We start from the raw sequence: 72089 nt of genomic DNA, 5'->3' as shown, positions 1-72089 counted from the left end.
TGTTGTAGTGAATCCCGTTGGGGGTGGGTTGATCTCCACTTGGGGGTAGGGTAGAAGGATGATAAATGTAATGGGCATATTTGAGAATTTGATCTGCGATAGGGGGCATTACTGATGTAATCCACAGCGGAGGTGTCCCTAAAATGTATTATTACAACGTCTCCTGACACTGTTTTAGGTCCCCTCCCTATCCAGTCTATTCTTCTAACTGCCATTATTTCCCCAGAGACATTTGGAGGTAAGGGTCTGTTTGTGCTTAACCATTGATTGCACTTATTTCTAAGGTCAATCTCCTTTTCTCTTTTCCCATCACTTGGAACTGGAACTCCTGTAAGGGCTACCACATATGGTTGTGCTTCCGGGGGTAGGTTGATTATTGGTAACTGGCAGGAAGAGGCTTTGGATGGAAGATTCCTGGTCGTTAGAATACTAGTTTTACTTTCATTTTTACCCCCCTTTGGCTTTGAATCAGTTTTATCCAAATTGGCAGTGGATTTTCCCGCTGACACTTGGGTTTGGCCATGTGCATTACTATTAGGTGGGAGGGATGGTGAAATATGTGTAGACTCAGTGTGGGATATTGATATTACTGGGTTTTTATTCTGTTTTAAGGTGTTTTTTTGTAGAGCAACCCTGTCACTAGGCCTACTATTAAGTCTGTCATCACAATCAGAATCTCATAAGGATGCAGAGTTTCCCAGGGGATTGACTGAGTTTGTTATCCCTACGCCCTTATTATTTAAGATAGAGGATAATCTGTCAAGCTTTGACACCAAGGGTTTAATGTGGGTAACAATTGTCCGTTCCAGGCATGCTTGCAAATCAGCCACCAAGTTAGTGACCCAGTACGGAATTCCTAGATTCGGGTGGGACGTATTGGGAATTGGGGTCACCAGGTTATGATTGGTCGAGTTCTTTTTGCCCGATTTTTTTTTGGGGCGCTCTCTTTCTTTCTCCTGGGGCGTGGTTTGCCTACTGAGGGAATTTTCTTGGGGGGGGGAGGGGGTCAAAACAATAGGTGAATCCTCTACAACTACAGGGGTCTCTATGGATAGCTGTGCACAGGGCAGTTGTACATAAGATGATGTTAAATAGGAGTTTTGATCCGGGATGTCAGTTGCAATAACTGAACATTCACCCTCCTGGCTTTGCAGTGATAGAGTGGGTGTGATTGATAACCTTCTCTCAGTGTTTTCGATTGCTGTAACCACAACCCCAATAGTTTTTTGTAACATCTTATTGATTGCTGTTCAGGTAGGAAAGGGCTGTGGTACTGCCGCTTGCAGTCTAGTGTTTTGTCGTGTAGCTGCCTGAGTTTGTGTTTTTTTCCCCACTTTACTCATTATAAAGGGATCAGTAGTACTAGGTGGAGTAGAATAAAGCAGCAAGAGCCCAATCAGATAGGCTAGCTCCCCTAAGGTTGCAGAGTAAGTGCTGGTGTAGTGCGTTTTAGTCCAGAGGAATTAGATCCAAGCAACAGTACCTTTTATGAATTTTCCTCACCTAGAAGTTGTCCTTGGCAGAAGAAAGGGGGGTGGCCCGTCCCGTCCTCTTCCGTTCACTGACGGCCGTTCACTGACGGCCACAGACGGCCCGCCCTTTGCCCGGGCTTCGCCCGCGCGCATCCGCGACGCGGAGGGATTTTCCGCTGTTTAAGCGCCTCCGGGCACGTTGCAGGGCGGAAGTGGGCGGTGCGGTGGAAATGTCTGGGAGCTGTTCTATGATGAAGGGGACGGCGGCAGGGGAGACCAACAGCGTGTGCAGCCCAGGAACAAATGCACCAGGTAGGATGTGTGCTCCGCGCTGTCAGAGCGTCTCTGTGCCCCTTTGCAGAAGAGTTCAAGCCCCCGCTCCACCGAGGGAGCGTCCGCTGTTTAAGCGCCTCCGGGCGCGTTGCAGGGCGGAAGTGGGTGGTACGGTGGAGATGTCTGGGAGCTGTAGTCTCCACCTGCAGCGGCCGTTCTACGATGAAGGGGACGGCGGCAGGGGAGACCAACAGCGTGTGCAGCCCAGGAACAAATGCGTCAGGTAGGATGTGTGATCCGCGCTGTCAGAGCGTCTCTGTGCCCCTTTGCAATCCTGATATATACACCACTTCAGTCGCATGTGTTCCACCCCATGCCTTCACAATGTGTGACCCTCACCAGCACTTCATGGTCATGGTGTGAAGTGGTACTGTGAGTAGCTGCTCGGTCTACTGGTCCTATGTGCCACTCAGGACACTTTAACATGCATATGGGTGGCATTGTAAGGCACCTGCTTGCAGGCATGGTTGCACATGTGCAGTGCATGTGTTTCAACAGCACGTTCCTCTAGTCAAGTTGTTTGCATCTGTGTTTTGCTTTGTTGTTCCGCTGTGGTTGTGGTCACTGCTGTATGTGTGTTTGAAGAGCTGCAGATACAGTGGTTGTGTGTGTTGTGATGTGTGTAGTGTGATGACTTGTATTGTATATCCACATGCTGGGGCAATCGGAGATATGTGATTGTGCTTTATTTTTTGTTGCCAGACTGCTTACTGGGTATGCAGTGCTGTCAGTGTATTGTTGCTAGGTTAGCTGCCACATCAGGCACATCGATTGGTATTCATGTATTTGTGATGGTCACATGTCAGTATGTGCTTTTGCACACTGCTGTGTCTCGTCCACACAATGTTGACTTAATTAGCACATGGATTGGGTGGTGTATTGCCAACTACTGTTGACTCTGCCTGTCATGTGGATGAACCACGATTACCTATGTGGCACCTGTATGCTGGTGGGCTTTGGTCCCTGACACTCACCTTGCCACTAGGATGGAGGGGGGCTGACACCAGGGGCACCTGAATGCTGGTGGGCTTTCGTTCCTGACACTCGCCTTGCCTCTTACAGGGAGGGGGGCTGACACCAGGGGCACCTGTGTGGCACCTGTATGCTGGTGGGCTGTGGTCCCTGACACTCACCTTGCCACTAGTAGGGAGGAGGGATGACACCAGGGCCACCTGTATGCTGGTGGGCTTTGGTCCCTGACACTCACCGTGCAACTTACAGGGAGGGGTGCTGACACAAGGGGCACCTGTGTGGCACCTGTATGTTGGTCGGCTTTGGTCCCTGGCACTCACCTTGCCACTAACAGGGAGGGGGGATGACACCAGGGGCAACTGTATGCTGGTGGGCTTTGGTCCCTGACACTCACCTTGCCACTTACAGGCAGGGGAGCTGACACCATGGGCACCTGTGTGGCACCAGTATGCTGGTGGGATTTGGTACCTGACACTCACCTCGCCACTTACAGGCAGGGGAGCTGACACCATGGGCACCTGTATGGCACCTGTATGTTAGTGGGCTTTGGTCCCTGACACTCACCTTGCCACTAGCAGGGAGGGGGTGACACCAGGGGCACCTGTATACTGGTGGGCTTTGGTCCCTGACACTCCCCTTGCAACTTACAGGGAGGGGGCTGACACCTGGGGCACCTGTGTGGCACCAGTATGCTGGTGGGATTCGGTCCCTGACACTCACCTCGTCACTTACAGGGAGGGGGGCTGACACCAGGGGCACCTGTGTGGCACCAGTATGCTAGTGGGCTTTGGTCCCTGACACTCACTTTGCCACTAGCAGGGAGGGGGATGACACCAGGGGCACCTGTATGCTGGTGGGCTTTGGTCCCTGACACTCACCTTGCCACTTACAGGGAGGGGGGCTGACACCAGGGGCACCTGTGTGGCACCAGTATAATGGTCGGCTTTGGTCCCTAACACTCACCTTTCCACTAGCAGGGAGGGGGGATGACACCAGGGGCACCTGTGTGGCACCAGTAAGCTGGTGGGCTTTGGTCCCTGACACTCACCTTGCCACTAGCAGGGAGGGGGGATGACACCAGGGGCACCTGAATGCTGGTGGGCTTTGGTCCCTGACACTCACCTTGCCACTAGCAGGGAGGGGGATGACACCAGGGGAACCTGTATGCTGGTGCGCTTTGGTCCCTGACACTCAACATGCCACTAGCACGGAGGGGGAATGACACCAGGGGCACCAGTGTGGCAAGTCAATACAGGTGTTGGCTTGCAACATTACACCTATGACCTGGTTGCCAGACATCACTTTCCCTGATTGTCAGATGGGCACACATTTGTATGTGGTGCAGGTTGTGATGGTAGTTGCTGTGATTGTATCAGGTAATGACAGCTGCTACTAATGGGGGCACGCTATTTACTTTGGACCCAGGTCCCACTCAATGCTTACCCCCTCACTGACACTGCACACGTGTGGCACTGGCCATGCCTACTCGGTTGTGTGGATGTTTTTCCCACATCCTCACTGCTGTGGTGACGTGACGGGGAGATGACGGTGCTTACTTTGTTGATGGATGGTACCGGTGCATAGCAGTGTGTTTACAACTAGCGACGCATTGCAATGACACTGGTGGATACGGTCCTGTGTCCACCAGGAGGTCTGGAGTGGACAGGAAGTCATTTGCAGGTCAGGTGTTGTGTGTTGATGTTGTGTGCAATTGCTGTACCTGTGGCGTTGTGCACGGCGGAGGCGTCTTTGTTGATGGCGGATCAGGAACAGCAGCGGTAGGGCCTGTAGAGCAGGATCCATTGCGGTAGCGACTGCGTGGAGCACTCTGGAATTCCTGTTTTGCTCCGCTGTGTTGCTTCTGCCATGTTTCGATGGATGGTTTCTCTGTTGTGGTCCGGTGACCTATTTGAGGCATTGTAATTGGTACGGCGGTCTCACGTCATTCCGCCTGGCGGTCTCTCGCTATTGGCAACGTCCGCCCTCGTTGCGGAACAAAACTACTGGCAGAACTGGATTTACCCCAGCGGACGGAAATTGGGCTACGTCTGCCCATCGTAATGTGCCCGTCGGAGATGCGTGGACGTGGTTGGCAAAACTACACCCGCCAAGCCGGCGGAGGGCCACACCGGCCCGGCGGTGGCGGACCGCCCGCCATCATAATCAGCCCCATAGTTTTTAAATCACATTTGTGTTTGGAAATTGACTATAACAAGGGGAGCTTGAGGGTCCCAAAATTGTAAACTGTCAAGCAGCCAGCCAGGATATGTGAGGAAAAGAAGCTCTGCAGGATTTCAGTCTGTGACCAGGACTGGGGAACAAGCACTGCTAGTCTCCCATCTGGGTGACGGGACATCAAACATATAATCCAATACCAACTGAGCCTTGTGAGAGACAGGAGAGTTGGAGGAGGGAGCAATGTCCAGCGGGAGATTCTGCAGATGGAAGCCTCCCATGGTAAGGGGAGCACAACTTTTTTTTATTTTCAAAAAGAAAATGGTGTTTTATGATTTTGTTTTTTAAAAGAAAAATGAATACTTTTTGCTACAGTGCTACTCGAAGCAAACAGTAAAATGCACTGACAGAATCTGTCATGACGGTGGTTCCTGCAAATGCCTTTATAATTGACCACCAGCTAGGCCACGTTTAAGGGAGACTGCTCCATGCACCAAGAAATAAACCGGGCCCTAAATGACCAACCAACCACCCAATCAATCGATCTCGGTTTGTAAAGCACGGCTACTCACCCATGAGTGTTTCAAGGCACTGAGGGGGAGGGGGAAGGTAGGGGGCTACCGGTCTGACTGGGCTCTCGAGTTCAGTCGAATAGCCAGGTCTTTAGATCCTTCCTGAATAAGTCAGCAACAGGAGTTGCCTAAGGTGGAGCTGCAGGGTGTATCAGGTCTTGGTGGCAAGGTAGGTGAAGGATTTTCCTCCGGTACTGGTCTTGCAGATCTGTGGGATGATAACCAAGGTTAGATAGGTGGAGCGAGGTATCTGGTACATGGAATGAGTGGCGGTGGTTCAGATATGCTGGTCCTGCGTCGTGGAGGGCTTTGTAGTGTGTGTGAGGAGTTTAAAAGTAATTCTTGTGTTGACTCGGAGGCAGTGGAGTTCTCCAAGGTGTTCAGTGATGTGGCTATGGTGGGGGATGTTGAGGACCAGTCTGGCTGTGGCGTTTTGAATGTTCTCTAGTTTCCTAAGAAGCTTCAGAGTGACGCCGGTATAGAGTGCATTGCCGTAGTCGAGTCTGCTGGTAATGAGTGGCTGGGTGACAGTCTTTCTGGACTCAGTGGGGATCCATCCATATGTCTTTCGAAGCAGGTGAAACTTGTGGAATCATGAAGAGGATTCAGCGTTCATCTGTTATCCAAACCACAGGTCAAAAATCATCATCCTAGGAGTAAATGCAATAATCAAATATAACCATGATTGGCTGCTCTTATTTCTGGTAATAAAGCAGAGGTATTTTGATCATGAGTGTCTGTCAAAATCATTATTTCTATAAAGCCTTTCACCACCTTAGGAGCGAAGGCAATAATCAAATATAACCCTAAATGAATGCACTTACTGGCAATAACGTTATGTACTTTGATCTCAAGTGGCTGTCATCGACATTATTTCAATAAAACATTTACAAAAATGAAATATGCTTTATTCATTGTTTTGAGTGGTTTTTAAATACTTGCAACAGGGAAAATGCAATTATAAAAATAGCCCATAGAGGGAATCACCTTTTGATCACAAAACATGCAACCATGTCCTCTTTTGCAAGCCCATTGTGCCGCCAATGAGTCACCTTTTTCGATGCACCGGCAGAGCAATGGGCTTGCCCATATTCACAAGGCCAAATAGTCACACTGCGTGACTTTTCATGGCCTTCTAAATATGGACCCCTTTGATGCATTCCTCTGCATGAAACGGGGTGGTCTATGGATGTTGCTGTGGTTGTTTCCACGCAACACCCATAGAACCTGACACATTCCCAGACTTACAATGTTTTATAAAACTGGGAATGCGTTAGAATCCTACATCTCCCCATGGGAGGCATACCTTTATTTCTTCTTGCTTTTTTCTGTTTCTATACATGCTGCATTCTGCAGCATGCTTAGCAAGAGGGAAATGCCATCAAAGATAGTCGCTGCAACGCAGGCACCCTTGCAAGATGACGTAAGAGTGTCTGCATTGGCACATGGCTGCTGTTTGTGCACTGGCGCAGGGGAAAAGGAAAGGAATGTGCTGTATCTTGTAGATATGGCTAATTTCTGCCCTTTTATTTTGATGCACAGCAGTGCAGCAGGAACACTTGCTTCACTGGCGTACATCAAAGTATAGTAAATGAAGCCCCATAGACTTCGTCTTTTTAAACGCCGTTTGGCAACAATAATTGCAGCCATAGGCTTTGCCCCCAGAAGGCGCTGTACAGCAAGTACTCTTTTTAAATGCCTTTAGGACATAATAATTGCATCCCCAGACTTTGTCTCTAGAGGGCGTACCACTCCCAGCCGTAGAACAGAAACTCCAGACTAAGACATTTTTTAAAACAAGCAAAATCCTAGCCTGGTCTTTCTTTTGATGACCCTGCAAATATAGGTTCAGTACTTTTTAAACATGCTTTAGGCCGGAGATGCTGTGCTCCTGCAGCACCCCCCCCTTTCTAGGTCACGTTGGTGGTGCCCCTTCCACCCTGGGGCCACCACAAGGGTGAAAACATGCACACATGAAAAATCCACACAGTGCATTATGGGGAGCTATGACCAGGACATTAAATATCATAGCAGCAGGTCTCCCGTTGTACCAGGAACCCAAATGCCTCTCTTTTTCTATTCTCTTTCTGCCTGCTTCTGTGGGAAGACTGCTCTTCTCCTTGATGGCCGCTTGCTCCCCCGGACATGGGGATGGGGAGTGGCGCAGGCCCACCACCACTGTGGGGGCACAGCCATGCTCCCCTTGTCTCTCGATGCTGGGGGATGGGGTCCCATCTCCAGTTCTGAGAAATAGGGTCGGGGTGGAGTCCCAGGCCAATGGAGATTCTGGGGAGCGCTTCCCACGCATGCATCCTCCTTTGAAAAGTTTAATAAAAAAGTTGTGAGCTGACGACAGTGCCCTGGCCTACCTTGGAAGTAAATTATGTAATGGCAGTGGAGCCCCCCGTCCTTCGCAGAACAAAATGTCAAATGTCATCAAACTTTAAAATGCCATATCTTTGCTCCCATTTGCCAGGTTGTGACAATCCTGGGCTTTGTGTGCTCTTTGTTGTGAGCCCTAGCCACCTCAAACACTTTCCTCTGGGCTCCTGGCCTTTAAGGTGATGAAATGGGTTGGGGAATGGTTCCCAGGGTCTCTGCACCAACAGTGGTCATTTGTTTCCTCTGGAGCTTTTGTACCCCATTGCACAGAAGCCCAGGATTTCCCCCAGTTAGTCAACAGGTGGTGTGAGGGGACCAGCTTCCCTGGTCCGGGGGGAAGCTTCACTGTTGCTATGGTCAATTGAAGTTAGAGTCCTTAGTCCAGATGCCAACAGGGTGTTTTTCCTTCCAGTTGTCCATGGCTGCTGCGTCCAATCCTAGTGTCCATCAGAAAATCTCATCGAGAGAGCTCTCTTCCTTGCACAACACCTTTTAAGTAGGGGCAGGAGGTTCTAGTAGTGAGGCACCTCTGGCCTCTTCTGGGGTGCCACATCACCTCTCCGCCCCTTCCCAGAGCCTTTCTCACCAAACTTTCAAAGGGAACCTCCTCCTATTTTGGGTGCTCCTTTGTTCAGTGGGCTTGGAAAGGCCCATGCTTGGTACAGTGTGAGAGTTGATTGATGTAGATCCTTCAGGCCCACCCCATTCCTCCTCAGGAGCTGAGTGAAGCACTGTTACTTGCTCCCTTTGTGGGGGAGGCCTTTGTTCCTGCTGCTGGAGAGAAATGTAATATACCTGGCGCAGTAGGGTGCCAAAAGACCTGGGCTCTGATCCTGAGCTGAGCATGAGAAATATGACAATTCTGGATGACCCATAAGTTGTACAGCTATATTTTTGGAACTTGCAGTTTTGAAATTTCCACACAGGTTGCATCATGTTTCGATACGTCACTGGTCTATGTAGGCCACTGAGGCATGGACAAGCCACACAGCCTCTTACTATGATAACATTAAAAATATCCAAGATACTTTTACTGTGCAGCCCCTTGTTCAGAGTGAATGTCTGAAGCTTTTGTCCCCACCCACTCAGGCAATGGGTCCATTTCTTGCGCAGTACCCCCCCATCCCCACAGATAAATCTCTGGAAGTCATGAGAGCCCTTAATTCAGGCTCACACTCCAACCCTTGCCCAGCCGTAGTTCTGGCGTCAATTGCGAAGATAATCAATCTGGCGGTGAATCTGATTAATATTGCCTCACTGCAGAATGGGCTGGTCCCGGATAGGTGGCAGAAGGCAAAAATCCTCCCCCAATTAAAAAGCCTTTATCTATTCCAGAGATAGCTTCAAATTACAGGCCAATATCCTAGCTCTCTTTTTTTCAAAGCTCCTGAAAAATATGTAAATATTGTCACCACGACATATGTTGAAATCATGCAAGTACTTCACAAGAGCCAATCCGGCTTCAGAGCAAACTTTAGCACTGAAACAGTGCTCTTGGAAGTATCTGAGGTTATCAAGGATACTTTAGACAAGGGTGGCAAGGCCGTGTTGATACTATTGGACCTATCCATGACTTTTGATACTGTGCCCCATGACCGGCTTCTGCTGAGACTCCAGAAGTGCAGTTTTGGGGGCACGGTACTCAAGTGGTTTTCCCCCTTTTTGAAGGACCATCAGCAAACAGTTTGGTCCCTGCCCTTTGCTGCCCCCATTCCCCCCTTGAAGGTGGAGGTTCTGCAGGGCTCAAGTCTGAGCCAGACACTTTTTAGTCTGTACATGACCCCCTTGGCGTATCTGGCCGATATCTGGCAGATATGCAGCTGCTCTTTACCTGCGATAAGGTCGCTGATTTTAGAGAAGATGTGAAACACCTGCCTATCAGAGGTGTAATCCTGGCTTTGACTGAACCAACTCAAATGAAATTTTGTGAAATCAGAGATAATCTTCTTTGGCCTCCACCCAAGCAATGTGTGCGAAACTGGTGGCCTTTGGACATGTCCCCTTCTACAACCTCGGTAAAGAGAGTCAAAAATTAGGAGTTAAGCTGGTGGATAACCTATCCATGAATGCTCAGTCTCAAGCATTAGTGGGATCCTGCTTCGGCATGCTTAAAATGTTAAAGCAGTTCTTCCCCTTCTTCCGGTTGCACACAGGAAAACGGTGGTCCAGGCTTTAATTGTATCTAGGACGCATTACATACACGCCCTGTACCTGGGGTCACCAGAGTATCTATTGACATGTCTGCAGGTGGTCCAGAATGGGTTGGCTAGGAGTTAAGCAGGAGGATAACCTATCCATGAATGCCCAGATTCAAGCAGTAGTGGGATCCTGTTTCAGCATGCATAAAATGTTAAAGCAGTTCTTGCCCCTTCTTCCGGTTGCACACAGGAAAATGGTGGTCCAGGCTTTAGTTGTATCTAGGCTCGATTACGTAAACGTCCTGTACCTGGGGTCACCAGAGTATCGATTGACATGGCTGTAGGTGGTCCAAAATGTGTTGGCTAGGGCAATACTCATGCTTGGCCCTAGAACACAGATGTCCTCCTATCGGAAATCCCTACACTGACTCACGATCAGCAAGAGGATCCACTTCAAAGCGCTGGTTCTGGCCTTCAAAGCCCTTCATGGCACTGGTGCCTCGTACATCAGGAAAAGAGTCCAGTTCTACGGCCCGCACTGAACCCTGAGGTCCTCAGCGTTGCTGCAAGCGTGTACTCCCAAATTATTCCACGCTCAAATAGGCGGACGCTCCTTTAAGGTGCAAGCCACTCAACATTGGAACAGTCTGCCTCTGGCACTAAGACAGATGCAGGATCTTCTCACTTTCAGAAAATCTTTGAAAACTTGGTTATTTCAGCAATAGTACATGATTCTAGCTTTTGATAGCACACTGTCAGCCCCGTCACAACATTTTTAGTGCTGGGACACTCTATTGAGTAGCTGTGCGCTTTATAAATACCTAACTAACATAACAAAGGAAAGCGAAGCAGCACTCTAAGGCAGTGTTCTCCCTAAGTGTATAATAAAGTGTCACAACAGACAAACAGTAAATTACACTGCCTTTCCCTGTTAGTGTTCATTAACATTATAAGGGTTATCCCAGGTCAGTATCCAATCCTGCAGAGTCACCTCTGTGCCAGGCTGCCGGTGCACAGTTACCGGGATTCGCACGAATGTAGTCTCACATGCACAGCTCGAACATGTGTCCACATGTGTCCATGTGTAACCAGCTAAGTGCCCCTTGCCTTTGCTGCGTCTCAGCAACCCTATCTTAAAATGTAGACAATGGCGGTAAACATGCGCAGTTCAATTGGAACGTGTTTACCGTGAGACTCACCCACAATAAAAAGCCTAAAAGCAGATCATGCAAAAGGCAAACAATCTGGGTGTACTGAATGGGCAGAATACAATTGAAAAATACACATTTAAACCCCAGATCCATATATACACAAAGTCAGTATCTGCAGAATTTATTGAGCTTGAATATTACTTGAGCTATGGAAAATTCTCCAGTTGTGCTGCTTTTTAGGTCGAGTATTTGAGACCTCTTGTATATATTTTAGTATATACTTATATGTGTATGTACTTTGTGGTCTCTGGAGATTAGCCCTAGGACTTTTCTGCTTCCGCTTAGGGACTTTTGTTTTCTGTTTTACTGCCTCTATTTGACTGTCCGATAGAAGATGACCAAAAGAGATCAGTAACATACAGAATTGCTTTCCGCTTAGGGACTTTCTTGATAGAAAACGACAATCAGAGGTCAGTAAAATACCAGATAACCTTCAGCATTCTCTAGATTCCAGTCCATAGAAATTGTCTTCCATGAGCACCCGTAGACAATAATATTTTTTCAAATCTTGTATTTTCAGTGACATGAACATTGACGTCCCGGATTTCATATTAAAATCAGAGCTTTGGACTATACCATTTCCTTCTGAAAGGCAATATTTCTCTCCATATGCTCCCATACGTGTAACGCAGTTTGGGGCTTATTTTCCCTCCATGTTAAAGAACAGTAGATGTTTCAGCACCCAAGCGAATGTGCTGCATAGCTAAATACATATAAGGTCCCAAAGGTGAGACTGTTTGCATTGCAAATGCAAATGCTTGTTCTGGAATGGTAGAGAAATGTTGGGTAATTATCAGCAGAGTTTGCAACAAAAATTTCCGGTGTTCTAATCTGCAAAACTCCAAATATCATTGGGGCATATTAGCAAGAAGCTCGTTAAAATATCGCCGTTTTGGCTGCAGGAAACTGCTGCTAAAGCGGCAATAATGGGCTTGATAATATGCGCTATAAAATTCCAACAGAAGTCCAGGTTAGATGTCCTGCACATCTAACCTGGGCTTCTATTGGAATTCTATAGCGCACAATATAGAGCCCATTATCGCCGCTTTAGCGGCAGTGTCCTGCTGCTAAAACGGCGATAATTTTAACGAGGTTCTTGCTTATATGGCCCATAGTTTTTATCTTCACAAGTGTTGCCAGACTTAACCTGATGAAAGTTGTTCGTGAAATATCAAAGCAATATTAGCAGTATGTGTGCGCCCGACTAGAATGACAGTCAAAATTGTAACTTTGGCTATATGTCTGTTCGAACCTCTTTGCTATGCCACTATTTTGAGAGTCATAAGTTGCAATGGGTTCTGAAAACAGCACACACACTGATAATGTCTGGCTGGTATCGCACTCACAGAGGTGAAGGAATGATGGAGGATGTGTAGTATGGTTTATCGGCCTCTTTCTGCGTGCATGTTAAGTTAGCATGGCTTATTCGAAGTTTAAATGCCATTTTTCCTTTTTGCTGCTTCTGCACACGACACTGCTTGGCTGTTTTTGCTGAGGTAGCTTTCACGAAGGTCTATACATGAGAAGAGGTTTGTTTTTCGACATCGCTAGACATACATCGTGTCCCCAGTCTGTACAGTGAGTGCTAAGCCGCCAAGGTTATCATAATGTGCAAGCCTGTTTATCGTCGTGTCCGTGTAACAAATTCTAGACACAGCAATTTGGCAGCTGCAAGCCGAGTAGGATTCTGGCGCCTTTATCGTAGCACACTTGCCAGAATTGAACACACTTGGAAGATTCTAGGCATCTAGAGAGACTAACCGTTCCTGATGTAACTTACACTTACTGAGCGGACAGGTAAATGGGAATCCCCTAAGAAAGCTCAAGAGACCTTCTATAGTTTTATAATACATAGTTCCTAGATAGGGAGGGTGCTTTAAATAGGCGCTTTTCATCACATGGTTGCACTATCATTGTAACATGATTCCTTCTTTTGTATTTTATGGAATTGTAACCATGCTCTCCATATTTTTATTATCCATATGTATGCTGATGTTGATTAAAATACTGCGCTTGAGATCACGTTGTTAAAATAAATATTTTAACCTTACCATGTCTCTATTTTACTCCTGTTGTGGACTGGTATGAGCGTATAACAAAAGAGTGTTCTTACATCCCACCATTCCTGAGATGGTCCAAAGTCGCATGTTCTAGGTTGTCTAATCATTGGTTTCTTTGCTATAGGACGAATAGCTAATGTGACACTGATTGCTAGTCTGGTAGGGGATTTTGGGTACTGAGGTGAGTTTTGGCACACCCTAATTCACTGATGGCCTTAGTCTCTGTGCACAGTTCCGTGTTTGCACAGAATCCCTGTTACAGATGCAGAGGAATCTAAATCGTGGGAGAGAAAGAACTAAAGATAAAGGAAAAAATGCATAAATGCAAAGAAGAAAATTAAGAATACCAGGTGAGGAAACGGACGAACCAGCACAAAGGAAAGAATTGTTGGCTCATAACAGATCACTAATGGTGACAGATAGATAAGAGAGGAGTATTGCAAAAAACTAATCACTACTAACACAATTTTATAGAGTCATACAGAGGATTTGGCCAAATTCTTCCTGTTTGGACCTTAGTATGACCCTGATTGTAAGGGATTACTAATTCACCTAACTGAACCTCGGGTAAGTGAGACCTTTTAAAAAGTCAATGTTCTGTCTAATAACGTGACAAATTCTGAGCCATTTAAAGAACCTGATTCATTGTGTTTCCCACATGTTGTTAATTAGGAAAAATACAGCATAGCAGAGTTATTCCTCTTTCCTAACAGTAGCGGTCAGCAGTAGGTGTTTCTGCATCATCTGCAAATGTGATGCAGTGCGCACAACAAAATTCGTTTTATTTATTTAAATGTTTACTTACCTGTAAAACTCCGTAATCCATACATTACTACCCCCACCCTGCCCCTCCCCACGTCACCGCCCTACAGAAACACCTACTGCCGACCGCTACTGTTTCCTAATAGAATTGTGAGAGTGGACCCATGAGTGCTGTAATCAGATGTTGGAGGTCTATAGAGCAAATGTTTATATCCAGTTTAAATCTTTTTTTCGTTGTAAAACATTAAAAGATACACACATATGCTTCCTTGACAGTAGAACTCAAGATACAGTTAACACAAGATAAAAGTATTCGATACACCAAGTTCTAGAAGTCCAGTATCTCATATTATAGATTATAGACACAAGACAAATCACTAAAAAACATCATTTACAATGTGGTATCTCTATTAAAAATAGATAGAAATAGATAAAATGAGAGTAAAGTGCAAGTGCATTAGTAGCTAACAATCTCCACAGTTATTACTCTGAAACATTCATTATAGGCCCTTACATACAAAGAAAACATGGCCTACAGTTTCATTTGGGTTTGAGGAGGATGGGCAGCCCTTAGGCTAGCTGTTACTGTTTAGCCAAGAATTGGTAAAAGCATTAATGGATAAACAGCCATACCTGAACTGCATATACAGTTTCCTGTCCTTAGGCTCCTTAATGATATCAAAATGTTTCTTGAGATGTTTAGAGAATTGTGTGTCTAAAAAAGCATCGGTTAGGCTACCATGGCGAATCTTTGAGTAGGTGATCTGCTCTACCTATAACCAATATTGATGTTTTATTAGGTCCTTCGAGTGCAGTGGTGGAGAACTAACAGACTCATTTGGGAGACCAATTGCTGCTCAGATAGTATTAACATGTTTTATCCACCAAATTCTTTTGTTTCTGTCTAAGGCAGAGACTTCGTTGAAAGCAGCAGCATAAGGGGCCAGGTCAGGAATGGTAACCAGCCCATCCCAGAAAAGCAAGGGGCGCAAACTCGCTTGATCGTGTATTGACCTAACTCCCAGGCCCAATTTCAATGGAAGGAGGGGGGTACTTTGAGGTAGGGATACAAGAATCCTAAGAAACTTATTTTCCACTATTGTTAATTTTCTTGCATCCACTAAACCCTACACTTCTGCCCCATAGAGAACACTGCTCACAATCTTTGAGTTATAAAGTTTAGGGGCTGGGGCTATGGGCTTGGTATATGATAAGCAAGTCTCAGGCCGCAAGGCTCCTGATAGCTGTGAGAATTTTAGGGAAGCCTTGTTCAGAGGATTATTCCAAGTCCTACTGTCAGATAGTGTTATACTAAAGTACTCAAAGGAACTAACCCTCTCTAGTGGGACATTATCTAAAACCAGGTTTTGTTTAAAAGTTTTATGAGGATTCAATATCGTCAACTTGGTTTTAGTAGTGTTAATGACCAGACCCCTCGCATCACAGAAGGCCTTAAATTGATCCAAAACTTTTGGAGGCCCAGAGGAGTTTTAGATACCAAAAGAGTATCATCAGCAAACAGCAAAGTAGCTATTTTCTGGTTCACCAATGAGGGGGCATCAGCCGGAGTTGAACATAAAAGATCGACAATCTGATTAACATAAAGGGAAAAAAGAGTAGGGGCTAGGACACACCCTTGGTGTACCCCATGCCGGATCTAGATTTGGTCAGTAAGTTGCCCCTGATTACCCCACCTCACACTTACGAAATTATCGTCATGCAACCTAACCAAAGGTTCTAAGATTTCGAGGGCTATTCCCATATTCATGAGGGTTAGCCAAAGTAGATCCTTGGGGACTAGGTCGAAAGCAGTTTTAAGATCTATAAAGGCATGATATAAACTGCCTTTGCCCAACATAACCACCTTCCAATATAGCGAGACAAGGCGAAACGCCTGGTCAATGGTATTGGTCTTGCGTTGAAAGCCTGCCTGCAGTGGAGAGAGGATGTTCTTCTCATCCATACAGGTTTGGATTTTAGATAAGAGCGAGCAGCAGAAAACCTTTTGGGTGCAATCTATCAAAGTAATTGGACGGGAGTTGGCGGGCTTAGACCTGTCTCCTTTTTTAAAAATTGGGATCACTTCAGCCCCCTTCCATGAGTCCAGAATGCTTCCTCCTCCGGCAATATGATTGGCCAAGTTCATAAAATACATTGACCAGTTTGCACTGTCAGCGCGGAAGAGGTCGCCTGGGATGTCATCTGGGCCTGAAGCTTTTGCAGGTATAATGGCATCTAAGGAACTCATGATCACTTTTCTAGTAAATACAATGGTACATGGTTGAGCATCCAAGTTGGAGGGCATCTGAACACTATCGGTAATATTACCTGTGGAATATAGCTCACTGAAATGATTGTACCATTCTATTGCCAGAATGTTTTTAGCCAGGGAAGGTGATCGCTCAAAGTTTGTTTTAGCCACTAACAACCAGAATTGTCGAGGAGCAGGGTGTCCAATGGCCTCCTCTACTCTTCCCATCTCCCTTCATCCCATTGTTTTTTTACTTTACCCTGTACCTGTTTGCAAACCCTTCTGGAATCACGAATGCTTGTTTGGTCCCTATTTTTAATTGCTACGGTCAATCTCGCTGACCTACATTCTTTATTATACCATGGGTTTTCTCCCAGGTGCCTTCCCCAAGAAGGTCTAATCTTTTTAGTGGGGATGTAGATAAAAGAGGCCAGTTGCTCGAAAAAATCTCTATGAAGGTCACTACAGGTATTTTGTATAAGTGGATCGCTGCTTGCTGTTACTAATGTCACTAAGTGCTAGACTAGAGCTTCATTAATCTTTTGCATTTTGGATTCATCTGCCAAAACCGTGGGCCATTTAAGCCGACGCTTATCATTTGTGGCACTTAACTCCCTTGTGCATAATGGGGCTTTGGAATCCTGTCAATTGCTCCCCCATAGGTGACTAATAGATAAATGTAGGGAGTTATGGTCACTGTCACAGGCTTGGTGTATGAACATGTCAACTACTCGGGCCACTAGGTCAAATCCACTAATATATACTCAATCCGACTTGACCCATTTGTTCCTGAAAAGGTCATTCCACCACTTCTGTCGGAGTTAGTTCGACCTTTGGTGGCCCTTAGCCTATTTTTTAGGGATATTGTGATTAATTGAAGGGCAGCATGTGACCATTTCTTAATTGGAGGTAATTCCAACGAAGGTACACTCCAAGCTTTATCCTTCTCAGACACATCAATGGACTCAACCCAGTCAAGAGGTTCGAATGTAACATTGAAATTGCCACCGATTATTAGCGGGTAGCTGACATTTCTGTCTCCCAGTAAATTATCCAAAACAAGAAGAGTCGGCGAACTACCACCTCTAGTGCTCCTAGCATATACATTATACCTATCGATAGTTTGTCCTTTCCCTTTGGCCAGCCTAATCCCCAAAATATCGGGATTGTTAGTAACCATGTTTACATTTGTTTATGTGATGAATTTTAAAATGGTACACATATATGTATTTTAGCAAGACTGTTAGCACTTCACTTCAGTTGTGAAGCAATTAAATTAGCATTTTTCACAAGCTAGATGCTTTAAGATCAATTAAATAAATTAATCTGTTGGTTAACCTTCAATTGAGAGGCCATTGATTTCTGAACATTTGTCTGAGATGAAAAATTCTCTTTTTAAGAAATCTTTTTAGATAAAGTGTATACTAACAGTGTTAGCTTTAAAGGCCTGGTGCAAAAAATGAACTATTTTTTATTGTGAATTTGGATAATTACAAAGACTTGCAATTCCTATCACACGTGGCTGGTGACCTTTAAAAGTGTTGAGTTGTAAATAGGTACTACAATTTGAGTGAGTGAAAGACCAAGAAGTATGAGACTGTTCCCCGCATGTGTTCAGGGAAACTTTGAGAAACCTTTGAAAATTGGAGAAAATGCTATGGGCTTTTCTCATAAGTTGGTGTAGCAAGAATACCTCACCATGGTAGTCCAACTGATGGCTGGCTGAACTCTGACCCAACATACACCCAGGAACCTTGCCAGATGGCTCCCAAGCAACACTAGAAAAACTGACACTCACACACTAGTCACCAGCAAATTGGACTATGAGTACACCCTCTACTCAGGGATCACCAAACAGCTCATTAGAAGACTAAAAGCCACCCAGAACTCGGCAGTCAGACTCATCGTCAACCTCCCACATAGAACTTACATCACACCACACCCCAAGAGAGCTCACCTGGCTCCTGATACACAAACACACTCATTTCAAACTTCTCACACCCACATTCAAGGCTTTACATATCTTGGGCCCCACCTATCTGAACAATCACATCTCCTTCCATCAACCACCCAGACAACTCCACTCCACAGGACATATACTCGCACACATGCATAGAACCAGGCATCGCTGCTAAAGTGTGGAGCAGTCTTTTACTCCACATCAGAGGCTCCATCTCTCTTCTTGAAATCCTTAACAAGCTGAAGACCTGGCTTTTCAATTAACAACCCTACCATTCCAAGGGATAGACACATACAACTGCTCAGTGCCAAGATACCATTGTGGGTGCTAGTATGCTTTACAAATACACATAAAACAGCATAACATAACATATCAGCAATGGAATACTAAACAAAATACTAACTCTGATAGTAATCATTATACTTTGTGTGATATGTCTATTTCTTTTTATAAGAGAGATACAAATGATTACTACAAAGGGTTGATTAAGACGCAAGGGAGAAAGGAAACTTTGAATTTAGAAAGAGAAAAGGTATGAACTGGATCTTGAAGGACTGCACAGTCAAATATATGGCACACTGAAGGACGTAGAGGAATCTAGATGCAAGCTTCAAAAGTTGACAACAGTTTTGTAAGGGGAGATTTGGAAGTGAAAGTGTTTCATGTTTGGTAACTCAAGAGTCACCATAAGAAGGGTTTGATGGAGTAAATATTCATATTAAGGGGCATATTTATGACATAGTGGTGCAGTTCAACACAGCAAGTCATCTTGCAGTGCTGTGTCACTGGAAAAGGGCAGGAATGTGCCATGTTTAAGGCATACATCACATTTCTAACTTTTCCCCCTGCGCTGGTGCACAATGGGCTGCCTGCGTTGCATGCAGAATTGTTTTTGTGCATGAAGGTACACCTTCCTGCTCAAACACAATCCTGCAAGGCATATTTCAGCACACACAGAAAGATGAAGTAAGGGTGAGAAATAAAGATATTTCTCCTCTTTACGGCTCTCCTGGGGAGGTGTATCTTGTTGGCACATTTCCAGGTTTACAACTAGGCCTGGGCGGTAAATTTACAGAATTTGCGGAGAATGCGGAATTGTCAAAAATTCTGCGATCCGTGGCTTCGCGGAATTTTTTGCTGGTTCGCGCTTTCAAAATGTGTGTTTGCAAGATATTTCCCCCGAGCACGCAAACAACGTTCGCGAACAGGAAAAAAGCATCACAAACGGGCGGAACAAGCAAGTTTCATTGAGCTTTGCATAGTGCGACGACGCAAATTCCGCCCACCCCTATTTACATCGCCATGTAAATCGAGGAATGCGTCAAAAATCATGGTGGTTGTGTGAGTGTGGAGCACCTTTCCAGGGCAGAGTAACGCAATGCAGTGATTTGTGCTGCTTTGTGTTATTCCAGATTTTTGGAGCCACTCAGAGCCACGCAAAGTTTCTTTGCGTTGCTTCAGAAATCTGACTTAAGGTTTGTGTTGCCCTTGCACTATATTGTGCGGTACAAGAGCGACACAAACCAGGTCATAAATATGGTCCTGTGTGTTTTCCATTTATATCAGCATCACCATGTGTACAAACAAATGTCCATTCTTTATGTTTAGCTATATCATAGATAATGTATGCTTACATTCTAAAATGGTTAAGAGCTAGTTATCATCGTGTTTCATATCACATGTATTTCTTTATTTCTAGGAGAAATTGACACATTTTTAGAAATTGCAACAGGACCTGTTTTTTTTCTCTTGTGAAATGTTTTCCTTTTCGTGATAACTCTAGAATGTGCTAGCAATTGTTACAGTGCAGAGTACAGGCTCGTCCAAGGAATCTAGGGGCATATTATCAAGAACGGGCGTTATATTATCGCCGCTTTTATCGGCAGGAAACTGCAGATAAAGCGGCGATAATGTGCTTGATAATATGCTCTATGAATTCCAATCGAAGCCCATGTTAGATGTCTTCACATCTAACATGGGCTTCGATTGGAATTCATAGAGCATATTATCAAGCACATTATCGCCGCTTTATCGGCAGTTTCCTGCCGATAAAAGCGGCGATAATGTAACGCCCGCTCTTGATAATATGCCCCCTAGTTATGTTGCAGAAAATTGTACGTTTGAATGTCGCATAGCGAAGCTTTATTGTTCAGGAGGTTGAGAAAATAATGAGCTCTGATTATCTCCGTGTGCCTTAACCTGATTGGATCTTTTTATTGGAACCATGTGTAAGTGTAGCGATTGTTGTAATTGTGTGATTTGAGCGGGTGCAGAGTAGAACCCAGCTCCAACATATTGCAGACAAGCTATCGTTCACTTTGACATTATTTAGATTAGGGTACAGTGCTCTCCTGAATGCATAACTGCTTTTACTTAACATTTCCTTTTGAGACAAACTTATGCTGATTTGAACTTCACAATACTAAATGAATAATTTTACTGACTACTAATTGATACTGATAAGATGCAACCACCCGTTGTCGTCCCCGTGGACTATAATATATTTCACATTATTTGAGAGTATTGACTTGAGGATGAGCCTCAGGTATGGATTTAGGCCCTGCATTCACACAAAGAAAAGTGCAAGAAAACAGGCTTCAATACCAAAGGTACTACCCAGGTTAAAGAAACCCTTTAAATTCATGCAATGGAAATATCTGAACGAATACATAACTAGCTTTACACTGGACACAAACAGTAGCAGTGATTACAGTGGCATACCTTTTTTTAAATAGTTTTTATCTATACAAAGGTTGAAATGCATCTGCATGAGCTATGCAGATCCAGTAAGTTTCCTCCGGCACTATCAATGTAAAGTCTGGAGTATATGGCTCTAACTCAGCAAGAATTATTACTCAAACAGCAGGCATACATAAATATTCAGAATGCAATAACTATGTACCCAAACATTGAACACATTTTCTTAGAATACACATTTTTCACCCAAAAACCAGCAATTAAATCGGGGTAAAACATTTTAATTTCCCCAAACAAAAATAAACAGTTTCCAAAAGTAGCATTTTACCCCAAAACTTAAATGTTTAATTCAAAGAACAGATATACCCCAATATTAGCTTTTCTTTTTAGTCAAATATTCATATCCACCATTGCCCCAAAGGAACATATTCTGCCTTCCACATACCATTGCCCAAAATAGCATATTCTTCCCCCACATGCTCTAATATCAGACGTGGGAAACAACCATTGCCACGAGAAGCCATTCCAATGCAGCCATTACAACGCAGAGATAGTCACAACGCATGTCATTACCAAGCATTATTGTGTAATGCCCTTGCAATGCATTAGTGGGTAATTATATATTGGCAAGTATTTGTTTCATTATTATTTTTTGAATGTTAATGATGAATTGTAAAATGCTTTTTAGTTATTGATTGATGACATTTTTAAATGTGATTATTTATGACTTCACAGATGTTATAAGGGTGTAACACACATTCTTAGGCAAGGTATGTGAGGGTCATAGGAGTTTTGGGAGGTGTAGTGTATTGATACTCTGGAATACATTCTAATACCTGAGTATTAATTAATAATGTGATTTTGCTTCACTTACACTTAATTGACTAGTTTATTTAAAATAATTCCAACTGGTGTAACACACTCCTTAAGGCATGGGATGTCAGAGATATAGGGGTATTAGGTGGGCAAGTGTATTACTACTCAGGTAATAATGGTAATAGCTGAGTATTAATTTATAAACTGATGAATTTTCACTGAACATTTAAACATTTTTTTTTAAATAATTCCTGGGGCGTAACACTCTTTTAGGCACAGGATGGCAGGGATATAGGGGTATTAGGAGGAGAATTGTGTTAATATTCTTGTATTAACTTTAATACCTGAGTATTCATTTATAATCAAATACATTTTCCCTCTGCAGTTATAAAAAAATATTATAAAGAATTCTAGGGGTGTAACACACTCCTTTAGGCACGGGATGCCTAAGCATTTTTTTCTACCACATTTTGAACTTGTGGATTACAGTTTTTACTCAATGTGAATTTAGATAGGTGTATTTTTCTTTAGATCTTTGATATGGAGAGGTGATTTCATGTGGTAATTAAAAAAAAAAACATTCAAACTTTTCATGATTTTTTGGGCGTTTTTGCATTTTTCACAACACAGAAATGTTTTGTACAACGCACTTGTAGGAAAGGGTGAGTTTATCAATCTGTGTGATTCCTTTCAGGAGTTTGGCTCTTTGGGCTCAATTACAGTCTTGTTTGGAAAGCCCTCCGGATGACTCGGATCAGGAGAGTTTTCCAAACAACTTGCACTCCGGGAGTCTGAGCGACCGATACCGATGTGTTCGTATACTGACGAACCTGGTTCGGTCTGACTCCCATTGAACTCAATAGGAGCCTGTGTACTGAACGTGTACACAGGCTCTCATTGCAAAAAGGGGTAGAGAAAAGCGTGCACCCTGTGGCAGGCACCCACCCCATGGTACCTGCCACACAGTGCATGCATGGAAAGGGGGGGTCCCATGGGTACCCTCTGCGGCTGATTCGGAAGGCCTCGGGTGAAGGGTGGCCTGCCATGGCCCCCTAAAGTTTAATTCCTCCAACCGTTTCGTCCCGGCAAAACCGAGTTGGTACGGCTGTCAGAATTGGTCATCATACTCGCTCGTTCGGAAGCCGTCCCCATTGAGCTGCGCGATTTGGCTCAGAATGACTTGGACTGACTGATTTGGGTTCAGAAACAATTTGGTCAGTGTGGATGGCTTCCTCGTATCATACTTGGTCGTTCACAACGGGGGACGATTTGGACTGCAACGTACGCTCCGAATCGGATTTGCTGCTACCGAATCCCATTTGGAGCCCTCTGAACGAGATCAGAATCGGACCCTTTGTTGAATACTGTGTTTCACCCTTTGGATTTTTGGACAACACATGCTCTTGGTGACAGGTGAACCAGAGAAGTGACCAAGAGTTGGAGAAAGAAGGTATCTATTGTTAGGAACTTTGGAATTCATTAAATACGTCAAAAATAATTTACAAAATGACAATCAAATGTAAAAATAAATGTTTAAATCAGGCAAGTTAGTTAGAGTTGGTGTTAGTATGTTTTAGAAATGTGTGCAAGTTTGTCCAGGTACTCTAAATACACCATCAACTGTTGCATTTGAGCCAATAGTCGCTCAGACATTTCTTTCCTTTTATTTTTTTTTAAACACTTGGATGCTGACTACCAGTCAATGATTGTGCTTTTCTCATTTCTTGGAAACTTTGCTGCTTCTTAAACACTTCCAAAAAATTATAGAAGTTAGGGTGCGGTCTAGCACCAGATGTGTTGAAGGAGTTGTTCATCCCCCAATGGTGTTGTTACCTTTGCACCTCCCTCTAAGTAGGTCACAAACATATTCCACCACTCAATAGGGAACTGTGGCTTCCTCTTGTGACGCGACCTGCTTAGATATGTGCTCAAAATAGTTTAGTGATGATGTAAATTTTACCTCATTTTGGGTAAAAAAACGCTGATTCTCTAATTGAAGCGTAAAACTCATCCATACAATCAGGAGGTATGAAGAATAACACAGTTAGTTTTTTTTAATTCATACTGCAGTTTACTGTTTCATATGTAATCCTCAACTATAGAGGTTTTTAATTTTTTTGGCAAATATGCCTCTGAAAAATGAAAAGAAAAAAACCCTTGTAGTTGAGTTTCCTGATATAATTTAGTAATGGTTTTATTAATGGTCAGTTAGAAATCAATTATCACTTTCCTAAGACTTTTGTTTAGAGTTTTAGATTTACCACTGTTAGAAATTCAGTTAGGTTGAGGATTGCTTTTTGGAGTAAACTGTAAACTAAAGAGACAGGGATGTTATTGATAATTGCATGAATAGTGTATATTTGATTGCATGGATGTGGTGTGCACTTAAAGGTGCCATCCATTAACCAAAAATCACTATAAGGGGTGTGCTCATGATTGGCATTCTTTTTTGAGGATTTTTGTTGTCATGTAAAAGCAAAGTTTCATTAGTGAAGGTTACAGCTAATTCAGGAACAATGGTAATGTATTGGTAGGCCTAGGGTGGTACTCGTTGGTGGTTTCTTGCCTGATTTTGTCTCTGTACCATTCTTCTAAGTTAGGAATTGTGGGCATACAACTTGCAACATGAATTGTAATATGCTGGGTTACGTCCCTCAAAACTGAGCCACAGGGCTCATTGGAGGTGGATGCAAGTGTTCTATTTGCTGAATGCTCTGTCTAACTTCATTCTCTATTGCAGATGCAGAGTGGTTATGTTATGTGCTCCTTTCAACAGTCTCACCAAGAGTAACTGCTCTGCCTGTGTAATGGGATGAAAAATACTGCACACACCTCCAATGACTCCTGGGCTCAGTTAATATCTCTTTACAATAAAAGTTTCATCCATACTTGAGAAGTCTATTACCTCTTCTTGATTGGCCGTAACTTGCTTGATTTATGAATACCATTCTGTATGTATCTGTAGAAACACAGAAAACTTGAAACATTTTGTTGTCTTAAATAGTAGCGTTTCACTAACAACCCGCAAAGTAAAATGTTTTATGCATGATTATTTTACAGACTGCTGACTTTTTGAAAATCATGTTATTGTATGTAATTGCAAAAAGAAACGGGACAATATGTTCAAATAGGACGCCTGTAAAATGAGAGGGCCTGATTCACAAGGGTAAAGTTAGACAAAAGTCTAACTTTACGACTTTTGGTGTTTACAAAGGGCATTTACTTCTCGTAAATGCCCTTTGTGAATACCAAAAGTCGAACTTTAGGACTTTCAGTAATCACAAAGAACATTTCCGAGTAGTAAATGCCCTTTGCGAATACTGAAAGTCATAAAGTTAGACTTTCGTCTAACTTTACGTTTGTGAATCGGGCTCAGAGTTTCTTGTTTTTTAGGAGGACTGCTTTGTTGAGACTGTTTACCTCAAATTGTTTGTAGCCTTGTGAGGTGTGACGTCTGATGCTGTGGGTTTTATTCTAAAGGATTTTATTGTAGTTGGATTGCTCCTTTCTGGTGTTTTTTTGTAGTGTACTCTGCAGGAAAATGTGCACAAAAGAGGAGGTTTCAGATTGATTTGAATATCAACCATATATTTATGGTTAGCAATGTACCTATTACTGAGAAAATGATTATTTTTATACATTTTATTGAAGGTGTAAACATTTTTTTATATTTATGTTAGAAATGAGAGATCTATGCCTTTCTTTGTTTGTTTCCTGTTGAAAGATATTGGTTAGATTTTCTTTATTTGAAAGGGTTGTGGAATCATTTTTTACCATGGAAGGTCTTTATCATTTCAGAGATTGGTGGTGTTGATTGTTTAGTTTTTGATGTTGGATTGTCAAGTTCCGATTTATTGGACAATTTGCAAGGTCTGTAAAAAAAGTAAAATGTCAGTATTTTTCAGTGTAAATGCATTCCATTTTGACCCTCATCACTGTCCAGCACCTTCCCTGAGGCAAGCACCAGTCGGAATAGTAAGAGTTATTTTGACCCCCAGCAGTGTCCAGGACCATTCCTGAGGCAAGCACCCAACAAAAAAGTGATAGTAATTTTGACCCCTACCACTGTCCAGCACCTTCCCTGGGCAAGCACCTGGTGGAGTAGCATTAGCAATTTTCACCCTCACCACCTTCCCTGAAGTAAAGGTTGTTTTTATTTTTAAATTAATTTCTATGGTAAAAAATGTGGTTAATTTAAACTCATTCTCAATTTTAAGGCATCAGATAGCATGTGCGAATTCTGTATATTTTAGGGAAAATAACAATTAATATAAGGCTTGGGGTTTATTTGGTTTCTTACAAATAATGTTTACTGAAACAGTTTTACTTGAGCAGATAGGTGGACTGTGAAAACAACAAACTGTCACTTGTCTCCGCTTCAGAAGCATGTGGTCACCAGCGCAGTAAGTGTACCACTGAGTACAAAATGGTGGACGAATGAATTTATACATTTTTTCATAATATTCAATAATTTGAAAGAAAATATGTTTGGAATGTATTTTTTGTGTGCTTCGGAATGTATATTTATTTTTTACTTTAAAAAAAGGTTCATTTTGTTCCTTTTTAGAATGACTGCCATTTTGATTGGTCACAGACTGCACACATAGAGTGAAAATACCCCTCACGCAAACCAGGTCCAGGATCAGCACACAATGTTCCATCTAGTTTCTCCATGGAGGGGGCCCTCGCTCCAGACTCTCTCTATCACCCGAGGTGTAATTGCCGAGGAGGGGGCAGGAACCCATCCCTGCCCCTTGAAGGCCAAAAATAAAGGAGTAGCCCTATCACCCCCCACCGTAGCAGTGGACCTGCCCCGCTCCATCTGTCAGGGGGGTGGGCAGCCACCACGGGAGAGGAGATCCCTGGCCTGTTGGTCTTTTTTTTATTTGCTCAGTTTCTTTACTCTTGGTAGCCCCAGGATGACAGGGGCACCACCAACATGACCAACAAAGTGCGGAGGCTGCAGGAGTGCAACATATCCCCTCTAAAGAGTTTTATAAAGGTACTGACCCTATGTCTGTGGGGTTCAGGGAACCCGGACCTCTCTGGGATTTTGCCTAATGTTTTCAAAGTGCTCCCACTAGTGGAGTTTTTGCATTACAGCTGGGTGTGCAAACCCCTCTATGGGCTTGTTCAATGGCTACATTTATTGTGGCCTGAAGAAGCTAAAGAAGTATATGTCATACAGCGCCCTCTAGGGGCTAACTCTATTGCTGCATGTTATATGATCAACATGAGATAGCTTCTACAGGCTGTTTTGATTGCATTTTCATGGTTGGAAAGTATACAAAAAGCAAACAGACCTATGATTTGTGGAATTTAAAATACTTTATTGCTTTAATAATGTTGACAGAGATTATTGATCAAATTGAATATGTTTTAAGAGGACTAATAAGTGCATTTACCCATGATTATTATTTTTATTGATCGCATTTACACACAAAATGATGCATTTAACATATGGGGCCTCATTTATGAAAAGTGACGCATCGCTGCGTGAAAACAGCAATGCGTCACTTTTCACTGCCCCCTCCTTGCGACACCAATGATGCGTCATATTTACAGTATGACGCATCATGGCGCAAGGAGTTACAGGTACGTCAGAATTTCTGACGTATCTGTATGGCGCAAAAGTAACACATTGCTGGAGTGTGTGACGCAACTCCAGCAATGTGTCCTTTCACATGGGGCAAGCCCCATGTGAAAGGGCCTGCATCAGTCTTACGGCTGCTGTGAGGCAGGCATAAGAAATTGACGCATTTGTGTCCTAGAAGTGGCGCAGTAAAATCTTATAGATTTCACTGCGTCACTTCTACGACCCTTTCTTGCTCCGGAACGCCCCCCCTGCATACATTATACCTGGCGTAGGTATAATGTAGCGCAGGGGTTTACAGAGTGATGCAACTACCTAGATGCGTCACCTTGTAAATATGGTGCAACAAGGCACATTTTTACGCTGCTGGTGCATCACAAAAAGTGACGCACCCGCGGCGTAAAAGTGACGCATGGCCTCATAAATGAGGCCCATGGTTTGTTGATCTTGAACCTTTGCCCAAGCTAGCAGACTTGCCTTACAAGGTTATAAGCTCCCTGTTGGGGATAAAATGTGATTATGCAATGTCATCTATGGTATTTTACATCTGCCTACGTACATATTTGTGAATTGAAGCATAGCATTTAGTAGTGCGTGTGTAAAAACGTACTTTCCCTTTGTCTAAAGGAAAAGCAATGACTGGACAATCATTTAGTAAGTGTTTTTTTATTGCATACAAGCGAATGGTCATTACTAGCCACATCACCACCCCTGAATAGGTCTTGGACTGCTCTGCTTCGCTACCCTGAGAGAGTCAAGTGCTACAATGGGGTGCTTGGTTCCCCGTAATGGGAAACTGTGTGTCTTTAATTTGTGCACATGCAAAAAGAACAATTGAGGGACAGATTGCGGAACAATGTCATACATTCACCCCAGTATAGAGATCTGGGCCTAAATCCATTGTTTTTTTGCTCCCCATGCCTTTCCAGTTTGGACTCAGCCATAAGCAAATCAGTCTTGACCCTGCCCCCGATGGAAAAATTCCAGCCCAAACTGCCAGGCTAGGTCCTCCCTGGACTGGACACAAGCATCCTAAGACCGCTTTCAGGGTTTTACCCCTTATCAGACGGGATAGCTTGGCTGCAGTGGCATGGCAAGCAAGTGACCCACGTGTGGGCATACACCTCCCACTCGGGGTGACAAATGCAAAAAGAACAATTGATGGACAGCATGGAGAACAATGTCATACATTCACTCCAGTACAGAGATCTGGGCCTAAATCCATTGTTTTTTGCTCACCATGCCTTTCCAGTTTGGACCCGGCCATATGCAAATCAGTCTTGACCTTGCACCCACCGGGAACAGTACATGGGGTGCTTGGTTCCCAGTAATGGGAAACTGTGTGTCTATAATTTGTGAAGATGCAAAAAGAACAATTGAGGGACAGAATGCGGAACAATGTCATACATTCACCCCAGTACAGAGATCTGGGCCTAAATCCATTGCTTTTTTTGCTCCCCATGCTTTTCCAGTTTGGACCCAGCCATATGTAAATCAGTCTTGACCCTGCACCCAATGAAAAAATTCCAGCCCAAACTGCCAGGCCAGGTCCTCCCTGGATTGGAAACAAGCATCCTAGGACCGGTTTCAGGATTTCACCCCTCATCAGCCAGTATAGCTTGACTCCAGTGGCATGGAGAGCACGGGACCCACTTCTGGGCATACACGTCCCACTCTGGGTGACAAATACAAAAAGAACAATTGATGGACAGAATGCAGAACAATGTCATACATTCACCCCAGTACAGAGATAACATAAATTGTGTGTCTTTGTATTACTTGTGCAGGCCACACAACTAATAACTACATTTCCTACAGTGTAGTTCTCATATTTTTTTTATACAATGTTTTTAGACTTGGGCACATTATTTTTAAAACTGACCCTTCCTAGTGGGGTTCATACTCAATGTGTAAGCCAATAGTTATGCACTGCATACCACATCTCAAAAACGTTAAAAAATAGAGTTCTGCTCTTCAGCATAAGTACTCATTTGTCAGGCATACATTAGGCATGCGAAAATATGTGAACATTTTGGGTCTCCTTGTATACTGCTGTTAAAAGCAAATCAATATGTACAGATCACAAGAGTTCTTGAAAGGGGTCTGCACCAGAAAAAGCAGGGCATTTCTACTGCATTCAGTATTACATTCCCTCAATTTTCACCATTTTATATGGAAGTATAATTTTGCATATTCCTGTCTCACAAGTGTTAAATCGGCTTCAGAAAAAAGAAAAGAGTGAGTGGAAATTAAGGGAAATGTATGCTAGTGCATAGGGACATGTGTGAAAATCCACAATCAGTGTGTAGGTCAACAGAGAGCATAGGAAGCTGGCTCTCTATATAGTGTACTAAAAAGAAGTACATTGTGCAGAGAGTCCAGAGAATCCCCAAACGGCACACAGAGATAAAAGCAAATAATTCCAATGCTCTTTTTGTGCTAGTGTGGGCAGGCAGTTAGACTTATCAGAGGGTAGTGTAAGCATTAGTTGTACTCACAGAGGGAAAACACAAACTCAAGAATACATCTGAGACCCATTTAAAAAAATAAAGGTGATTTCTATGTATTTTTCAAGACCAAGAACACAGTTCTAAGGTAAGTACTTTCTCAGAGTTATGATTTTGCACAGTTCCGAAAATATATCACTTTTATGCGCAATTACGCACAGGGCTGGACTGGCTACCGGGCAGTTTGGAATGCTGCCAAGCTGTTGCTTGATGTTACTGCAGTGGGGGCTGATTTCGTCCATGGAGACCTGCGTGTGCTTCCAAATACTGAAAGCAAAACGAATTTCGTTTAGCTCATGCAGGTCCCCATTAACAAAATCAGCCCCCAGCTCAGTAGCATTCCAAACTGCCCAGTAGCCAGTCCGGCCCTGATTATGCACCATAAGAATTAATAGAGAAAAAGAGGAAAAATGGATATAAAATCAGGCATCGCTTTAATGAAGTTCACCACCTCATTTTAGGTCAATGTCGGACCAGGTTCCAAGTACCAGCAGGAGAAGTTCTGGAGCATCCTGGGATCGGGTGGGAGCAGGGTGCTGAGGGTCTTGGAATCTGGGGTGCAAAGACAAAGGGGGCCACTAGAAAATGCACTGCACAGCTGGGCCCCTCAGGGAATGGGTCTCAAGTGCCTCAACGTCCCTTGATAGGTGCTTGCTTCTGGTGCTTTGGGAGTCTGGAGTGGACTTTTATTTTAGTTTTTTACCATCAGGGGTCGGTGCCCCGGGTAGTAGTACGCTGCGGCTCCGGTAGGTCCTGGTGCCTCCAAACTTGGTGGAGAAGCAGATTTGACCCTCCAGAGCTGTTATACCTCGTCTTGCTTTCCTACTGCATCAAGGTCTTTGGGGAGCAGCAAGTCAGCAAAGCTGATAACACCGAATCAGTGCCTGCGGTGTACAGGGGAGTGATACCGTCACTCCAAGGGAGCTTAACAGTGATTTCTTGAAGGCTAGAGGGGCTCCTGGTTTCTTGGAGTCCTTTCAGGTTTCAGGATGACACAGCAACAGTGACTGTCGAGTTATCCTTGCAGCTGGCAAGGTTTGGTGCCTTTCTTTCTGCAGCAGGGCTTTTGATCTCTTGTAGCAGGTACTCTTTTCGCCTGGTCTCTGGACTTCTTTGGTTTGATAAATCTGTGGTTCAGATCTCAAGCAGCCACCTAAATACTGAATTTAGGGGCTTTACAAGGGGAGACAGGTATTAGCTAATGGGCTACTTACATTTAGGGTGTCTACACCCTCTAGTGATCACTTCCTGTGGGAAGAGGCACTACCCTAGTCCTGATTGGAGGTATTCTTACCATCGCAAGATGGTGGAAATTCAGGAGAGGGGATTACATTGCCTACCCTGCCCTATAGGTGTGCAGTCTGAGGGGGACCCACCTCCTCATCTAATACATTTTCCTGCCTTTTCTCCCACCAATAGTGGAGCAGCAGAGGTGGCTTGGCCTTCCCCTCTATTTAGGACTCCTGGGTTGGATTTCAAAGGTGGCATTACCTTTGGAACTTCCCACCAGGGAATACCATCCTGTCCTGGAGGAGGTGTGAAACACCCCTTCCCAGAGTAGGTATTGTTTATGTCCTCTGACTGGCTCTTACCCCATGAGGTCAGAAATATGTCTGGTGGTAGCAGACTGGTGAGAACTGCTCAGAGACCTCACTACTGTTTGGTTAGGTTTCAGTGGATCGTCTACAAGGGTCTCCTGTGTGAATCTATTAATAAATTCAGGACTGGCAACAGTGAATATTTATTAACACAAGAGGTTTGGTACCAAACATCTTGAAAATCAGTGAAGCTATCAAGGAGTCAGGAAACTCATGTTAATACGTATCCAGCCCATGAACTCCTAATGGCTGCCCTGTTCACATACATCACCGAATGGACTGGATATTGTAAAGGCATATCTGCTCATGCTGATATGCTGACACATAGGATATAGTGCACCCTGCCTTAGGGTTAAGGGCCTGCAGTAGGCGGTGACTTACCTATATCGTATGCAGTGTATGGGTGGCATGGCACACAGGGCTGTGGTGAGGGGGCCCTGGGGTGGCACAAGCAGTGCTGCAGCCTCAGAGGACCCTATTCAGTATTTTTGCCCTAGGTACCAGGGGTACAGTTTACTAAGGACCAACAGGGTAGCTGAAGTTGTGCCAATCGCGGTACAGTGTTTTGTGAAAGGGATCTGGTACTGGGGACCTGGTTGGCAGGAACCCAGTGCACTTACAGCTTGAAATCACATCAGGCACTAGGTAAAACGCGGAGGCTAACCATGCAAAAAGAGGCACTTTTCTATAGTCAGCAACTATGCAATCTCATGCTGGAGTAATTTAAAAGCTTTGCACCACTAAGAGGTAATCACAGTAATGAAAGGCTCTTGACTTTTCATTGAGGTTTTTTATTTCTGACTACTTTGAACATGTTTCCTGGAGCTTGAATTTGTGCATGTGCTCTCCAGGTTCACTTATGTATCTTAATTATTTAGAAGGACTAAACAACTTGATGTTTCCATTTTCTGCATTAGCCAGTCAAATGAAAAGGTCTTCTTCAACAAGCTTCTTTCATTTAAAATTCCACTTAATGTCTGTCTCCTATATTTACTTTGCACATCATCCTACTTTTTAATGGCAATTTTAAGTAGCTATTCAAAATTCAGCAAAATTAATTATTTGGTAAAGGAAAACCCCGTTGATGACAATGAATATTGTTGTTTTTTAATGAAAAAAAATGTAAATTAGTAAAAGTAAAAATTAATACAGTCAGCTTTCTTTTCACCTGCTGCATGTTGTACCTCCATAAAACCCCAAAACAGTGCGCAAGCAATTTTAATTACTTTCAATTAGTTGACACTGTTATATTTATTCATACCTTGCACTTCACCTGATGGCATTTTTTTATGCACGTCTTATGTGCTGTAATTTGTAATAAATTAGGAGGATGTGAAGTGAAAGTATTGTTAAGCTTGTTTCTGTCGAGTAATATTTCTTTGGAATATGAAAACAATAATGAGTTACTGATCTCTTGTTAATTACTGAAAAAGTGGAAACGTTCAATATTCAAATATCAGTAATTTTTTTAACCAAGGGTTTAAGGATACTTTTGCCGGGTTTATTGATTTTAAACTATCTTATGAAAATCTCTACTATAGAGTAAAATACAGTCGTGAGTAGTATGAATTAATGTGTATGTACAAAATACGGAAAAAATACGTGTGTGAGAGAGTCTAGGGGATAGTATTTATAGACCAACTTTGCTCCATACAAAATACACCACAGATGCTGTGGTTTACATTACAATCACACAATGAGGTTTAAAATGGACCACAAAATAACGTTACTGCAAAAGGATCTTTATGTATTTCACAGAAGTGAGCTGTACATTATAACATTTGAGGGCCTTATTTTGAGACTGTGGTGATCCCAATTCGATCGTCATCAATGGTTAACAGCCATAGCACGAAGATGGTCAGATCTGCAGTAACCAGGAGTTATTTTACACGTGGCGGGTAGCGTGGATAGAGTAAGGGTTCCTCATCAGTTTAATCTATTTTCTAAGGGAACATCCAGTGCTCTTGTAATACTGTACAACACATTTGGACAAAGCCAATAGTCCTTGTACTTGATATTATTTTGATTTGTTAGATACATAGTTAAAGTTGGTGTAGAAAACTCTGTGGGGACTAAATAATCCCTGACTTTCTAGCACTCAAGGCTAACATTTATGTTCCTAAATGCTACCCAGTTGTTCGATATTGTACAGCATTTCACCTCACTATATCCGGACACATCCATACACATGGCTCCCATTGGCATTATGCCCTCAAGTTATTATGTTGTAATCAAATAAAATTGGATGGTGATAGGTAGGAAATTCTTCACTGAAGACATATCCTTTCTGGGAACGTTCTTTCTGGCTTCCGTCTCATAGGGCCATATTTATGAAAATGTGATAGCAATGGTCTGTAATTAAGCCAATATGGTGCATTCCTGTCCTTTCCCCTGGGCTGACACACAATAGGTGCGAGGGTCCATGCATTGCATGCAGGATTGTTTTTGTGAAGGAAGAAGCACTTTCTTGTTCAAAAGCAATCCTAAGAGGCTTTTTCCTCCTTCTATGTGTGTTGCTGCACACATAGAAATAGGACAAACAAGGAGAAATGAAGATATTTCTCATTGTTACACCTCTCCTAAAAAGGCATTTCTTTTTGCCACATACTCAGTTTTACCTGTGTCATACGCTTTGTACTAATCCAGTAAGACTGTGTGTTGGGGCAACATAAGCATCAAAACTATGAGGGACTGAATCCACTCCTACCATCAGAATATGTTGACCTAGTTCCTGGATAGCACAGAGTGCACCATCTAGACCTCTAAACATTACAAGGTACTGGATGGTATCTGCAAGCTCAGAACATGATGACCCTGATTGTGGCAAGAAAATTGTGGAACCAGATCTATCCTTTTGTTGATAACTCAGGCATGCCTAATGTGACACACAAGGAATACACAAATTTGCATTTCAAACATTTATTTAAGCAATTGGATTCTGGTGTATAATATGTGTGCTGCAATTATGAGTAGAATGAAATAGAGCAAAGTGAACAGCATTGGGAGGATGGTGAAAAAAGATAAATAATTCAACCATATGCATTTACCGTTGGTTGCATAAATACCTATAACTGTACTCCGACCCAGCACTCTCTATCCTAGAGAGCATAGGGTGAATGCTTCTCTGCCAGATAGCTTAGAGTGGTCTAACTCCCCATTTGCCTACGTGCATGAGTCATCTGATAGCCAGTCTTGGTGCAGAGCAGGCAGCGTCCTTCTCAGGATAGTGATGGAATTCAGCTGGGCTAGAATTCAAGCACTTAGTGACTGTGACAATCCTTTAAAATGCTCCTCTGCCTAAACAAAGGCTTGGTGCAGTTTATACAATAAAACTGAATCCATTCGTACTGTGCCTGAGTTCTGGGCTAGGTGTCATTTTAGTTCGACCCACCCAGAGCTGTTGCCGAACAGACAACAACAAAAAAGGACAGTGTGTTCAGTGTACAGGATCCTTGAACAGAATTACTTAAGTGTGATAAAGTGCCTATGAAGAAATGTAATTGTAAGCAAACCTTTTCTGAGTACACTATCTCAAACTGGCACGCAAGCAAATATGTGCTAAAAGTCATTGTTTAAAAATATGTCAACTTTAAAATGTGAACATGTAAAATGGAAGTGTTTGTGCACAGGGCCTGCCAACCTCACCACACCTGTTCTTGTAGTCTGGAAAAATGTCAAAATCCTTGGATGTTGCGTGGGAATACCCACACAACTCCCAAGGAAATGCCTTCCTGGCGCAGAGTAATGCAATGCAGTGATTTACTTGAGATTTATGAAGCCATGCATGGCCACCAAGGTAGCCTTGCGCGGCTTCATAAATCTCATTTTTCAGTTGCGTCCAAGAGCAACGCAAAGGGACTGATGATTAGGCCCCTTAATGTCAAACCCAAACCTGGTTCATTTGTAGGTAAACTCAGAGTAAAATGCTATGCTCGGGTGACCAGTCAACTTAATTTAGAGGTCTTCTCATGTTCCTTCTGGGTGTCTGCTTTGACTCAAAGCTATCTTTTACCAACGAGATCAGTCATGTTGCAGCTTCATGTTTTCTCATTCTCTAAAAGCTAAAAAAAATGTAGCGCCTCTTCGTCTATTCACTCCGAACGATGACTCATTTTCTGATTGCTTCCAAAACTAGATTAACGGAAATCCTTATATCTAGGCCGCCCAGATTCTTTAGTGTATCATTTGCAAGGCGTACAAAAATGCCACAGCCAGACTTATTCTGAGGCTGCCACCTCACTAGTCAGGATCTAGTTATCTAAAACACGTATACTGGATCATCATCAGCTTGTGTTTTAAATGTAAGGCCCTGTCTGTGGTGCAGAAACCCACATATTATGTTGGTCTTATGTTGCTTAGACATAGACTTCTGCCCTACCATCAACCAGACCTCTTTGGTATTCCAATGCCCTTCTTGTTCAAACTCCTCGTATCGCCATGTGTCACCTTGGTAGTCCAAATTTCTCCACTTTCGGTAGCTAAAGCATGGAGTTCCCTTCGTTCTTCTTATGCTTCATTTTCTCTTTCATTACTTGTTGGGAAGGACCACCACTGCTAACCACCTAACCACCAGTGCTGAAGTGTATGTGCTCTATACTTAAAACATGGTAATATTGGCTTATCTACAACTGGCATATTTAATTTACCTATAAATCCCTATTAAAGTGGACTACATGTGCCCAGGACCTGTAAATTAAATGCTACTAATGGGCCTGCTGCCCTGATTGTGCCACCCACTTAAGTATCTGTTGTAACTGAAAATGTTTTCTTGGTAAGTAGGAGTTCATGTATATTTACAAGTTATAGATTTACTGAACAGATTACAGGTAATTTAATAGAGCAACGCACAAGGAGCAGCATCCTCTCTGCTCAGCCCACTCTCTCTAACTGTCTATCCTTCAGTCACTCATTAACATTCTATAACATCATACTCTTAGCTGAGCAGGGCAGTAAAACAGGCAAGCTGAATGCATTATAACCACAGCCGATTATATCATATCTCCTGCCATTAGAAAATAATAAAAATACAAACAGAACTGTAAGAGACTCTAGCTTTGATAAACCCTGAAAATGAGTCACACAAATAATATAAATACAAACAGAACCATAAGAAACTCTAGTGTTGATAAGCCCTATAAATTATTTACATATTGGTCGCATCCGACCCCATACATATGAAACCAAAAGCACACCCATATAGAGGTCACACAGAACCCATACAAACAAACCTTCTAGCATGCACAATACCAGGGGAACAGTATTTTCACTCCAGTGACACAAATTCAAAACCTTCTACAGCACTTTCTTGCAGGACCAAGCATTATTTTCTACACATACCCTCCTCTATCGGCCAGCCAGTCACAGGACTAGGAACATAAATCATACACTTTCCCTCTAATGCACACTTTTGTATATTGCACTTGTCCAGGGAAATAAACTACACACTAACCCTCTTCTGCACATCTTTGTGCATATCCTTTAGACAGCCACACACAAAGGGAGCTTATTTGTGACTGACAAATCACCTCCCTTGCTCCCCACATCACCCTCAATGTCAACACATCCAAGGTTCTGTTCTGTGGACCAAGGCTGGTCCCTGTATACTACCCGTGCTCCATCATGGTCAGTCTGAAATTTTGGATTTGACCAGGTCAAGCATGATCAGAAATTCCTGGTTGAGTCTATTTGTTCCTAAGCACTAACAAAAACTGTTTATTCTGTAAAAAATTCATATCTATACGTCTACTTATTGGATTTTTGTTGTTTTGGTTTTCTTTTGCCTATAAAAATGTAAGCTATTTGTCTAAATTGCTATGAAATCTTTTTGTGGTGTTTTCACCGTGTTACTGTTTGAAGTGTTGCACAAATATTTTACACATCTTTTACATTGAGCCTGACTGTTCTGTGCCAAGCTACATGAGGGTGAGCACAGGTTACTTTAAAGTGTGTTTCTGACTTAATCCCGGCTAGGATTGTGGTTGCTGCTTAGACAGGGTGCATACTTCTGCCAACCAGAAACCCAATTTCTAACAATCAAGCTATCTACTGGGTGAAAGTACAACATGTTTTATAAAACTGAAAAATACAATAAATGTATTTGTATACTTTGTTATACAGTTCTTTGTTACATATACTGTCCTAAACTAGTTCTGTGCGTTATTGCATTAGCCTATGCTATGTTCTGGTATTTTGCTGTATGGTATATCGTGTTATGTTGTGTCCTCCTATGCATTGACATGTTACGGTGTACTGTGATACGTTGTGCCATGCTTTGGTAAGCTATGGTTTGTTAGGATGTTTTATATTATTTTGTGCTGTGTATGTTATAGTGTAGTATGTTAAATCATGCTTTTCCATGCTGTGTTTCATGTTGTGGTGTATAGTCTTACTATATGTTATGCCCTGTCATGCTGTGGTATGATGCATTACGATTTGACATGTTAATGCATTGTGTGCTAATCAGTATTACGTTAGGGTGTCTTTTCCTAATTTGTGTTATTATGTACTATGCTGTCTTATGTTAAGGTGTTTTGTGTTAAATTTTATCAAGCTGGGCTAGCTTGTGTTCAATTAGTGTGTGCTATGATGTTTTTGGCTGTGCAAAGCTGTACTATGATGTGTTGTTCAGTGTGTTATCTAGTTGTATGCTATGCTATGATAGGTTGTATTCATTTGTGTTGTTCTGTGCTCTGCAGTATTATTGAATGGTATGTTGTGTTATGATGTGTCATGTTATGTTAAAAGGTTTATGTAAAGCACAACAATTACCCAGAGGCATCTTGGCGCTGCCAGGAAATGGAGAAGTGCATGCTCATTAACTATTAAAAAGCCAGGTTTTGAGAACCTTTCTAAAAGTCAATAGGTTGGGTAGGAACTGGACTTACATGGGGAGGGCGTTCCACAGTTTTGAGGCCCCTACTACGAAACCCGTACCACCCCAAGCAGATAGCCTAAACTTAGGGACAACATTTAAGGCTGTGCTTGAGCATAGCAGCCTTTCTGGCTGTTACCATCTAAACCTATCTTTAAGGAATTTAGGGACTGAGTTGTGTAAGGCTCTATGTGTGATACACAAGGAAATGAAACTCACGGTTTGTTTTACCATAAGGCATGTTTGGCTGACTTAGTTTTAGGAATTCCCAATAGCAGCCTGGCTGCTGCATTTTGGGGAACATGTAACTTTGTTGTAGACGAATCTAGGACCCTATTGAAATATTCCCGATTTATGCCCTTATGTGGTTATATCAAATCATAACAAAGGAGTGACTGTGATACAAAGAAATAAATGTGGTAGTTAAAAGATTAGTGAGAGATAAACTCCGCTGTGCGCCGCACGCGTGATCAATGCTCACACGCGTGCAGTGTACACAGCGGGGTAGTCTTTAAGTCACTGATTAAGCCCAGAAGATTATCCTCAAATCGAGGAAGGTCTAGGGGCTTGCTGGTTACCCAATCATGGGTGGAGGGAAAGAACCCTACTTCTTTGAAGGACCCTCACTCACCACTAGTTGGTGACCTGCTTCATCATCGGGTCCCCGCTGGGGTGACCGAATGTCTCCCCAGCGTGCTACGACGCCTGGTTACAGCGGAGCAGGATGTGGTGAGTGCAACAGTGCCCAAATTAAGAGGTGACTAACTGTGATTGTGCAAATGTGTCAAAAAGTTAAAAAATGCAAGGGTTGTGCCTTTAGAATTTTTTTTAATAATGGCCAGCCCGCATTGATTAAAAACAGAGTGAGCGGACTCCCCAGGTTCTTAGTTAAGGAACCGGAATCCTAGATCAAAGGCATACATTGGTCGACATGTTTCAGCTGTTTTTGGCGTATCGCTCAGCTTTCTTCAGGACCTATACAAAAAAGTCCTCCGGTGGTATGCGCGCGCTAAGGCGCACCCTCCCGAGAGGCTCTAAATGTGAAAAATATATACAGTGACAGCACCACACTACACACTTGGTAAGGATGTATTGAAAGACCTGTGGGAGAAACGGGACAGACAAGACCACAACACATAAACATGAAGAAGGAGAGTTACTTTCTTCGTTATGAAGTTTTGATCAACAATAGGTTTCACATCTAGGTAGGTCTAGGCATCATGCATATTTTGTGTGCCACCAATGCAGGGGTGCTACCTTAGATTCCTTCATTTAGGTGCTTCTAAATTAGCCCCAAGGACCGTCCCTGTAATTAGGTCCGTATCCAATCACTGCTCGGTATTCATTAAGAACAAGCAATGTGCCATTCGCTTTCTATTTGAAAAGCGGAGGAGTTAGTAAACCACAGTGTTTAGGAGAGTTTTTGCAAGTGTATTCTAAGATATTTATGGGGAACCAAGAGCCCACATTAAGAGAAGAAAATCCCTCTCACAGCGTGACAAACAAGTAAACGGGATTTTCAAACAACTGTGAGTGAAATAGAAGTTGCTGCAGAGACTCACTTCAAAAGGGACATGATTACGCCCCTACGGAAAAGACAGCGTGGGATGTCTTCACGCGGCGTTTCTCTGTGAGACAAAATAACGAGAAAGGTCGTTTAAGAAAAAATGCCACGCTGGGAGTGTTCGTCTTGGCGGCAGGGTGGAGTTCAACTTACTTTAACGCACGCGGCTCCCCTCCGTGTACCTACACGATCAGCGGCTGTCTCCCGGAAGTGCGGGGAGAAAACAGCCGGACCGTTTATATCCACAATGCCCCTAATTGGTTAGATCGGTCCTCGTGGATCTATGACGTCGGAGACTACGCCCCGCATCAAAGGTGTTTAGCAGCAATGGTGTAGAGGCTAGCGGGATTGGTTAGATGATCCCACGTGGGAGGTGGGTGAATCCGTGCTCGTAGCACTGGGTTTAGGGGTTCAAGTCCCCGTTCCGATCGCAACCCGGGTCCGGTTTTTTAATTGCATAAACACAACGAAAACCAAGGGAATGTTACATGGTGGGTCTGAAAAAATTATATATTGTTTATACAATTTTCAGGTCACACTAGAGGGAGTTGGTTGTGATCCCTCGTTGTAATTTAGCAAAACCAAGCAGTGAAAGGCTAGGATGGCACCTGATCGTGGAGTGAATGCACTGACGGCACGAAACACTGATCTAGGTGGTGCTGGAGGGTAATAATGAAAGAAAGGGATCGAGTATTTAGCCTAATCCCCTGTTAGCATGCTTTGGTAGTGTGCCCCCCCGCAATAGTGTGCCAAGGTATTGATAGCCATTTCTAAAAGCAAGGTTAATTATCGCCATTAGGGGGAAGTTAGAAAGGTCCTCACCAAGAGTCAGTAAGGTATCCATAGACCTGAATGTGGTCTGTCCCACCTATTGTGCACTGGGTCCCTGACTATGGGCATGAGAGCTCTTGCTGGTATCCAGAAATTATAATCTCACGATTAGACCTGTCAGCGTAATACACTGCCCCACGGTATCTCATCATTAAGGCCTTTAGAATTCGTACCCAGGCGGTACACCCAACGCTGCTCCTTCTCGAATAGCAAGGACTCTGAGCTACCCTCCAGATGTTCCAAAATTGTCCATTCGAGGTCATTGGGTGTATGGTTGGTTTGCAAGAAGTGTGTGGTGAGTTTAGTCGTTGATTTCCTGCAGCGAATATTGCTGCGGTTTTCACATATTCTGGTTTTGACACGTCTGGATGTCATCCCAACATACTGTAAATTGCATCTGCATGTGATCAAATATACCACGTTTGTTGTGTTACAGTTAGTGTGGCTGCGTTGGACCCAGCGTGTGCCATCCGTTAAGTTCAGAAATTTGGTGTGTGATGTCAAATGGCAGATGCTGCAGTTGCTGCAGGGGTGATGACCCGTTACTGGTGGTAGCCCCCAAGCGTTAAGAACGTTCGGTGGTTGGTTATGATTCTTGTTGTCTCTTGGTCGTGTATGGACCAAGGAATCTTTCAAACTGGTGGCCCTTTTATAGGAAAGAAGTGGTTTTTGCCAATGCGCCTTACTGCTGGTGATAATTCTCCAGTTCCGAGATATGCATCTACTCACTGCGTTAGAAAGTGGGTTGAAAGTCGTGACACAAGTTAGGGGGATCTCATTCCTTTCCGGAGGGGGATTGTCTTCCAACAAAACCTCCCTTTGTTGGTTCCGTGCTCTCTTTTGGCTGGTATTCAAGATCCTTGATGGGTATCCCCTTTTCTCCAATTTGTTGGTCAACACACTCGCTTGTTGTTTGTATGTAGACAGAGTGCTACAGTTACGCCGTATTCTTAGGTACTGTCCATACGGGAGGTTCTTCCGTAGGGCCCGGGGGTGGTAACTGGTGAAATACAACAAGTTGTTTTTTGCTGTTGGCTTTGAAAAGATTTTTGTTTCCAGTCGGTTGCCTTCCCTCATGATGGTAACATCCAGGAACGTGAGTTCATCCTGGGAGTGTTCATGAGTGAACCTCAGGTGGTCATTACACGTATTGATCCAGGCATAGAACTCGAGTAGGGTCGGTTCATCTCCTTGCCAAATCATAAATACGTCATCTATGTATCGACGCCATACGGCGATGTTACTGCCGTATGGGTTCGCGGGATTCAGGATGTACTTTGACTCGAAGTCATAAACGTAAAGGCCCACTACTGATGGGGCAAAGGTGCTGCCCATCGAAGTTCCTGTTGCTTGTAGATACAGTTGTCCTTCGTATTCAAAAAAATTACGTTTAAGGGCAAGGGTGGCACAGTCAACTACAAAATCCCTGGTGGTGTTGAAATCCCATACCGCTTGGTCCAGCGCTTCTTTGACCACTTTGATGGTCTTATCCTGCGGAATGCAGGTATATAAGCTCTCGATATCCATCGAGACAAGGAAACAAGGGGCATTTGGTAAAGAGATAGTGTTGAGCAGAAAAAGAAAACTCTTGGTGTCCTTAAGATAGGTGGTTGTGGATTGCACTATCGGTTTTAAGAAGAAATCACAATACTGTGAGAGAGGCTCCAGGAGGGATCCTAGACCCGAGACAATTGGCCGTCCGGGGGGGGGGGTAACACATTCTTGTGTGTTTTTGGTAACACATAAAAGTACGGAACCCGGCCCTCTGATTGCGTCAAGAAATCAGCCTCTTTCTTCGAGATCCAACCATCCCTCTCTGCTGTTGACACCAGGTCACAAATTTCATATTTTTAAGTCATTGGTTGGATCCGCCTCTAGTGGAATGTAATTATCAGCATTGTTCAAAAGTCTGCGGCACTCTGTGTCGTAATCGTTTTTGTTGAGAATCACAATCCCGCCCCCCTTGTCCGCACTTTTGATGACGACCTCCTTATTCTTCTTAAGGGATTGTATAGCCTTAAACTCCTCGGCGGTCAAGTTCTTAAAAGGAGTTGGGTCTGCAGCTGTTCTATTTCTTTAAATACAGCTTGTTCGAAGGCTAGGATCTCTGGTGCAACTGTATGTGTTGGTGGTACAAAGGTTGATTTTAGTTTAAAATCTGTGTCACTCTCAATCCCTTCCGCTTGTTCTCTTTCTGGTGATTCAAAAAAGTTTTTTAGGCGTAATTTCCTAAAAAACTGGCTCAGTTCGCAATGGAGTTTGAAGCGGTCAAGTTTGGGAGTGGGGATGAAGCCTAATCCTTTCTCCAACACTTTTGTTTCGGGTGGGGAAAGATTGTAAGAAGACAAGTTCACCACTAGGGTTTCGCACTGCTGGGACCGGGTCTCTGATCTGTCAGTATTGGGTTGCTGGGATCCCCTGTCCCTTCTTGAGTGTCCCAATGTACATGGTTGGGACCTTTCTGCCTCCCTCGGTTGCCCCGCCTGCCTCTGTCCTGAAAAGGATGCGGGTATCCTTGGGGGTTGTAATGTGGATAAGGCATAAAGCGAGGGTTCCAACCCATCATGGGGGGAAACGGAGCCTGGAAAAGACTGGGATGATAAGGGCCCATGGTTTGTTGGGGGAAAGGCGCTCTCCAGTTGGGCTGGTGATAGTCACTCGCGGGTTGTTGTTGCCCATGCCCACGGCCTCTACCCCTCCCCCTCCCTCTTGGTCTTTTCCCAGTGTTATCAGAACTAGAACCGCTGGTGTTGGAGTCCACTGAACTATCAGAATTGTAACCTGTACTCATGGAAGGGGTAAATTCAGGGGTGGAGTAGGGGTAGACTTTGGCATAGGACCACCTCTTCAGATCTTTTTGTAGCTTCTGTGACTTAGATTGGGCCAAATTCTCCTTGAACTCATGTTGTTCCTTATTGAGTTCCTCTAGTCTCTTTTTGTACCCAGTAATTGTTGTTTTAAAGTGGGCTTCGGTGGTCTGAATTTCCACTAATAGGGCGTCAGAGAGGCGCAGCGCGGTTTTAATGATTAATATGCCCCAATCTCGTGTGCAGTGCCACGCTATTTGTGCCCATTCTTTTCGGAATACTGCGTCTTCAAGAAATATTCTAGGAGCATTTGTGACCAGTAGACCTTTAGGGGCTGCGTTATTGTTCAAATATTCTTTTATCATGGTTCCATGAAGAATGGCCCTGATTCTGCTACGTTTAAGTTCCCCCAGCTTTTCCCAGTCACCAGTCTGTGAAATGGCATGTGCCAATAGTGGGTCAGAAAAAAGGCAGTCGTCCCCTAATATTGCATCTGCTTCTTCCCTCGTGAAAGAGAGACCTTGGTCCTCCATGTTGTGTGGAAGAGACTTGCAAAGAATTTTTTTTTTTTTTTTTAAATATAACACTGTGGGAGATAGATTGTGTTAGGAGCTATTCTCACAGCTGCGCGCTGCTCAACACTATTTAATATCAACAAGAGAGGTAGGGCATAGACACTCCTGTACCCCAATTCAATGTATAGTAAACAACAAAGGAGTGACTGTGATACAAAGAAATAAATGTTGTAGTTAAAAGATTAGTGAGAGATAAACTCCGCTGTGCGCCGCACGCGTGATCAATGCTCACACGCGTGCAGTGTACACAGCGGGGTAGTCTTTAAGTCCCTGATTAAGCCCAGAAGATTATCCTCAAATCGAGGAAGGTCTAGGGGCTTGCTGGTTACCCAATCATGGGTGGAGGAAAAGAACCCTACTTCTTTGAAGGACCCTCACTCACCACTAGTTGGTGACCTGCTTCATCATCGGGTCCCCGCTGGGGTGACCGAATGTCTCCCCAGCGTGCTACGACGCCTGGTTACAGCGGAGCAGGATGTGGTGAGTGCAACAGTGCCCAAATTAAGAGGTGACTAACTGTGATTGTGCAAATGTGTCAAAAAGTTAAAAAATGCAAGGGTTGTGCCTTTAGAATTTTTTTTAATAATGGCCAGCCCGCATTGATTAAAAACAGAGTGAGCGGACTCCCCAGGTTCTTAGTTAAGGAACCGGAATCCTAGATCAAAGGCATAAATTGGTCGACATGTTTCAGCTGTTTTTGGCGTATCGCTCAGCTTTCTTCAGGACCTATACAAAAAAGTCCTCCGGTGGTATGCGCGCGCTAAGGCGCACCCTCCCGAGAGGCTCTAAATGTGAAAAATATATACAGTGACAGCACCACACTACACACTTGGTAGGGATGTATTGAAAGACCTGTGGGAGAAACGGGACAGACAAGACCACAACAGATAAACATGAAGAAGGAGAGTTACTTTCTTCGTTATGAAGTTTTGATCAACAATAGGTTTCACATCTAGGTAGGTCTAGGCATCATGCATATTTTGTGTGCCACCAATGCAGGGGTGCTACCTTAGATTCCTTCATTTAGGTGCTTCTAAATTAGCCCCAAGGACCGTCCCTGTAATTAGGTCCGTATCCAATCACTGCTCGGTATTCATTAAGAACAAGCAATGTGCCATTCGCTTTCTATTTGAAAAGCGGAGGAGTTAGTAAACCACAGTGTTTAGGAGAGTTTTTGCAAGTGTATTCTAAGATATTTATGGGGAACCAAGAGCCCACATTAAGAGAAGAAAATCCCTCTCACAGCGTGACAAACAAGTAAATGGGATTTTCAAACAACTGTGAGTGAAATAGAAGTTGCTTCAGAGACTCACTTCAAAAGGGACATGATTACGCCCCTACGGAAAAGACAGCGTGGGATGTCTTCACGCGGCGTTTCTCTGTGAGACAAAATAACGAGAAAGGTCGTTTAAGAAAAAATGCCACGCGGGGAGTGTTCGTCTTGGCGGCAGGGTGGAGTTCAACTTACTTTAACGCACGCGGCTCCCATCCGTGTACCTACACGATCAGCGGCTGTCTCCCGGAAGTGCAGGGAGAAAACAGCCGGACCGTTTATATCCACAATGTCCCTAATTGGTTAGATCGGTCCTCGTGGATCTATGACGTCGGAGACTACGCCCCGCATCAAAGGTGATTAGCAGCAATGGTGTAGAGGCTAGCGGGATTGGTTAGATGATCCCACGTGGGAGGTGGGTGAATCCGTGCTCGTAGCACTGGGTTTAGGGGTTCAAGTCCCCGTTCCGATCGCAACCCGGGTCCGGTTTTTTAATTGCATAAACACAACGAAAACCAAGGGAATGTTACATGGTGGGTCTGAAAAAATTATATATTGTTTATACAATTTTCAGGTCACACTAGAGGGAGTTGGTTGTGATCCCTCGTTGTAATTTAGCAAAACCAAGCAGTGAAAGGCTAGGATGGCACCTGATCGTGGAGTGAATGCACTGACGGCACGAAACACTGATCTAGGTGGTGCTGGAGGGTAATAATGAAAGAAAGGGATCGAGTATTTAGCCTAATCCCCTGTTAGCATGCTTTGGTAGTGCGCCCCCCCGCAATAGTGTGCCAAGGTATTGATAGCCATTTCTAAAAGCAAGGTTAATTATCGCCATTAGGGGGAAGTTAGAAAGGTCCTCACCAAGAGTCAGTAAGGTATCCATAGACCTGAATGTGGTCTGTCCCACCTATTGTGCACTGGGTCCCTGACTATGGGCATGAGAGCTCTTGCTGGAATCCAGAAATTATAATCTCACGATTAGACCTGTCAGCGTAATACACTGCCCCATGGTATCTCCTCATTAAGGCCTTTAGAATTCGTACCCAGGCGGTACACCCAACGCTGCTCCTTCTCGAATAGCAAGGACTCTGAGCTACCCTCCAGATGTTCCAAAATTGTCCATTCGAGGTCATTGGGTGTATGGTTGGTTTGCAAGAAGTGTGTGGTGAGTTTAGTCGTTGATTTCCTGCAGCGAATATTGCTGCGGTGTTCACATATTCTGGTTTTGACACGTCTGGATATCATCCCAACATACTGTAAATTGCATCTGCATGTGATCAAATATACCACGTTTGTTGTGTTACAGTTAGTGTGGCTGCGTTGGACCCAGCGTGTGCCATCCGTTACGTTCAGAAATTTGGTGTGTGATGTCAAATGGCAGATGCTGCAGTTGCTGCAGGGGTGATGACCCGTTACTGGTGGTAGCCCCCAAGCGTTAAGAATGCTCGGTGGTTGGTTATGATTCTTGTTGTCTCTTGGTCGTGTATGGACCAAGGAATCTTTCAAACTGGTGGCCCTTTTATAGGAAAGAAGTGGTTTTTGCCAATGCGCCTTACTGCTGGTGATACTTCTCCAGTTCCGAGATATGCATCTACTCATTGCGTTAGAAAGTGGGTTGAAAGTCGTGACACAAGTTAGGGGGATCTCATTCCTTTCCGGAGGGGGATTGTCTTCCAACAAAACCTCCCTTTGTTGGTTCCGTGCTCTCTTTTGGCTGGTATTCAAGATCCTTGATGGGTTTCCCATTTTCTCCAATTTGTTGGTCAACACACTCGCTTGTTCTTTGTATGTAGACAGAGTGCTACAGTTACGCCGTATTCTTAGGTACTGTCCATACGGGAGGTTCTCCCGTAGGGCCCGGGGGTGGTAACTGGTGAAATACAACAAGTTGTTTTTTGCTGTTGGCTTTGAAAAGGTTTTTGTTTCCAGTCGGTTGCCTTCCCTCATGATGGTAACATCCAGGAACGTGAGTTCATCCTGGGAGTGTTCATGAGTGAACCTCAGGTGGTCATTACACGTATTGATCCAGGCATAGAACTCGAGTAGGGTCGGTTCATCTCCTTGCCAAATCATAAATACGTCATCTATGTATCGACGCCATACGGCGATGTTACTGCCATATGGGTTCGCGGGATTCAGGATGTACTTTGACTCGAAGTCATAAACGTAAAGCCCGCTACTGATGGGGCAAAGGTGCTGCCCATCGAAGTTCCTGTTGCTTGTAGATACAGTTGTCCTTCGTATTCAAAAAAATTACGTTTAAGGGCAAGGGTGGCACAGTCAACTACAAAATCACTGGTGGTGTTGAAATCCCATACCGCTTGGCCCAGCGCTTCTTTGACCACTTTGATGGTCTCATCCTGCGGAATGCAGGTATATAAGCTCTCGATATCCATCGAGACAAGGAAACAAGGGGCATTTGGTAAAGAGATAGTGTTGAGCAGAAAAAGAAAACTCTTGGTGTCCTTAAGATAGGTGGTTGTGGATTGCACAATCAGTTTTAAGAAGAAATCACAATACTGTGAGAGAGGCTCCAGGAGGGATCCTAGACCAGAGACAATTGGCCGTCCGGGGGGGGGTAACACATTCTTGTGTGTTTTTGGTAACACATAAAAGTACGGAACCCGGCCCTCTGATTGCGTCAAGAAATCAGCCTCTTTCTTCGAGATCCAACCATCCCTCCCTGCTGTTGACACCAGGCCACAAATTTAATTTTTTAAGTCATTGGTTGGATCCGCCTCTAGTGGAATGTAATTATCAGCATTGTTCAAAAGTCTGCGGCTCTCTGTGTCGTAATCGTTTTTGTTGAGAATCACAATCCCGCCCCCCTTGTCCGCACTTTTGATGACGACCTCCTTATTCTTCTTAAGGGATTGTATAGCCTTAAACTCCTTGGCGGTCAAGTTCTTAAAAGGAGTTGGTTCCTGCAGCTTTTCTATTTCTTTAAATATAGCTTGTTCGAAGGCTAGGATCTCTGGTGCAACTGTATGTGTTGGTGGTACAAAGGTTGATTTTAGTTTAAAATCTGTGTCACTCTCAATCCCTTCCGCTTGTTCTCTTTCTGGTGATTCAAAAACGTTTTTTAGGCGTAATTTCCTAAAAAACTGGCTCAGTTCGCAATGGAGTTTGAAGCGGTCAAGTTTGGGAGTGGGGATGAAGCCTAATCCTTTCTCCAACACTTTTGTTTCGGGTGGGGAAAGATTGTAAGAAGACAAGTTCACCACTAGGGCTTCGCACTGCTGGGACCGGGTCTCTGATCCATCAGTATTGGGTTGTTGGGATCCCCTGTCCCTTCTTGAGTGTCCCAATGTACATGGTTGGGACCTTTCTGCCTCCCTCGGTTGCCCCGCCTGCCTCTGTCCTGAAAAGGATGCGGGTATCCTTGGAGGTTGTAATGTGGATAAGGCATAAAGTGAGGGTTCCAACCCATCATGGGGGGAAACGGAGCCTAGAAAAGACTGGGATGATAAGGGCCCATGGTTTGTTGGGGGAAAGGCGCTCTCCAGTTGGGCTGGTGATAGTCACTCGCGGGTTGTTGTTGCCCACGCCCACGGCCTCTACCCCTCCCCCTCCCTCTTGGTCTTTTCCCAGTGTTATCAGAACTAGAACCGCTGGTGTTGGAGTCCACCGAACTATCAGAATTGTAACCTGTACTCAGGGAAGGGGTAAATTCAGGGGTGGAGTAGGGGTAGACTTTGGCATAGGACCACCTCTGCAGATCTTTTTGTAGCTTCTGTGACTTAGATTGGGCCAAATTCTCCTTGAACTCATTTTGTTCCTTATTGAGTTCCTCTAGTCTCTTTTTGTACCCAGTAATTGTTGTTTTAAAGTGGGCTTCGGTGGTCTGAATTTCCACTAATAGGGCGTCAGAGAGGCGCAGCGCGGTTTTAATGATTAATATGCCCCAATCTCGTGTGCAGTGCCATGCTATTTGTGCCCATTCTTTTCGGAAGACTGCGTCTTCAAGAAATATTCTAGGAGCATTTGTGACCAGTAGACCTTTAGGGGCTGCGTTATTGTTCAAATATTCTTTTATCATGGTTCCATGAAGAATGGCCCTGATTCTGCTACGTTTAAGTTCCCCCAGCTTTTCCCAGTCACCAGTCTGTGAAATGGCATGTGCCAATAGTGGTTCAGAAAAAAGGGAGTCGTCCCCTAATATTGCATCTGCTTCTTCCCTCGTGAAAGAGAGACCTTGGTCCTCCATGTTGTGTGGAAGAGACTTGCAAATATATATTTTTTTTTTAAATATAACACTGTGGTAGATAGATTGTGTTAGGAGCTACTCTCACAGCTGCGTGCTGCTCAACACTATTTAATATCAACAAGAGAGGTAGGGCATAGACACTCCTGTACCCCAATTCAATGTATAGTAAACAACAAAGGAGTGACTGTGATACAAAGAAATAAATGTGGTAGTTAAAAGATTAGTGAGAGATAAACTCCGCTGTGCGCCGCACGCGTGATCAATGCTCACACGCGTGCAGTGTACACAGCGAGGTAGTCTTTAAGTCACTGATTAAGCCCAGAAGATTATCCTCAAATCGAGGAAGGTCTAGGGGCTTGCTGGTTACCCAATCATGGGTGGAGGGAAAGAACCCTACTTCTTTGAAGGACCCTCACTCACCACTAGTTGGTGACCTGCTTCATCATCGGGCCCCTGCTGGGGTGACCGAATGTCTCCCCAGCGTGCTACGATGCCTGGTTACAGCGGAGCAGGATGTGGTGAGTGCAATAGTGCCCAAATTAAGAGGTGACTAACTGTGATTGTGCAAATGTGTCAAAAAGTTAAAAAATGCAAGGGTTGTGCCTTTAGAATTTTTTTTAATAATGGCCAGCCCGCATTGATTAAAAACAGAGTGAGCGGACTCCCCAGGTTCTTAGTTAAGGAACCGGAATCCTAGATCAAAGGCATAAATTGGTCGACATGTTTCAGCTGTTTTTGGCGTATCGCTCAGCTTTCTTCAGGACCTATACAAAAAAGTCCTCCGGTGGTATGCGCGCGCTAAGGCGCACCCTCCCGAGAGGCTCTAAATGTGAAAAATATATACAGTGACAGCACCACACTACACACTTGGTAGGGATGTATTGAAAGACCTGTGGGAGAAACGGGACAGACAAGACCACAACACATAAACATGAAGAAGAAGAGTTACTTTCTTCGTTATGAAGTTTTGATCAACAATAGGTTTCACATCTAGGTAGGTCTAGGCATCATGCATATTTTGTGTGCCACCAATGCAGGGGTGCTACCTTAGATTCCTTCATTTAGGTGCTTCTAAATTAGCCCCAAGGACCGTCCCTGTAATTAGGTCCGTATCCAATCACTGCTCGGTACTCATTAAGAACAAGCAATGTGCCATTCGCTTTCTATTTGAAAAGCGGAGGAGTTAGTAAACCACAGTGAATGAATGAAATGGCATTTATCATGCGCAGCTATGCCCAATGGGCGTCAAGGCGCCTAAATCAAATAATTAGCTGTCAGTAGTCAGAGACAGAGCTTACTGGTATGCTCCAATAAAAAGCCAGGTTTTCAATGACTTCCTAAAAAGATCAAGCGAAGGCAGTGACTTGGTCTCAAGGGGGAGTGAATTCCACATCTGGGGTGCCAGAATGGAAAAAGCTTTGCTCCCCCATCTAGCCTTCTTGGCTCGAGGAATCACCAGTTGATTGAGCTCACTAGAGCGCAAGCATCTCTTCGGGACATATCTGGTAAGCAGGGATCCGAGGGCATCAGCCGGACCTGCAGTTAACGCCTTGTATGTTAGACAGAGAAGTTTGAACGTAATCCTTGAGGGAATAGGGAGCCAGTGGAGATTCTTCCTCGCCAAGGTCATAGATGAAAGCCAAGGCAGGGCCAGGGCAAAACGTGCTGCCGCATTTTGTATAACCTGCAGGCGCTGCAGAAGGCCCTTGTTGGCCCCGGCATAAAGTGAATTACAATAATCCAGCCTTGAGCCAACAAGGGCGATCACCACCTGTTTCCGTGACTGTAAGGAAAGATAATGAACAATCCTTTTCAGGGTCCTAATGACACCCCAACAGGTAGCCACCGTTCGATTGACCTGAAGCTCCATAGAGAGCTGGGTGTCAAAGATGACACCGAGGTTCCTGGCAGATTGTGTGGGTGTGGGGCAGATGCCTAACAGAGGAGGCCACCACTCACCTGACCACATGCCCTGGTCTTTGCCAAAGACCAGGACCTCTGTCTTGTCCCCGTTCAACTTTAGGGAGTTGGAAATCATCCACTCTGCAACAAGTTGCATGCAGGCTCTAAAGTTTGACGCGGCTTCGGTCACAGAGTGGGTCAGGGATACCATAATCTGCGTATCGTCGGCATACGATACTACCTCCATCCCCTGAGATCTTACTAGTCTTGCAAGGGGGGCCACGTAGATGTTAAAGAGGGTCGGACTCAATGCCGACCCCTGTGGCACCCCACATTGCAAAGACTTAGCAGGGGAGAGGTACTCACCTAACATGACACGCTGCTCTCGTTGCTGTAAAAAGGAGCTCAGGAGACTGAGGGCCGGTCCTTCTATACCAGCCTCCCTTAACCTAGATGTTAGGGTGAGGGGAGACAGGGTATCAAAAGCCGCTGTAAGGTCCAGCAGCACCAGCACGGTGCTTTAGGAGAGTTTTTGCAAGTGTATTCTAAGATATTTATGGGGAACCAAGAGCCCACATTAAGAGAAGAAAATCCCTCTCACAGCGTGACAAACAAGTAAACTGGATTTTCAAACAACTGTGAGTGAAATAGAAGTTGCTGCAGAGACTCACTTCAAAAGGGACATGATTACGCCCCTACGGAAAAGACAGCGTGGGTAGTTTTCACGCGGCGTTTCTCTGTGAGACAAAATAACGAGAAAGGTCGTTTAAGAAAAAATGCCACACTGCGAGTGTTCGTCTTGGCGGCAGGGTGGAGTTCAACTTACTTTAACGCACGCGGCTCCCCTCCTTGTACCTACACGATCAGCGGCTGTCTCCCGGAAGTGCGGGCAGAAAACAGCCGGACCGTTTATATCCACAATGCCCCTAATTGGTTAGATCGGTCCTCGTGGATCTATGACGTCGGAGACTACGCCCCGCGTCAAAGGTGATTAGCAGCAATGGTGTAGAGGCTAGCGGGATTGGTTAGATGATCCCACATGGGAGGTGGGTGAATCCGTGCTCGTAGCACTGGGTTTAGGGGTTCAAGTCCCTGTTCCGATCGCAAGCCGGGTCCGGTTTTTTAATTGCATAAACACAACGAAAACCAAGGGAATGTTACATGGTGGGTCTGAAAAAATTATATATTGTTTATACAATTTTCAGGTCACACTAGAGGGAGTTGGTTGTGATCCCTCGTTGTAATTTAGCAAAACCAAGCAGTGAAAGGCTAGGATGGCACCTGATCGTGGAGTGAATGCACTGACGGCACGAAACACTGATCTAGGTGGTGCTGGAGGGTAATAATGAAAGAAAGGGATCGAGTATTTAGCCTAATCCCCTGTTAGCATGCTTTGGTAGTGCGCCCTCCCGCAATAGTGTGCCAAGGTATTGATAGCCATTTCTAAAAGCAAGGTTAATTATCGCCATTAGGGGGAAGTTAGAAAGGTCCTTACCAAGAGTCAGTAAGGTATCCATAGACCTGAATGTGGTCTGTCCCACCTATTGTGCACTGGGTCCCTGACTATGGGCATGAGAGCTCTTGCTGGTATCCAGAAATTATAATCTCACGATTAGACCTGTCAGCGTAATACACTGCCCCACGGTATCTCATCATTAAGGCCTTTAGAATTCGTACCCCGGCGGTACACCCAACGCTGCTCCTTCTCGAATAGCAAGGACTCTGAGCTACCCTCCAGATGTTCCAAAATTGTCCATTCGAGGTCATTGGGTGTATGGTTGGTTTGCAAGAAGTGTGTGGTGAGTTTAGTCGTCTATTTCCTGCAGCGAATATTGCTGCGGTGTTCACATATTCTGGTCTTGACACGTCTGGATGTCATCCCAACATACTGTAAATTGCATCTGCATGTGATCAAATATACCACGTTTGTTGTGTTACAGTTAGTGTGGCTGCGTTGGACCCAGCGTGTGCCATCCGTTAAGTTCAGAAATTTGGTGTGTGATGTCAAATGGCAGATGCTGCAGTTGCCGCAGGGGTGATGACCCGTTACTGGTGGTAGCCCCCAAGCGTTAAGAATGCTCGGTGGTTGGTTATGATTCTTGTTGTCTCTTGGTCGTGTATGGACCAAGGAATCTTTCAAACTGGTGGCCCTTTTATAGGAAAGAAGTGGTTTTTGCCAATGCGCCTTACTGCTGGTGATAATTCTCCAGTTCCGAGATATGCATCTACTCACTGCGTTAGAAAGTGGGTTGAAAGTCGTGACACAAGTTAGGGGGATCTCATTCCTTTCCGGAGGGGGATTGTCTTCCAACAAAACCTCCCTTTGTTGGTTCCGTGCTCTCTTTTGGCTGGTATTCAAGATCCTTGATGGGTATCCCCTTTTCTCCAATTTGTTGGTCAACACACTTGCTTGTTGTTTGTATGTAGACAGAGTGCTACAGTTACGCCGTATTCTTAGGTACTGTCCATACGGGAGGTTCTTCCATAGGGCCCGGGGGTGGTAACTGGTGAAATACAACAAGTTGTTTTTTGCTGTTGGCTTTGAAAAGGTTTTTGTTTCCAGTCGGTTGCCTTCCCTCATTATGGTAACATCCAGGAACGTGAGTTCATCCTGGGAGTGTTCATGAGTGAACCTCAGGTGGTCATTACACGTATTGATCCAGGCATAGAACTCAAGTAGGGTCGGTTCATCTCCTTGCCAAATCATAGATACGTCATCTATGTATCGACGCCATACGGCGATGTTACTGCCGTATGGGTTCGCGGGATTCAGGATGTACTTTGACTCGAAGTCATAAACGTAAAGGCCCGCTACTGATGGGGCAAAGGTGCTGCCCATCGAAGTTCCTGTTGCTTGTAGATACAGTTGTCCTTCGTATTCAAAAAAATTACGTTTAAGGGCAAGGGTGGCACAGTCAACTACAAAATCCCTGGTGGTGTTGAAATCCCATACCGCTTGGTCCAGCGCTTCTTTGACCACTTTGATGGTCTCATCCTGCGTAATGCAGGTATATAAGCTCTCGATATCCATCGAGACAAGGAAACAAGGGGCATTTGGTAAAGAGATAGTGTTGAGCAGAAAAAGAAAACTCTTGGTGTCCTTAAGATAGGTGGTTGTGGATTGCACAATCGGTTTTAAGAAGAAATCACAATACTGTGAGAGAGGCTCCAGGAGGGATCCTAGACCCGAGACAATTGGCCGTCCGGGGTGGGGTAACACATTCCTGTGTGTTTTTGGTAACACATAAAAGTACGGAACCCGGCCCTCTGATTGCGTCAAGAAATCAGCCTCTTTCTTCGAGATCCAACCATCCCTCTCTGCTGTTGACACCAGGTCACAAATTTCATTTTTTAAGTCATTGGTTGGATCCGCCTCTAGTGGAATGTAATTATCAGCATTGTTCAAAAGTCTGCGACACTCTGTGTCGTAATCGTTTTTGTTGAGAATCACAATCCCGCCCCCCTTGTCCGCACTTTTGATGACGACCTCCTTATTCTTCTTAAGGGATTGTATAGCCTTAAACTCCTTGGCGGTCAAGTTCTTAAAAGGAGTTGGTTCCTGCAGCTGTTCTATTTCTTTAAATACAGCTTGTTCGAAGGCTAGGATCACCTTTGACGCGGGGCGTAGTCTCCGACGTCATAGATCCACGAGGACCGATCTAACCAATTAGGGGCATTGTGGATATAAACGGTCCGGCTGTTTTCTCCCCGCACTTCCGGGAGACAGCCGCTGATCGTGTAGGTACACGGAGGGGAGCCGCGTGCGTTAAAGTAAGTTGAACTCCACCCTGCCGCCAAGACGAACACTCGCAGCGTGGCATTTTTTCTTAAACGACCTTTCTCGTTATTTTGTCTCACAGAGAAACGCCGCGTGAAGACATCCCACGCTGTCTTTTCCGTAGGGGCGTAATCATGTCCCTTTTGAAGTGAGTCTCTGCAGCAACTTCTATTTTACTCACAGTTGTTTGAAAATCCCGTTTACTTGTTTGTCACGCTGTGAGAGGGATTTTCTTCTCTTAATGTGGGCTCTTGGTTCCCCATAAATATCTTAGAATACACTTGCAAAAACTCTCCTAAACACTATGGTTTACTAACTCCTCCGCTTTTCAAATAGAAAGCGAATGGCACATTGCTTGTTCTTAATGAATACCGAGCAGTGATTGGATACGGACCTAATTACAGGGACGGTCCTTGGGGCTAATTTAGAAGCACCTAAATGAAGGAATCTAAGGTAGCACCCCTGCATTGGTGGCACACAAAATATGCATGATGCCTAGACCTACCTAGATGTGAAACCTATTGTTGATCAAAACTTCATAACGAAGAAAGTAACTCTCCTTCTTCATGTTTATGTGTTGTGGTCTTGTCTGTCCCGTTTCTCCCGCAGGTCTTTCAATACATCCATACCAAGTGTGTAGTGTGGTGCTGTCACTGTATATATTTTTCACATTTAGAGCCTCTCGGGAGGGTGCGCCTTAGCGCGCGCATACCACCGGAGGACTTTTTTGTATAGGTCCTGAAGAAAGCTGAGCGATACGCCAGAAACAGCTGAAACATGTCGACCAATTTATGCCTTCGATCTAGGAATCCGGTTCCTTAACTAAGAACCTGGGGAGTCCGCTCACTCTGTTTTTAATCAATGCGGGCTGGCCATTATTAAAAATGTTTCTAAAGGCACAACCCTTGCATTTTTTAACTTTTTGACACATTTGCACAATCACAGTTAGTCACCTCTTAATTTGGGCACTGTTGCACTCACCACATCCTGCTCCGCTGTAACCAGGCGTCGTAGCACGCTGGGGAGACATTCGGTCACCCCAGCGGGGACCCGATGATGAAGCAGGTCACCAACTAGTGGTGAGTGAGGGTCCTTCAAAGAAGTAGGGTTCTTTCCCTCCACCCATGATTGGGTAACCAGCAAGCCCCTAGACCTTCCTCGATTTGAGGATAATCTTCTGGGCTTAATCAGGGACTTAAAGACTACTCGCTGTGTACACTGCACGCGTGTGAGCATTGATCACGCGTGCGGCACACAGCGGAGTTTATCTCTCACTAATCTTTTAACTACCACATTTATTTCTTTGTATCACAGTCACTCCTTTGTTGTTTACTATACATTGAATTGGGGTACAGGAGTGTCTATGCCCTACCTCTCTTGTTGATATTAAATATATCAAATCATATCCTTATAAAGGCATAAGAATCATACCAATATTAAGTCATAGTCAATGCAGTCCAAATACGGCAAGGCTACTCCCATAGACTCCTAGAAAGCACAACATGTTCTTAAACAAAACAAGCCTCCAGCAGCCCTGCTTCTGTATTGATTTGTCCTAGAACTCCTGGAGTCCTGAAAGTACTGCGAGTTCTTAGTGACATCTTATGTCCAACCTTAGGACAAACTCGGCACCTTCAGGTATAAATATACCAGCATCTGCCCTAGCAAAACACATGGTGGTTTGGAGCAGAGAGGCTATCTCCTTGCCCGACGCCCTCCTGTAGCGAGTGCCGAAGGAAGCCGACCCTCCCATTGACGCACTGAGAGAGACGCTGCGTTTTCTCCTGCAGAGAAATCCAGCTCCAGTGTTTCCCTGTCACCCTTGTGGGTTGCTGGGAGATCGAGTCCTGAGAGAGAGATACAAGACCTCCTTCATTCTATAACCAAGGTACGGAGCTGATTAGAACCTTAGAGAAATCTTAATTCAGATTCTTGGCAGAAACTATCTTAACTCAAACTACAGCTCACTTACTCCTTCCTACGTACTAGGCTTAGGTTAGGTACACCGGGGTAGGCGTATCTTAGAAGCACCAGTTGAGTACGTTTAGTCATGATTTTATCAATGTATATATTTTATCTATTTTAAACACCGTATGGCTTAGAAACCATATCATGCTTTTACAGTATTATTTCATAATACTCCTTTTACTGTACGCACTTTACTTTATGACAAGTATTGCAATTGTAGCAACTCACTTCTCTTTTTTTGTCCTCATTAGCCTTGCCCTCTTTTCAAGAAACCGCCAACCACCTAGCGTGTCCATTGCCGAGAGACGGTAAGATTTAATCTGTCTCCAGCTCCAAAACATGATTTGAGATTACTGGCAGAAGATGGAACTTGAAAGAACCCTGCGGGGGAGGGGTTAAGAGAGGGGAGTGAGCTTGTAATTCCTCCATCTTGGTTTATTTCAACCTGTAGGACCGACAATGAGACGGGGAACCCTGGTCCATGGAGTGTCATAGGCCTAATCATAGGACCCGGGCGAAAAAAAAAAAAAAAAAAAACCGGAACCTTATCTCCACAGTACCAGCAAATTCCAAAAAGCCAAATTACATTTGCTACCAGATCTGGCCAAGTCCACCTTAGATGTTTCATATAGGGACATCAACCAGTCTGAGTGCGAAGGAGCCGTGTTTTCCACCCATACTTTACAAATCTGCCTCCTGGCCAGAAGGATCGCATAAAACAAAAATTACCTTGCCTGGCCGGTAGAGCCTGCATCCAGGCCAAAAATTATTAATGGTAGCGTTATGATCGAAGATGTATTCAAAATAGAATCCAGAGTTGCTTTCACTTCCTCCCAGAACCGGGAAATGTAAGGGCAGTCCTTAAACATGTGCACGTCTGAGGCTTCCACAAGATTGCACTTATTACATTTCTTCCCAGGGAGGAATTTCGATAGTCTCAGAGGTGAGAGGTAAGCTCGATGTGCCGTAAACAGCTGGTTGCGTCTCAACCACGCCGGTTTAACGATTTTATAAAGAAGAGTAAACAACTTAATCCATATTTCCTCACACTGGGTGCCTAACTCTACCCCCTACAACTCATCGGGAAGAGCCAATTCCCCATCCACCTCTTCCACCAAACTCCAATACCAATGGCCTACCTCCTTGCCACCCCCTGGTCGTTCTACCAACTGTTGTTCCAGATTACTATCGGTCCCCAATAATACTCCTTTCCGGCAAAGGACCCTGGCCCAGCTATCTAGTTGTATAAACTTAAATCTAGAAAGACCAGGGCCGACCTGTTCCCGTAGCTTCTCCCAAGCCCTCGCTTTCCCTTCTGCTAGCAACTCCCCCCACCTTGATATTCCGGCATCCCTCACTGGCATTGACAAACTATCCTCTAAGCATTGTGGTAAGCCTGGGGAGTTCCAAACCGGTGCATAATTTGAGTAATATGGCAACCCTATTCTTTTTCTAATCTGTGCCCATGCTTTCGCCAAGGACTGAAGAGTTTTTAACTTGACTTTTTTGAAGAACTTCTGGTCCCCGAATGTAAACATGAAACCATCGATTGGTAGGTCCGCCCCTCCAAGCATGGCCTTAAACATTGTCCCAGAAGATAGACTCGATGGTGTTTTTAGGAGCATTCTAGAATGGGACAATTGAAAAGCCCATGCATAATATTGTAAATAAGGCAGAGCAAGCCCCCCCTTTTCCCTCCTCCTCCTCAACTTCTTCCACGCCAATCTGGTAGATTTGTAATTCCAGATGAAGGAGTTGATCTCTCGCTGGCATTTATCCAAGATTTTAACGTCAAAGGCCAGGGGGATGGTATTGAAGATAAATGTGAATTTTGGGAGAATAGACATCTTTATCAGGCTCACCCTACCCAAAATGGTGAGTGGGAGATGTGCCCAAGATTTTAGTAACTTCCTGCATTCATTATATACTCTATCTACATTTGTTTGTGCAATGTTTCCAATATCTTGGGTAACTCGAATTCCTAGGTATCGCATAGAAGTAGTCACCTCTAGATGTAAGTTGCGGATATTCCAAGCCATGATGTCTGTTTTGCTGGCATTTATCTCGTATCCTGAAATTTGCCCAAACTCCTCAGCCCTCTTAATTACTGCAGGAAATGATGACACCCGGTCAGACATTAGAATAAGAATGTCGTCTGCATAAAGAGCAACCCGTCTCTCCCACTCCCCAAACTTGAAAGATGGAATATTTTCGTCTTCCCGCAAGACCTGGGCGAATGGCTCAATATATAAATTAAAGAGGAGGGGAGAGAGCGAGCACCCCTGTCTTGTGCCCCTCGTGATTTTAAAGGATTCTGTCAAGGCACCATTTATTAACAACCTTGCCGATGGTGCATCGTACATAAGAGAGATGACACGACAAAAGCCCTTACCAAAGTTAAACTTCTTTAGAACTGTGGCCAGATAGACCCAATTGACCCTATCAAAGGCCTTTGTCGCATCTAAAGTGAGTGTAGCCAATGGGAGGGAGAAAGCAGAGGCTATGTCTATTGCCCCCACCAGGTCCCACATCAAATCAGATAACTGACGCCCCTTAATAAATCCCTTTTGATCTTGGTTCACAATCAATCCAATAACCGACCCCACTCTCGCAGACATAATGGTAGCGAAGATTTTATAGTCGCAGTTCAAGAGTGAGATCGGTCGATAGGACCCACACTCCATAGGGTCCTTCCCTGGTTTAGGGATCAGCACGATGTTCGCTTCTCCCCAAGATTTTGGGGGGCATCTCCCTTTCTGAGAATCCCATTAAAAAGAGTTGTCAGTATTGGAACGACAGTTCGGCCCAAAGCTCGGTATAATTCTCCTGGCAAACCATCCGGGCCTGCCGCCTTCCCTTGCTTTAGCTGTCCAATAGCTTTCCTCACCTCTGCTTCCGATATTTCCATCTCTAGACTGTTACTCTGAGCAGTTGAAAGGGATGGCAGAGTGATTTTATCTAGCCATTCATCTCTTGCCACCTGGTTATTGGGTGTGTCTGCTCTATAAATCTCTTCAAAAATTCCATAAAAGCACTGCCAATCTCCAAATTAGATATCCTAGGACCCGCCTCCCCTTCCACTCTTATTTCTCTAATATAACTTTGGGCTTGGTCCGCCTTAACTTGCCATGCCAGAATCCTACCTGCTGCCTCCCCAAATTCGAAATGGGAGATCTTACTGGCCTCCCATCTCTTGGCCACCCTTGCTTGGAGAATATTCTCCAGTTGATTTTTCAGCACACCCAGCTTCTCCTGGTCAGGCGCCCAGTCTCTGCTCGATCCCCTCCATCTCCCGCTCCAAGCTGCTTATCCTCTCCCTATACATTTTCCGCCTATAGGAGGCTCTGTTGGTAATATATCCTCTTAAGAAGGCTTTCAGTGTCTCCCAAACCGTAGCTATTACTGCCGATTCGAGATTAATCTCCAAAAAAGATATGGTCTCTGTTACCAGAAATCCAACCTCGTCTACTTCCAGTAAAATCGTATGGTCAAACGACCAAGATGGATGTTTAAACTGTGGATCGAGTCTTAAAGTAAATGTGAGAGCTGAATTATCCGACAGATGGGAGGGAAGATATTCTCTCGTGGTTAGTGTATCCTTAAGACAGTAACTAAATAATACAAAGTCAATTCTTGATTTGTGCTTATATTTAAGGCTTCGAAAAGAAAACCCCAATTTGTTGCCTACCCTTTCCCTCCACAAATCAGCCAAGCCCAGCTGTGTCATGATTTCTATACGTGTTTGCCTTGATTTGGCAGATGTACAAGCTCTAGAATTGACAGATTTATCCAGTTTAAGGTTAAGCACTATGTTAAAGTCCCCTGCCCAAATTACCGGGTCCTGGGAGGTCAGCAGTTGATTCCTGATGTTATCCAAGTAAGACGGATCATCTAAATTAGGGCCATAGTAACCGACCAAAGCACAGACCCAGCCGTCCACTGAGATTTTCAGTAGGAGCCATCTCCCACTCAAGTCCTCTTTGTGGTCCAGGATCTGGACTTTCGCAGATTTTTTAAAAATAATAAGGACCCCTCTTATATTTGCGTTATGGTCTGTACAACTAAATTTGTCGATCCATCTCTGCTTCTTTAACAGTACATTAACCTCCGCCTTTAAAAGATGTGTCTCCTGTATGACAATGATCTGCGCTGGGGAGTCTCTCAAGTATTGTAAAATTCGGTCTCTTCTACTCCTCACGCGCAGACCATTGACATTCCAGGACATATATTGAACAGAAGTCATCTTTTGATTTCCATCTCCCCTCCTATACACCACCACCCTACTGTCTTTATATACTGAAACTGAACGTATTCCCAGCTAGGACAACTAGCCTTTTAACGTAGGCAGACACGTGAGGATTTTCTATTTTTTCCCCTCCCCACCTAACAAACCGCCCACCCCTCCCACCCCTGGGAAACCCACCCATACTTACTCCGATCAGATGTATAGCCGGATTTACGTCCTCTAACAGCCCTCCCCCTCCTGCACCACATCAAGCTGCTGAGTCGAACGAAATACCAAAAAGAGAAACAATCACCACTGCACTTAACCCCTAAGATCTAATGTATCCCCTTTTATATATACATATATATATATATATATTACCTACTGGCGGTCGCCAGTAGGTATATATAGTTAGGATTTTTTCTCTATGGGTTTTTTGAAAATTCTATGTCTAATAACTTTGGCGTTTGTGGACGGAATCGGCTGAAATTTTCAGGAAAATGGCACATTTTGTTTCTGAGCAGCCCTTGAAAATTTGGGGGGGGTTCGTCCAGTGGGGGCCGAGAAAAAAGGGGGGTCCCAAAACGTGTTTTTAACATTGAGTTTTCCATAGGGCGGTTGGCCTCACTTTTAGCCCGAACGGCTGAATGGATTTGCACGAAACTTGGCAAAATTGTAGGGACTGGTAGCCCGATGTGCCTTTTGTAGGTCTCAATATATGTGCTCCAGTGGATTTTGAGAAATTAACGTTTAAAAAAAGATATATATCTGTAACAGCGGACCGGTTAGCGCTCTGGTTCGCGGACTTTTCGCGCAACGGAGCTTTGTGAAGCGAAGCTGATTGGTTCTCCGGCATCTGTCAACATTCCAAACAGTCCGTAGCGGCCGCCATCTTGTCTCTCGGTAGGATCGAGAGACAAGAGGAGGTCAAAACAAAGGGGGAAATAACTATAAGGGGGCATAGTAGATCCTCGCTGACCCCCTAGGTTTGATGTGGAGGTTTTAAAAGGGCCCCGCAGGGCAAAAAAAAAACAAAATAATAATAATCGAACGGCTGAATGGATTTGCACGAAACTTGGCAAAATATTAGGGACTGGTAGCCCGATGTGCCTTTGCTAGGTCTCAATATATGTGCTCCAGTGGATTTTGAGAAATTAACGTTGAAAAAAAGATATATATCTGTAACAGCGCTCCGCTTCGCGTACTTTTCGCGTTACGGAGCTTTGCGAAGCTGATTGGTTCTCCGGCGTCTGTCAACATTCCAAACAGTCCGTAGCGGCCGCCATCTTGTCCCTCGGTAGGATTGAGAGACAAGAGGAGGCCAAAGCGAAGGGGGAAATGACCATAAGGGGGCATAGTAGATCCTTCCTGACCTCTTAGGTTTGATGTACCATTTTGCCAAGTTTGGTGTAATTCCGTTCAGCCATTCAGGCTGTAGACGTATGTAAATGTCCTATGGAAAATTGCATGGGGAAAACACATTTGAAAGTGTTGAAATTTAGAACCAATTAAAATGTTACTTTGGTTTTGTATTTGTGTGTGATGAAAGTTAATTGGTTATGTATATATGTCAAATGAGAGGAAACCACAGCCATTTTGTGATACTACTGTCTGAGGTACATTTGTGAGGAATTTTTGGTGGTGAATTTCTGGTGTTTGATTTACACAGTACTAACACTTCTGCTACTTTTAAAAAGGTGAGTTGTTAATTTGTAAGGGGAACTATGTTGTACACTTGAAGATAATTTGAAAAATGTTTTCTGTTATTTATTTGCAGTCCTTCTGTTATACTAAATACTTGATGAAGTTAGTTTTATATTATGTATTACTAAAAACGATAAATGAAAGTGATTATTTTTTTCTGCAATTTACAGCAAGCAATTTCAAAATAAAATGGCTCACAATGAAGAGACCGTGGCAATTTCTTTTGAATTGTCCACTACATTGATTGAAATTGAGAGCACCAATAATGAAATATTGTCACAAGGAGGACATGACTTGTATGATTCCATTAGATTGATTGAAATGGACAGCACCAAGAATGAAATATTGTCACAAGGAGATGACTTGAATGATTCCACTACATTGATTGAAATTGAGAGCACCAATAATGAAATATTGTCACAAGGAGGAGATGGCTTGTATGATTCCATTAGATTGATTGAAATGGACAGCACCAATAATGAAATATTGTCACAAGGAGGAGATGACTTGAATGATTCCACTACATTGATTGAAATTGAGAGCACCAATAATGAAATATTGTCACGAGGAGATGACTTGAATGATTCCACTACATTGATTGAAATGGACAGCACCAATAATGAAATATTGTCAGAAGGAGGAGATGACTTGAATGATTTTTTTGATCAATCTCTTGATGGCGAATTTATTGAGTGTTTGGAGACCATAGAGTTACAAGAATCATCATTGCAGACTTTTAATGAGGAGATTCCAGATGAGATGATTGAAGAGGAAATTACTGATGAGGACATGTTACTAGTTGTTTCAAATTTAGAAAATTCTGAAGAATAAATTTATATTTAGAAATCAAAAATTGTTTGAGACATTATTTATTTTTATTTTTAATTTATGAGGTTGTAGCGAAGTGATTGTAGTATAAAATGAGACTTATAGTATAGAGTGCAACATTTTTATGTTACATGGTAAGTTTACTCATATTTACTTCCCTTCTGCCACTATATTATCTCCAATGTGTATTTGACATGTCTTCTTCATCTCCGGCCTCCTTTCTCTCAGTGTGTGTCTCCGATGCATCTTATCGCTGGTATTTTGTGTAATTACAGAAGAGAGTAAAATAAAATAGTTCGGAACGTGAAAAGGGGGCAAAGTAGAGTACTCCTCACCCCCTAGGCCTTTTTAGGCGGTCCCAAAAGGATCAGTTTCTGCTTTCCTGAGAGATTATGGTATGAGTTCCATATACCACAATAACTTGCATTACAACATGCAAGATATCTATCTCCTATTACCAACTTTTGGAGATATTCGCGCTAAGCGCGAATATCTCCAAAAAGTAACACCTGCCCTGAGCAGTTCTTAGCCATGTTATCCAATGGGAGGTGGATAACATGGCTAAGAGTATTAGCTCGGTAATGCATGAATATCGCTGAGTTTTTAGCGATATTCATGCATTGCGGCCGTTTATTATCGCATTTGCGATAAACCTTGATAATAGTAAGGTTTATCTTCGATAATTTCTGACGATGCTTAGTGGTAAAAAATTGGTTGGTAAGCATCGTTAGCGATAAATATCGCTTAACTTTGGTAATATGCCCCAACGTCTGTTAACGTTCGATTCGAAGGAAATGAGGAAGTGTTGAAAAACATTGTCTGCGCCATCTTGCCTTTTTTGAAATGCCACACTTTTGTCGTGCACGGCAGCCATTTTAGATGTCTTGACCAGACCCACTCTCTGCACGCTGTCGATTCGTAGCATGGCTCCTCACCCTCGTAAGCATCTCCCCCAGGCACTGGTCACCACCGCTCTCTGTCTTATGCATGGGCAATAAACCTTCCCCCATCTGCGCTGCTCTTCCCTGAGAATCACACTCTGTGCCCGCCCGACACCTCCCTTTCGCCCTATTCACTACCGCACCCTCTGACACTCCTCTTCCTCTGTGTCCGAATGTCCAGGCCGGTCCTAGGCTATCAGCTAGCCCTGCAGATGTAGTTTATGGCCCCAGCTGTAAAGAATCACCCCTCTTCAAAGGAGTTATAGTAGATCAAGGCCCACACCCGATGTGATCCGTCACAGCACACGCGTTCCTACTATCTGAAAACCATCCTGTATTGTGATTGGGGAGGGGACCGAGCCTGAAGCGGAAGATTCCAGGAATGACTCTTTGTACATCAAAGTTTTTACAATTATGTGTCACATTAAAAATATATAGCACTCCAACAAAGTAGTAGGAATATAAAACTTTAATAACATATAAATATATACAACAAAACAAAAACAGTAAAAACATTTAAACAACGAAGAGACCGTGGCAATTTCTTTTTAATTATCCAATAGATTTATTGAAATTGACAGCACCAATAATGAAATATTCTTGTCAGTAGCGGTCTGTTGTGCGAATAGTTCCAAGGCAGCAGAACGCGCTGAAATCTAGATGGCACGAAAGTGATGTCTAGTAAGTTGCCGCCCAGCAAAAAACGGCGTGGGGCGCCGCGGGGGTGAGTGAGTCCAGTAGGCACCACAGCTATTCTTACCGGCATTGCAGAATTACTGCTGGGGACAATGCCTGTGCTGTAGCAGGGTCACAGCAGAAACAAAAAGGATTCTGTTGAAGATGTTGTTGGTTTTCAATTTGAAAACAGTTCTGGTGTCAACTGCTATGCTAATGTAGTGGTTAATGTTTTGTTTTCTCTAGAAAATGTAAAAGAGGGGGAGGCAGTCCAAAGTTCCGTTAAAAGGGCAAAGGAAAGGATCGGTGGTTTGAACTATCAGTCAAAAAGGGGAGGGGGTGCAATAATTTTTCCTACCGGGTCACACTGTGCTTTCACCGGAAGTGAGGTCTGCAGGATTGTAGTAATTCAAAGTGAGGCTGGCGCCAGCATGGGAGCGCCGACGTCCCGCGGATACAGTTTCGTCACTCCACGGGCGATCATGGCAGTCATTCCCCATCGGGGGTCGGAGACTCCCGCGGCTCCTCTAGAATCTTCAAGGTCGTGGAGGACTACGGTGGTGGAGTCAACCAGTGACCGGGCCATTTCTTTATGTTGGGCCCGCTCTTGCCAGGTCGACCGCCATTTTGAGAGTTCGGCAGCTACCGGCGATCGCGGGGTCACATGAGCGGACGGGCTCCACCCTGCCGGGCGAGACGTTGCAGCATGGCCACAGTGGAAGAACCGTTATCTAGGTCGTTCCGAAACTGTGCAGCACTGTAGTTGTTAGGATGCCACCGCCTGGAGCGCTGAGGGTGCAGCTGGGAAGCCTCCACCTGGGGAGGCGGGAGAGGCCTGTTCGCACCGTCTCTCCCTCCCAGTGCACCCCACGGCGTCTCGCTTGAGATTTGTTATGGCCGGACCAGGCGATGAGGACGAGGGGGGGGTCGGAGGCATGTGCAAGACATCCCCCTCCAGTGTTGTCGCAGCCATTATAAAAGAAAGAAGTGTCCCGTCCGTCTTCGGGCCGGGCTTCCGGTGGATGTCGGCCGGACGCCCCTGGCTCTGGCCCCATGAACGGGTTTCTTGGTTTATCGGCTGCAGCCGGATCCCGTCGGCCTCGGCCCCCCGACCGTTGGTGGTCGGACCGGAAGAGCATGTGGCGGGACTACCTGCAACTCTCAAGGGCCACCGCGGCCGGACTGGGAGAGAGAGGGGAGGGTCGAGGAGACATTCCCCCCCCCTGCAACTGTTCAGCGTTGTAAAGGCAATCCCCTGGCAGGGTCCCGCTGGTCTCGGCCTCTCCTCCGGCTACACCCTACGTTAGGATCTCCTGGCCGAGGCGTGGCAGCAGGACCTGCCTTATATGGGCTGCTCCCGGCTGGGCGTAGCCGGAACCCTGCCCCACCTTGGAAGTTTCCAGAGTGGGGGTGGATGTTCTACTGACTTGCATTTTCCCTAGTCTATCGATTTTTTTGGCGTGGCAGGCGGTGGGACAGCGAGGGGTGATTTGGTTTCTCTTACTGTTTTTCTGGTCTCTCACCACTGGCATATTTTAACGTTTTCTTGTTTCTAGGACATTAATAGGTTTTATCATTACGTTATGTTATCGTTTCTTTGTTCGTTGTTTAATAAAAGTTCATGTTCATCAGTGGCCTACTGATTTTCGTTTTCCTATTTTTTTCTTTCCAGGTTGTTTCATGGTAAAGTTTCTGTTAACAGGATACAGTGATCACTTCGTTATTATTGCATATGTCCTTTTCACTAGGGGTGCTCTCTGGTCGGGCCAGATGACGTATCTCTAGTAAATGGTCCGGGTGAAAAAGGTGCATCAATCAGTGGGGAGTAGATAGGCATGACAGATTACAACGGGGGAGAACGGTCCGCATTACGTACCCTTTCACTACTTGCAAAGATTTTCCTACGTTTATTTGCAAACAGGGAATACCTCCAAAAAGAACTAATTCCCAAACAGTCAATGTTCGGACAATCAATCAATCAATGAGGAATGAAATAGGTACGACGTGTTAAAGGCTTGCGTTACCTACCCTTCACTATCTGCAAAGGGAGATAGAATATTCCTATTCTTCCTCGTTTGCAGGTAGAGAAGATCGTTAAGAGAATTAACTTCGAACAATTCAATGCTCGATTGAAACAATCAACAAGGGGTACTGTGAACACAAATGAACGCCGCTTATATACATACGCATTGCTATTTTCAACAGGTTGTTCCTAATGTTTCTATTTTAGCGAGGTCAAAAGAGATCCCATTAGTGGCCTACTGATTTTGCTCGATTCCTTTTGTTTTTTTACACGATTTTTCGCTATCTGCAAAGACTAAACAGAGTATTGCGACTCTGTGCTTGTTTGTAAATAGAGAATGAACCAAAGAGAACAATCAATCAAATGGAGAGAGAAGCAGGCACGACGGATTACAAAGGGGGAAAGGGCTGCGTTAACTACCCTTCACTATCTGCAAAGAGAGAGTACTCCTAATAGAAATGAGGGGTGGGGGGCAGCAATCAAAGCAGATCAGTGTGCATAAACACGAAAAAAAAAATTCTTACCACGTACTTGACATTCGACAGCTTATGATATTTGCTATTAAAAAACCATTGAAATTCACTGAAAAAACCATAGGTTATAGACCATATATAGTTAGGAATTAGCATTTACAAAACCTTGAAAATTCACTGAAAAAACCATAGGTTATAGACCATATATAGTTAGGAATTAGCATTTAAAAAACCTTATTTTACTCACACAAAACCATTGAAATTCCATATATAGTTAGTTGCACTAACTATATATTGCGCACCCGCAATCCACTGCTGATGATGTCACATATTACATCATTCATGACATGGTCAGTGACATCACTGATGACATCACTGATGACATATCAAATGACATCACTGATGACATCACTGATGACATCTCATTTGACATCAATGACCACATCACTGATGATATCATTCATGTGACAATACAATGCATCTCCTCACATTTTAATATAACCTCTGTTTCACCCAGTGTTAAAAACAGAGTATAATTTTTGAAACCATTGACACACCAATACTAGTTACTACATACGTACTCACTGATTCCTACGTCTACACACACATTCACTCATTCACCCATACAATCATTCATACATACAATCACTCATGTTTACAACACAATCATATGCACTCATACACCTATACAGACACTCACACTCTGCCACTCATCCATGGAGTTACTCACACACCTAGTCAGTCCTGTAAAGAATCAATCACACTTCCATTTTCTACTCTATACAGTTAAACATAGAGCACCTTACGTTTTCAACCATATACTAACACATACTTACTCTCTTATACAATCATTGATACAAGTACACATTGATCTGTACAGAGTCACACACCTCCCATCCAGCCACACACACACTCAGTCTCCCATGCAAATACTTGGGCAATCAATCAATAACCCATATAGTTACTCATATAGCTACTGATCAACACATGCAGCAGTTTACAGAACAACAGACATAATGATGCACAAATTAAGACAGTTTAGTCACTAACCCATGCACTCAGTGAGACACATTTAATCACTCACTCATACATTCAGTCATGCACCTACTAAATCCTTCATCCAGACACTTATACATCCACTCATTCTTCAATATGTAAGACATATTTTAACTTTACAGAAACATACAGTCACTGGATGTTGTCATCAGTGATGTCATCAGTGATGTCATTTGAGATGTCATCAGTGATGTCATCAGTGATGTCACTGACCATGTCATGAATGATGTAATATGTGACATCATCAGCAGTGGATTGCGGGTGCGCAATATATAGTTAGTGCAACTAACTATATATGGAATTTCAATGGTTTTGTGTGAGTAAAATAAGGTTTTTTAAATGCTAATTCCTAACTATATATGGTCTATAACCTATGGTTTTTTCAGTGAATATATATATATATATATATATATATATATATATATATATACACATATACACATATATACACACATACATACACACATACACATACATACATATTTTTTTCCCCTTCCTTTTTTTTCTTTCTTTTTTTTTTTCAGATTGTCAGTATACCACCTCCTTGTGTTACTTACAGAAGTTTTTTTTTCTTTTTTTTCCCTTCCCGTTATGCTCCTTAACACTTATTACCCTTGCTGGGGGGGATTTAAGTAAAAGGGCGTCAGATATCCAATGACTCCAGAGCTCTTAGGCCAGTCTTTTCATTATAGAGACCATGAAAAGTGAAAAGAGACATAGGCGAGACCCAAGCTAGAGCCAGATATAAATGTGTTAAATACGACCCTGTGAATGAACTCTTATAGATTCCAGCAGTTCATCGGCCTCTAAGGGACATCTAATATTGTGCATCTTGTTGCTGTACATCACACGCAGAGATGCGGGAAACCGCATCTGCACTGTTGCCCCAAAAGACCTAAACTTGCCCATTCTCTGGCCGAGTTCCCACTGTCTATCCAATGTGAGTTTAGAGAGGTCAGACCGCACCTCAAAAGAGAAGTCAGGGCCCTTTAACGTTTTCATTTTTATTGCTTGATTTAAGATGTTCTCCTTCATAGTACAGGTGAGAAAATTTATCAGGATTTTTCTAGCTTTTGTTCAACCAGGGTTTAACCGGAAGGGGTCCCGATGTACCCGCTGTATATCTCTGACAAGCACCTCCACTGATTCTTCAAGATTAAGTGTTTCCTTCAACAATTTGATCACGAAAGCCTTGACATCGCCCCCTTCCTGCCCTTCTGGAATCTTGAGGATCCGCAGATTATTACGCCGAGAATAATTTTCCAGCGATTCGACCCTCTCCTTCATAGCAACTCCCTCTCTCTGTAGATTTTGAATTTTGGACTCTGCTATCTCTAAGTTTGACTTCAATAGCTCCATAGAACTCTCTAGCACCTCAGTCCTTTCACATAACCCATCTACTTTCCGCTCTTGTATCTCACAAGAAGCCCTTATCTCATTTTGGTTGGCCTTAGAGACAGAAAAATCACTTCTTATTTCTTCCCTCATTGATGTTATTGATGCTACTAGGGTCTCCAGTGTGTTTCCAACCCCCGTTCCGCCCACTGCCCCTACATCATTACCCTCAGTTGCTGCCTCTACTGGTACTGTAGGTACTTGATCGCAATAACCATTGCCCTCAGCCACTGCTTCTAAGACATGGAAAAGGTCAGCCATCCCTAACACAGTCGTTATTGTTGTTACAGTAGTGAGATCTAAGGATGTGGGTATGTGTGGAGTCGTGGGTTTAGACGCATCTATAGCTGTAGATGTAGCTGTAGCTGGAAAGAGATCCAAAACTTGAGGTAACACTTTAAAGAATGAGCGCAGGGAGGGGGTAACCCTGACCGTACTGTTCTTGGGATGTTTATTTTTAGCCCCCCTCTGTGAACTTCCCCTGGGTTTCAGGTTTTTACCCTCGTCCTTATTATTAAGTTTCTGAGTCACTCCTGTATTATTCACAGCTTCAGTCGCAGACTCTGCTCCTCCACCCTTGTTAACCACTGCTCTTATCTCTGACCTGTTCCCTTCTTCAGCCGTGCGCTCTGGGGCTTGTAGTTTCTTATCCACTTTCTGCCCTTTCCCACGTTTTTTACTTGCACTTTTGTAAACCTGCCTTTTATTTATGGCTTTGCTGCAGATAACAACCTCTGCCCACCCCCCTCCACTGCCCCAACCTTACTGCCAAAATCCAGCACTTGACCTTCGGGGGTTTCACGGGCGTCACAGGTATCACAAACTTTCACTGCCGCATTCTTTTTACCGCCATTAGTGCTTTTCAATGTCCCTCCACCAGCGTTGTAAAAAATGCTATCAGAAAGTGCTTGCCGGGAATCCACGCTGCCACTACTGCAAGATGCCGTTTTACTTCTCAGGATCCCCCGGGCCGCCGCAATGCGGCCGCGCCTGAGCTCCACGGCTGCTCGGACCCAGCGCGGCAGGGAGGTGGGGGGAGGGATCGTAACCCTGCAGCCAAGCACGTCCGCGTAAGCCCACGAGCGCTACTGCTGGAGCAAGGAAACAGCAAGAAAACAGAAATGCCCTCCTAACAGGGGAGAGCTAAACTCCTCCAAATCACGAAAATCACGGCTCCAATTACATCGCGGAAAACGCCATGCAAGCAAGGTACGGAGCTGATTAGGCCCTTAGATAATTCTTAATTCAGATTCTTGGCAGAAACTATCTTAACTCAAACTGCAGCTCACTTACTCCTTCCCACGTACTAGGCTTAGGTTAGGTACACCGGGGTAGGCGTATCTTAGAAGCACCAGTTGAGTACGTTTAGTAATGATTTTATCAATGTATATATTTTATCTATTTAAAACACCGTATGGCTTAGAAACCATACCATGCTTTTACAGTATTATTTCATAATACTCCTTTTACTGTACGCACTTTACTTTATGA

This window comes from Lissotriton helveticus, chromosome 2_1 (genome assembly GCF_964261635.1).
Source record: "Lissotriton helveticus chromosome 2_1, aLisHel1.1, whole genome shotgun sequence".
NCBI classification, from domain to species: domain Eukaryota; kingdom Metazoa; phylum Chordata; class Amphibia; order Caudata; family Salamandridae; genus Lissotriton; species Lissotriton helveticus.
Note: the sequence above shows the minus strand (reverse complement) of the source record.